The following is a 72,089-nucleotide window of genomic DNA, read 5'->3' as shown; positions in this document are numbered from 1 at the left end:
ACTGAGGGCTGCTGGAGGGGAAGGAAGTGGAGGGATAGGGTACTGGGTAATGGACATTGGGGAGGGTATGTGTTGTAATGAGCACTGGGTATTGTATAAGACTTATGAATTGCAGACCTATATCCCTGAAGCAAATAATACATTATATGTTAATTGAATTTAAATAAAAAAAGCATTTTTATTAACCTTATTTTAAGAAATTGCAAACTGGAGGGGGAATAAAGGAAGCTCCTGAGGTCTGCATGAAATATAATTTTCCAGGGGTACCTGGGTAGCTCAGGAGTGTCTTGTGTAGGAAAGAGGAGTCTAGCTGAGCTCTGAGCTTATCTTCAGTTCTTCAGCACCTGTGCTGGTCAAGAAGTTAGTGTCTTTTGTACTAGCCATCTCTGTGTATGCCTGCTAACCCTATTCCTTCCAGAAACTGCCCCATCATATTGCTAGGTTGTTGGCCCTGTTTGCCTTGACTCTAGAGTGGACTCATTACCTAAGATTGGCCAGTCAGAGTAGACCATTACTCTGGCCATGATGATAGGTTTAGCCATGAACACATGACTCAAGCAAGGGCCACTAGAACTCTTCTGCCAGATTTGATATGTGAAAGCTGGAGGAGAGTCTTTCCTTCTAGGATTAGAAGCTTTAAAGACAAAATGGGTTTAGGATGATGGGCAGACACCTTGTTTCCAGGTAGAGAAAGAGGCTGACATTAACACTGCAGATGTAAGTGGGGAGATGGAGAGAAGGAGGAAGAAAGTGTAGGCATCACAACTTGGGCCCCCTGATTTCCCCATACCTGAAGCAAGATGCATTTCTCAGACTTTCCAGACAATGCCTTACCTTTTGGGTTTAAGTGCTTGTTGAATTGGATTTGTATCTCTTATAATCAGTAGGTATATACTTTCAAAGTAATATATATCTACTTCAAAAGAGTATATATATATGTATGTGTATGTATGTATGTATATTTCATTTCCACTAAATCTTGCTGTACAAAGTAGATATAAATTCATGTAAAGTTTTCTCTCACCACCAAACATTGCCAATTTCTCATGTAGGATAGCTGAGTAGTTTTCTTGGACACACTCAAATTTGTAAGAGAAGACTTTCAATGCTTTAAGTACAGATTACCATCCAGAAGAAAACTCAAAGGGTATGTTTGCATCTGTGTTAAGAGCAAACAGTACCAAGAATGAGTTGCTTAATGGGAATTAATTTTCCTCTGAATGTACTTTATTACAACCCTATTACATAATTGTAGGTATTATTTTCAGACAAAGCTCTGTTTTGATCTGTAAACAGAAAACTATCTCTTTCTTAGGTTGAGAAACAAGCAGAAATATTTTTTTTCTATTTCCTGGATTTATAAAAAAGAGTCATAAATTGAAGAGGTTGGTGGTCTGTACTTGTGACTTGTGCAAACTGCTTCCACAACTTCCTGAACCATCAAAAGACAAATCACTGTTGAAAATAGCGGAGTTGTTGCCAGGCCACTTAAGCCAATCTTGAAGATGAGTCATTATATTTAAACCCCAGGAAGTAAAGACTCAGAAGGAGAGGAGATGTGTCCATGACCTCCATTTCCATCCTCATTCACCACAGTGAAGAAAGAAAACTCAACACATGGATAAACTGGAAAACCTGGGTGAGGGTGGGGGTGGGGGTGGGGGAGCCTAACTTCAGACCTACTTCTACCAAGGTTAGGAAATGAAAATGCATTATCATCTCTAAGTGTCCTTACTCAAGTAAGGCTATCTCAGGGTTCTGGTGAACCATAAAATATCTTGGATTAATGAAGCATCCAAGAGTAGAAATTTTTAGTGATTTTAATACTCAAGTCTTGAAATTCTACTTAAGGAAAATGCATTGAGTCTTTAGGAAAATAATAACCATTTGGCTTTGGAATCCTAATTGTATTTCTGCAAAGTCAAGTGGGTCTAGGAAGTCATGGAACTCTGTTTTATAGAGTAGTACTCATTGTTTGTTTGTTTGTTTGTTTTTCTTCTTCCTCTGTAGTCATTTAGTGAAAATGACCAAATACAATATTTTAAAGCTCTGGGGCAAATCAAAAAATATTCAAGCTGGAAGAGAACTTAAACTGTTCACTTTCTAAATGAGAAAAGGGTGACTCACGGTGGTTGTGACATTTGCCCAAGGTCTCATAAAGGTCTGATAGTTTTTAGGGGTGACTCTGTCGCCAGATGACTCCATCAGCCTTTCTTAAAATATGTGCATTGGAATACTGGTGAATAGTTGTTCTATGAAAAAAGAATTTGCTAAACAAATGAACTTGGGAAATAACATACTGCAGCTCTTCTTGAAACTTACTAACAACCCAAAATGTTTTACAGTAAAAAAAGAAAAGAAAGAAGTTCTCTATACTTATCAGAGAGTTTGCCCAATATATTTGACCAAGAAACACTTATTCTGTGTAATACCCACTAACTGGAGTAGATCAAATTTTCCATGCAGGAGAGACTGATGTATCTGTTTGGTGTTTGCCCTGCCACATGAACACAAGCTCCTGGATACATTTTTAACTTTTTTTTGGGGGGGGGATTCATTGGGCTAGTTTAGATTTTATTTAAAATGCTAAATTAAAAAATTAAATTTTCTACAGAGGAAAAGTTTTTAAGCATATTGTTTCTGGTCCTTTCACAGCATGGCTTAGGAAATACCAAAGTACCATAACTCAATGAAATTCAGCATGTGGTTCTTGGAATCAAACAATCTGACAATTAACTGTCTGAGTAAGCTTGAAATATGAATCCATGAGTCAGCATGACCAAGCCGACTCTGCATGGGTGTGCCTACAGACCAGGAGTTATTAGTAACCCTGAATGGACCTGTTAGCTAACATCTTACTGAACATCTTCCAATGAAATTGCTAAATCTTTCTAGGGCTCACTATTTCAAAGTCCTGAAGCAAGAGCATAAATAGGTAAAAATGTAATATAGAGGGGTAGACGTATTGAATTGGGAAGGACCCCTAAAAGTAAAAGAAAAAAAATTATACTATGTCTTCCAAATACAATTTATTTGGGGGCTGAATTAATTACAAGCCATGACAGTGTGTAATCCCTGTCTTGACCTTAAAAGGAAAAGCAAAAGTTCAGTAATAACAGCTAGAATGATCCTAGAAAATAGTGGCATATTCTAGCAAGAAGGTTAGAGAACTGAATAATTGGCTTATCAACATCATGTTTTATAATTCGTGGTTATAATCCAGCTTTATCTTACAAACAATATGCAGATTTTCCATTCCCATGAAATTGGCAAAGAGAGAAATATATTTAGCCTCCAAACTAGAGTGATCATTATCAATTATTCCAATTATTCAGAAGACACTGGAGGAGGCTGGCAATGTTTCTGGGGCATGATATTGGCCAAGAGTCATATTCATATGGTAGGGATTTTTTCACTTGATAGTGCAAGTGCTAATAGGAGGTTTGCTGTGGTGAGATTAGACCAATGGAATTTTCTGGGCAAATCAAAACCCCATAACTTAAAACAAGTGAAGATTGCTGAAAAGTGACCAAATGGGTGAAAATCAGTAATCACCTAGAAAATTAGGAAGAGATGGGTTTATTTCATTTGTAGGAATTGCCAGAAAGCTGCTACAGAAAGCAAGTTTTCAGGAGAAAGAGGGTTGTTATTGAAAGATAATTTCTTTTTGGGAGAGGTTTTAAATTAGGATAAATGCCCATGATCAGTAAATGTGAAAGTGCATGCCTTCTAGACACAGAAAGAGCCATAATCCATGCAAGTTGCATTCTTAATCAAGAATATTGCCAAACGCCTTCTAAGAACTTCAAAACATGGGAAAATCCATTTATGAGTTTTCAAAAGGCCCTTCTGTTTCTTCTTTGGCCTCAGGAAACTTCCCACAACGCCTGTTACAGTGTTCTACCCAGAGTAAGCACTCAACATACAACTGAAATGTGATCCCTAGCAGAACAGTAATACTGGCTAGCACGGACTGAGCCCTTGCTGTGTATGAGCAGGGCATTGAACTGGGTGCTTTTTATCTCTGGCAACTCCTATTTTATAGATAAGGAGACTGAACTTCAGAAAGGGTATGTACTTCATCCAAGCTGCCATAAGAAAGCTAAAGTGACAGATCTAATGTCCATATGCTTTTCAATATACTGTGCAACTAGATATATGTTTGAGAAACAAGTGGGTTTTGGGGTGGGGGAGAGGCTACAATCTAAGAAATTATTGGTATTTATCAGGAAGGTACACATTGAGACTTGAGGAAAGAATGAAAGAGCTTTAAAGTGGCAAGAAGTTGCTACTGATTAATATTACAAAGAGCTCAATGTCACCCATCCTATCTGTGCTTTGAAACCAGGTAATGCAACTATTGGTAGCTATGAGCTGGGAACCTTTTGAGAACTTGGGTTAAGAGTGCACAGTGGGTCAAGTAGTAACACTCCTCTCCTGAAAAAAAGGTATGCCCAAGTTCTAAACCATGGAACATTAGAATATGATTTTAATTGGAATTAGGGTTTGTGCGGACATAATTAAGGTAAGAATATCCAAACGAGATCATGAAGCACTAGGGTGAGTCCTTAAACCTAATGACTTTCCTATATGATGAGCATCTATTATAATAGATGGAAAATAAGACACAAACACAGAGGGAAAGCCATGTGAAGACAGAGGCAGATGTTGAAGTAATTTGTCCATAAGCCAGGGAATACCAAGGATTTCCAGAGCCACTAGAAGCTAGGAAAGAGGTGTAGAGGAGAGGTTCTCCCTCAACCTCCAGAAGGAGCCAACTAGTCTTTCTCATGCTTTGATTTCAGACTTCTGGCCTCTAGAACTATGAGAAGATAAATTTCTATGTTTGAGTCACCAAATTCATGGTAATCTGTTATGGCAGCCCTAGGAAACCAATACGGAGTGCCCATCACATGCATGTCTGTGGACCTGCATTTTTGTCGCTCTCAGGTTTTTCTCAGGGGTTTATGGAGCTTCTTTAGAGAAATGATTTGGTAAGAGGGAAACTGAGCTGGCTATTCCAGTTTAGAACTAGAGAAGATGCATTCCTTAAAGTGACCTCTTAGGTGGTAGCTTTTATATTCTCACTGTGGAATGGTCTAAACTGGCACTAAAAACCAGATCGTTAGTTTGAATTTTCCGACTCCTCATCTTGATTCTTCTTTAATTCCTTTTGTGGCTTAACCTTAAGCAATCTAATCAATATCACTTTCCTGGTTGGTAAACAGGACTGCACCATCAGCTGCTTTATTCATCCATTGGCCAGAAAGATCGAGTAGTCTGTATTTAGGAAATGTTACAGGCTTGAGATAAGCCCGAGGGACAAGTGTCACAGTTGCTTTCCAGTTTTTCTGTCCCAGAGATTGTTGCAGATTTGTCCTGTGGTGTTAAAGAGTTCGTGATGACACCCCACAAAGGGTTAATGTTCTGGCATCACAATATTCAGACTCATGATGCAAAGTCTCAGTGGGCACCAGCCACAAGCCTGCTATGGAAACGAACCCCCAGGGCTCTTAGAAGATGCACTGAGACACACCTTTAGTGTTGCCATAGATTCAAAACACACACCATGGGTCTGCAAAGAGCTGAAGTACTTTTTCCCAGTGGAGAGGTCTACCTAACTCATGCTACACTGACAGGATCCCGAGGGTGCAAGGCACTCAAGTACAACACAGAGACATGAACAAGTATGAAAATGAAGTATGTCCACCATATCAGAGTTTCTAGACTATGAACTGTCCAAAGTCATTTACCGTCTTCAGACTATTTTATTTCCTCTTCTACTCCATTCTCATAAGTTTTAACTAAGGTGTTATCTCTGCAGATTCATCCTTGCTATCTTTTGAAAACTTCGGCTGTCTTTGCTAGTAATGGGGAGAAATGTGCTGTTTCCACTCTTACCAATGTTAAAAAAATAAAAAATAAAAAAAAATCCAATTTACTCGTTCATTCTAGTTTCTAGCATATATTTTTCAGTAGTTCTCTTTTAGGTATTAGAGAGAGGGCAGGGATTTCAACAAACCAAGTTTTTTCTCATAGAGAAGGCAGTCTGGTTTGGAGAGACTGGCAGTGTACAAATAAATAAATGTACAGTGGTTCAGATGGTAATAAAGGGCTATGAAGAAAAACCAGGTAAGTTGAGTGGGGGAGAGAATGCTGGTAGTGGTCTTAATTCCCTCAGACTGCCATAAAAGATACCATAGACAGAGTGGCTTAAATAATAGAAATTTATGTCCCCAAAGTTCTGGAGGCTGAGGAGTCCAACATCAGGGTCCTGGCTGATTCAGCTCCTGATGAAGACTCTCTTCCTGGCTTATAGACAGATATTTCTTCACATGGTGGAGAGGGGGCACTTATAAGGACGCTAATCAGATTGAGTCCCCATCCTTATGATTTTATTCAACATTAGTTGATACCTAACTCCAAGAATAGTCCTATTGGAAGTTAGGGCTTCAACATATCAATACTGGATGGACACAGTCTATCACATTGAGATGATGAAAGTTGCTATTTTACGTAGGATAGTCAGGAAAAGCTCCCCTGACATTTGATCTGAGACCCAAAGAAGTATGGGAAGAAACCTTGTGGATAACCAGAGAATGCTTTCCAGATAGACAAAAGTGCAAAGTCCTCTAAATAAGAATGTGTGTGGAGAGAGACTGACAATAGAAACAGCTAAGAGACCAGCAGGTGTGGTGTTCAATGAGCCAGTGAGAGAGTGCAAGAGTTGGACTCAAGAAACTCAAGTGTTAGAGCGTATCGTACACCACTTTGTAGATCATGGTAATACCCTGAGTGGAGGAGCAACATGGTCTGACCTAAGCTTTAGAAGGATCCTTATGGTGAAGGTGTGTTTACTTCTTTCTTCCTTCTAGTAGTTGGTCTCAATAAAATGGCTCACAGTTCTTCCCCAATCTGCACATGTACATTCGTCCTCATGACAAGAAGTGGAGCCTATTTCCTCTCTTCTTGAATCTGAATTTTTCTTATGATTGGCTTTGACCACAGGGATGCAAGGGAAGTAACATCATTGGATTGTTGAGTCCAGACCTGAAGATGAGCTGTTTCTGTTTTCTGTCTCTTGAAACTCAGCTGCCATGCTATGAGGAACCCAAGGCATATAGAGATGCCACGTAGAGGAAAACAATGAAGCTGCAGTCAGCAACCCCAGGGGAGCTCCAAGATAGCAGTTAGTACTATTGGTCAGCTGCCCTCTTGAACTTGCCAGCCTAGCCAGTTCCCTTCATGCCTGTAGCCGCAGCCAATATCATATTGAGCTGAAGAGATGCTGACCTGAGCCAGCCAACCCCACAGAATCATGAGATAATAAAATAGCTGTTGTTTTAAGCCATAAGTTTTAGAGGGATTTATTATGCAGCGATAGGTAATTGAAACACTACTTCTCATTCCCCTTACCTTTCCCTCTCCCCCTGCCTCCCTCCCTACCCCCTTCCATTTATTTTCCCTTCCTTTCCTTTTTTTTTTCTCTTACCTTTTTTCCTCTTCTGTCTTATATACCATCATCTATCTGTTCATTCAGTGCTCCTATGCTGAGCCCTTGTAGAAAAAATAAAAACTAATTCTTATGTCTAAAAAAATATTTAAGAAAGGAGGGAAATAGCTAATAAGACTGAAAGGGAGAGAGAGAGAGAGATAGCGAGCATGCACAGTACCTCTATATCAGAGAATAGTAGAAGAAAGATTTGGGAAATATATAAAAATTGAAATAATGTATTTCTAACAGTTCTCTGAGATCAAGCTGGCTGTCCCAGAACCTACTTTTGCAACTCTCCCAAGGCTTGGGAGTGTACTTCAGTATCTCATCCTTCCTGGAGCAGGGAAAAGGACTCTGAACTGAGGATATTTTAGAATCTTTACTTTAGTTCCCTGAAGAGTGATTAGTTTTCTACTGATGCATAACAAATTTCCACAAATTGAATAGCTTAAGACAACACCCATTTATTAACTCTCAGTGTCATAAGTCAGAAGGCACATGCTGGGTTTTCTGCTGAGTCTCAAAGGGCTGAATTCAATACATCAATCAAGCCGAATTCTTGTTTGTAGGGTCTAGAGAAGAATTCACTTCAAGTTCATTCAGATTATTGGCAGTATTCAGTTTCTTGAAGTTGTAGGATTGAGGTCTCCATTTCCCACTGGCCTTCATCCAGGAGCTGTTCTCAGTTCTTTCAAGCCACCCATGTTCTCTGCTACCTGGTCTTCTCCATCTTTTTTTTTTTTTAATATATTTTTTAAAAAATTATTTTCAGCGTAACTGTATTCATTGTTTTTGTACCACATCCAGTGCTCTATGCAATCCGTGTCCTCTGCAATACCCATCACCTGGTTCCCCCAACCTACCACCCCCCCACCCCTTCAAAACCCTAAGATTGTTTTTCAGAGTCCATAGTCTCTCATGGTCTTCTCCATCTTTTAACTAGCAAGGGTGTATGACCTCCTTCTTCAGCTCCCAATCTCCGACTTTCTTTTCTATGATGTGCTGGAGAAACTTTCTGCTTTTAAGGGGCTTATTTGATTAGGTCAGCCCTACCCTGATTATCTCCCTATCTTAAGGTCAACTGTGTCATATAATATCACCTAATCATGGGAGTAAAATCCACCATAGTTCACAGTCATATGAACTATGCAGAGAGTACATATTGAGCTTGGAGGTGGGGACCATCTAATAATTGTGGTAGACAGTACCAAAACTTGACAATTATTGGTATTTTAAAAGACTTCCCTCTTTGTGTAGCAGGAGGGTCAGACAATGAAGCAAAGGTGTATATGGACTATGTTTGAGTTTTATTTGAGTACATGAGCTGATGTGCATAGAGACTTTTTTTTTTTTTTGACTAAAGAAAGAAAGAGGAGAATCTTTGTTTTGCCTTGTTTTTGTCAATGGTGTCCACAAGTGAGGGAAGAGAATAAGAAAACAGCCTGTACATTCCTCATAACCACCATGAGCTAACTGACTCTGAGCCCCTATAGAGAATGAGGAAAGAGCATAGGTAACCAGAAAATAACTGAGTTCAGGGAATCAGAAACACAAATTTTAGTAACAGAGTGTGGCGGACCTCAAACTTCCCTCATACTCAACAGCCCTCAACACCTATGTTAGCTTTAACCTTCAGTGTAAAAGTACCCAGAAGAAGCCATTTTGTCAAAGCTCCAGGACCTCACAACACCGGGGGAATGGTGAGGTCTAGGACAATCAATCTTGGTGATTATTCCACATTGAGAAGATAAGTTTGGGTGGCTTTTCTAAAATTAAAAAAATTAATAAAAATTTCATTTTTAAAGAAATATCAGTTGCATTTTTTAATCCTAGCTCAGAATGGGAATCATGAAATTAATTTCTATTTTATTATCCCTTGTTCCTAGAAACAGTTTTTCTAGAAATTGCGATGAAATGTTCACGAGCTTATTTTGCTTTGTTGCTCATAACATGCATAGCATGAAACATTTTCTTTGGATCACCCAGTTGTTTAAAGCCTTCCTGATTATATTACTTAAAGTTGTAGACTGCTGCCTCCCAGGTACCAGAGACCTTTATGAAGGCTTCAATTATTTCCCTCATTTTAGAGAATGTCCAGACAACAACAGAAGATAATTACCCCATGTTGTGTTTCCAGTAGTATATAGATCACATAAAAGTAGACAGGAATGATTTTTACATTACTGAGATCTAAGGGCCGAGGGTTTAATTATGTCAAACTTGCTTCTAGGTTGTTCTTTTAAAGAATGGCTTCACTGAGCATCACGTATCCCCTCTTTTGCGAAGAGACGCTCTTCATTGTAGACTCCTTGGTAAATGAATGGTGTCATTTGGCTGGGAGATTGAGGATGGGAGTGTAGTCTTGCCTGCTCAGGCAAAATGCATGTAAAAAGCATTGGCTTTCTCTGTGTTTCTCAAGTTTACTCCTACTTCAGAATATGCTGCTTCCTTTGCTCAAAATGCTCTTCTCCCAGATCTCCAAAGTTCTTGGCAATTTCAGTCACTCCAGTGTGTGCTTGAATATCACCTGTCCTTGACCTTCATAGCTAAAATGGTTCACTGTTGCTGTTGATCACAGAGCCCTGTTTCATTGTCTGCATAGCATTTATAATTATCTGAACTTATTATCTTGTGAGTTTCCTTCTGTAACCTGTTGTTGACTGAAACCTTTTGTATTAAATAGCTGACTTAGGTTCAAAGCTGAAGACAAGTAAGTTGTTATATACCCCCCGAATTCTAAAAATTGCCATGAAAGATCAGGCCCAGGTCCTTCCCTTGGATCTAACTAAATAACTGCAGATATGTCCCTGTTACCCCCAACAGATTGGGAAGAGTTTTCTGGAAATGGTTGGGGATGGGGAGAGAGATGGGGGTTCAGGGTCTACTGGCCTTGTGGAATGTTGGGAAGTTACTTCCTCTACTCCCACCACCATCCAGCCCAATCAAGTGACCCCAAAGTCTACAAGAGATTTGTTCCTAGAGCTGGGGGATTTCACTGAAGAAAGGTTATTATCTGCTTCCTGGATAGATGATAGATGATTGACTAGCTACAGAATGGACAGTGTGGTGAAGTAGTAACTATAAGAGTTTAATGGGTTCTGGGGGGGGGGGAGTCTGGAGTCATTGTTAAACACAAAGATTGTAAATTCCTTTTCACCTGGAATTACCTGAAGGTGGGATGTTTAATGGAACAGATGGAGCCAAAGGAGTGAATATGGACTATGGTCTGGGGCACTTCCCACAGCCCCTAGAAAGCCTGGAAGAGAACCTCCAGGGTTCCTGATGCTCTAGGTCAAGGAGCACAGAGGCAGGAGGAGGGCACAGAGTTGTAGTCCTGACCAGGTTAGTAGGGAGGTGATGTCCCCTGGGGAATGTTGGAAGGGGCTCAGTGTCCCAACATACAAACCACTGTCTATGTCAGAACCTCATTATTTGTAGACTATTCCATATTACAGATGATTTTCTAATGAAGATTTATCAAACTAGCTGAGCTCAGAAGTAAGAGGGAATAGTGACAGGAGGGGTCAACACTACACCATCAGCTGCAAGCTTTGTTTGCCTAAAGTAGGACTTCTGGTCACTTCATGGCATGCCTTAATGGCCATTTCATTGTTTGGGAGGAGTTTCAGACATAGGAAGATGTGTCTCCAAGATTTTACTGAGGCAGATATTTCTTAAATGTGAAGAAAGTGTTCTAAACAAGAGTATGACTCAAGAGGGAAGGGCATCAGTGAGAGTGCATAAGGCAGGAAAGGAAGTCTCTAAAACAGCCTCAACAGTCTCCCAAGGAGCTCTCCAGTGAACGTACATTTGAAAAGGTCATGTACACAAAAATTGAGTAAGAGATAACCAAGAAAAAAAAACAAAGGAGTATGTTGTAAAAGCTAATGACTAGGCTCAATTTAACACTGTGAAAAGTCAAGAAAACAAAAGGCATAATATCTATTCTCAGAACAGAATATGAGAAAAATGGCTCAGAACAATGTTTTGCAAAATGGTGCAACATTAGCAGATAAAAGAAAGGTTAAAATTTCCTCGCTTCTGTCTTCTTTCTGTCTCTTTGACCGGGAAGAGTGGGCATCAAACTGGGTGACAATGGGAGAGATATTATTGAAAAACACATGAATTTTTCATAAATGGAAGGTCATGTTCCTGGATCAAAGAGGGTATAGATATTCAATTATTGCCACAGTTACATATAGAGTTAACAAAAATTCCAATTAAAATCCCCATAGGCATATGTTCCCAAAACATGTGTTCAAGAATGATTGTAGCAGCACAATTCAAGTGTAGCTGAAAACTGGAAATAAGCCAGTAGAATATATAAAAAAAATTGTGTAATCCCAAAATGGAATTCTATACAGCAGTGGGAAAGAACAGCTACACTTTACTGCATGTATAAATTTTGCAAACATTGGGTTTAGAAAAGAAGCCAGACACAAAATAACGCATACTGTATGACTTCATTTGTATAAAATTCAAAAATAGGCAAAAGCTATCTGTACAGTTAGAAGTCAGAATGGTAGCTACTGTGGAGGAGTAAAGATTGGAAAGAGCATGAGGGGCTCTTGATTTGGAAACTAAGTAAGAAAGTACTCGTTTTGTAAAAATTAGGTGTACACTGATGACGGGTACTTTTCTGTAGGTATGTCTTATACTCATGAGATGTGTACATCACCTGCAAGTAAAGAAATGGTACCACGGGATTTTATTTTAGAACTTGACCAAACTCTTCTGGAGCTTATTTGGAAAATTATAACAGTAAGTGCATTTATTAATCAGCGTCCCTCAGAGAAACAAAAAGAAAATGTTTATATATTCATTCTAAGAAATTGACTTATGTGATTGTGGAGGCTGACAATTCCCAAGATCTGCAGTCAGCAAGCTGGAGACTCAGGAGAGCCAATGATGTAGTTGCAGTATGAAAGCTGGCAGGTTGGAAATCCAGCAAGAACTGGTGTTTCCATTTGAGTCCCAAGGCATGAGCAAAATGTCTAGCTCAAACTCAGCCAGGTAAGAACAGTTCCTTCTTAGCTTTTTTTGTTTTATTTAGGCCTTCACCTGATTGAATGAGGCCAACTCACTTATGGAGTGCCATATGCTTTACTCAGCCTACTTATTTACAGATACCCTCACAGACACACCCAGAGTAATGTTTGACTAAATACCTGGGTACTCTGTAACCCGGTCAAATTGACACACAAAAATCAACCACCACAGTCCAATGCTTGTCAACTTGGCACCCATATGCATCTCCTTGAACCATACGTGATCTCCAAATAAAAACAATAACAAAGTCATAATTCCACCTAACATGATCCAACTATCCTATGTACAATTAAAAACACACTAACTAGTAGGAGAGGTATAGTCCTTGCTCTCCTCCTTGATGTCATATAATTTAAATACTATTATAAAAATTAACAATATTTAAATATGATATAAATAATAAATATAAATATTATGCTACATGATAAGGGAATAATAGAGGAAAGAAAATAGAGATATCCGTTATATACACACATATATGTGTGTATAGGTATACAAATACACATGTAGAGATATCTGCTATATTTGCACATACATGCATATATACATGTATATGTGTTTATATGTATATATGTTAAGAGACATACATATTCGTCAAAAAATGAAAGAATACTCATGACATTTACAGTTCTCATCTCTGTAACTGATCATGTCATCAAGGCTGGTATTTATAGCTACCTTCTTCCACTACCCATTTTTTTAAAAAGATTTTTTAAAAAATTTCATTATTTGACAGAGAGATCACAAGTAGGCAGAGAGGCAGACAAAGGGGGGGGGGAGCAGCCTCCCTGCTGAGCAGAGAGTCTGATGTGGGGGCTCAATTCCAGGACCCTGAGATCACAACCCGAGCCGAAGGCAGAGGCTTAACCCACTGAGCCACCCAGGTGCCCCTCCACTACCCATTTTGTATTACTTTTGCCTTCAGCATATGCCTCTGTTAGTTGTGGTTGTTTACCTGGTGGGATGACCCACACTGTCATTCCTGAAGGGTCTGGGCCATTAATAGTCCTGCCTAGATTGGGTTGTTAAAGTTTTCCATTGACCTTAATGGCAGAGCATGGCAGTACTAAGAGACACTGTAAGGGATCTCCTGTATTCCAGATGTATTCTTTTTTCCTCCATTGTGGAGTTGTGGTCCAGTTTCCCATTGGCAGGCAGAGTTGGTCTCCCCAGACAACATTAACTCCCTTCTTTGCCTGATGATTCAGAAACCTGAGGAGGCCAGAGTGGCCGGGTGGCAGTCTTAATTTCCAGTTCAATGGAATCATTGTTGTATCTTCTTGTGGAAGCATTCCTCCCTCTGGAACTAAGACCTCTAGGCCAGCATAGCATATAGTCTGGAACAGGAAGCAAAGATTTTGCTAATGGGTCACTAGGGGTAATTGTGAATGGTGCCATTCTCATTTCCACCTCCAATTATGAGACTTTGGAATCCTGGCAATGGGGGTTGCCACACTGTATATTGGACACTGTTTCAGAGCATATACAGCCCTCAAAAGAACTTTGCCTTAGCTAGTGCCTCTTACTCAAAAGGCCATACTACTCTTCCACCAAGTCAGCTGCTTTAGGATGGTAGAGGAAACATAGTTAGACCACTGAATTCCATCAGCACGGGCCCACTACCACACTTCATTTGCTGTAAAGTGGGTTCTTTGAGCAGAAGCAGTGCTGGGTGTTAATACTCTGACAGCAGCAAAGGCATTCTGTGAGCCTACATATCATAGTTCTGAGAGAAGCATTACATGTAGGGAAGACCAATCTGTACCTGGACTAAAAGTCTACTCCATCAAAAAGAAAACAGTGTCCCCTCCATGATGGAAGTGGTCCGATGTAATCAATCTGTTACAAGTCAACTGGCTGATCATCGTGGGGAATGATGCCATATTGGGGACACAGTGTTGTTCTCTACTGCTAGCAGCTGTACAGTCAGTGGTGGCCATATCCAGCTTGACCTTAGTGAGTTGAAGGCCATGTTCCTAAGCCCATGCCTAACCTCCATCCTTGTCACCATCCTCACTTTGCTCACAAGCTCATTAGGTGATCACAGAAGTAGCTGGGGAAAGAAAAGGCTGATTCATATCCACAGAATGGGTCACTTGATGATTGTGATCCTCCTCTGCTGAATTCACCCTTTGGTGAGCATTCACATAGGACACAGTTTGCTTTTTGCCACAAACTTCTTCCCCAAATTCCCTTGTCACCAATTTTCCAATCACATTCCTCCCAAGTCCTTGATCATCTTGCCAAACCAATGCATGTAGCCCATGAATTAAAATATAATCACACATCTGGTCATTTCTTCTTCCAAGCAAAGTGAACAACCAGGTATATTGCTCAAAGTTCTGGAAGGATTTCCTTTCACTGCTGACCTTCATGGATGTTCCAGCCTGCTGAAGCTGTCTGACTTTTAGGTGGTACCCACATACTGTGCAGAATAATCTGTCAGACATCTGAATCTTCTCTCCTTCTGCCAGCTTATCATAAGGAACTTCCAATGAAGTACAGGATGGGACAGTGTAACAGGAGAGACCATAGGAATTTTGGCCACTTCTCCATGTAACTTATTTGTGCCTGCAGGGTCTACTCAGACCTTGTCATGAATATACCACATCCATTTGATGATGGAGTGTGGCTGGTCACACCCAACTTTATGACTTAGTGGGTCCCACAACACCCAGTTCCTGATGGGTAGGCCAGGTCACGTGGTAACTTGGTTATGTGTTCAGTCTGTGATGGCCCAGCAGCAGGGCACAAGCTCTTTCTCAAAAAGGGATCATTATCTGCAGAGGATGGCAGGGCTTTGTTCCAAAATTCAAAGGGCCTCCTGTGAGTCACATATAGGGACCTAAGATGACAGCATCCCTCCCTGCCATTGATGCTTTAAGAGCCATTGGACCTGCTGGATTCTATGGCCCTAGTAACAGTGCAGGCTGCACCTATTGAAGAGGCTTCTCTTATTCTGGACGTCACCCCAAACTAGCAGCTTTTCAGGGCCCTCAGTAAATGGACCTGAGTAACACACTCAAGCGAGGAATATGCTGCCTCTAAGGTCCAGAAAGGCCCACTAAGTGCTGTGCTTCTTTTTCTTTCTTTCTTTCTTTTTTTTTTTTTTTTATGCAATCTGATACACTGTGTCTTTTGATTGGGGCACTTAGCCCATTTACATCCAGGGTAGCTATTGAAAGATATGAATTTAATGCCATTGTATTCCCTGCAAGGTGAAAGTTATATTGTCTCTGTTCCTTTCTGGTCTATGTTACTTTTAGGCTCTCTCTTAGCTTAGAGGATCCCTTTCAATATTTCTTGTAGGGCTGGTTTGGTGATCACAAATTCCTCTAGTTTTTGTTTGTCCTTGAAGCTTTCCATCTCTACTTCTGTTTTCAGTGACAACCTAGCTGAATATAGAATTCTCAGCTGCATAGTTTTCTCATTTAGTGCTATGATTATATCATGCCAGTCACTTCTGGTCTGCCAGGTCTCTGTGTATAGGTGTGCTGCCAATCTAATATTTCTACCATTGTATATTACAGACCTCTTGTCCCAAGTTGCTTTCAGGATTTTCTCCCTGTCTCTGTTGTAAGAACAGCCAGAAGCAACAACTTATTCTCTACCTTGGAAGGGATATTTGGACATGTTCCTCACCACTGGACCCCTGGAAATTTCCCTAGAGTAGAAGTCTCCCAGTTTTTAGTTGGATTTGTGTCCCACCCTTTGACACACAAATGTCCTACCAGTAAGTCTAGAGTAGTTGCTACTCTTAGTTGGCTAGGTCCAATCAGCATAATGTCATCCATGTAAAGTCATCCAGATCCATACTTCCTATAAGTCATTGATTAGGAGTATCAAAAGGTGATGTTTTGAGTATCTTTATTGTTAGATCACTGGCTGTCTTCACTACTGGAAATGGAGTCACAGGGCCACACAGAACTGAATCTTGAACCACTGGCTCCTGTGAAGGAGCCAGTGAACTTAGAAGAGAATGCCAGACCTCAGATGAGAATCACAGCCTTACTGACACTTTAAAACCCTTTCAGTCTTGTGAAATTCTGACCTATAAAAACAGTGAGATGATAAATTGGTGTTGTTTTCAGCTATTAAATTTCTGGTGATTTAATCTATTGCAGAACACGAGAAAATACAGTAAGAATTGCTTAGAATGTTTTGAAAAAGAAGAATTTAAAAAGGCTTTGTGTGTAAGATATTAAAACTTACTTTAAGACTTTGATAATCAAAGCAGTGTCATTCTTTGTACCAAAAAGTGATGTAAAAAAAATCATCAGAAAAAGCAAGTAGTTCCATAATCAACTGAGTATGTGCATATATAGATATCGTGTCTAATATAAAAGAATGATTTTCAACAACATTGTTGGGAATACTGACAAAATATCTAGAGGTAATATTAAATTTAAAATCCTATAGCTATGACAAAAATATGAAAATTAAATCCAAGACATAAGATTATGAAAAAAGTAGAGTTGGAGAAAGATTTATAAATATAAAATACAGTGACATATCCCATAAGTCTTAATAAAATTCACATTCCCACTTCTAGGAAAACATCCTTAGAAAACTCATATATGAGATAAAGATTTTTGAAGAAAGATTTTTCTTTTAGCATCATTTATGATTCTCAAAAATATCCAACAGGGAAATGTTTATATAAATTATGCTGTAGTAATTTAATTTTATATACACAGTCTCCAAAAAACAAGAGTCTAAATGCATCAGACAAAATATTTTTACTAACAGCAGACTGTAATAAAACCCTTTAACTCATATTATGATGTTAAGTGGAAAAAAATCCTATAAGATCACTTAATAAAACATGTTTATATAGAAAATTCAGAAAAGACATTTTAAAAAGAAAGAAAATACAAGCTCTATATAATCTCAACATCCAGGACTAACTTTTTGTTGAATATCTTGTTAGACTTCTCGCAATGTGCATATACACATATAAGTATAACTTTTAAATAAAAACTATCATAACACCTTATACTGTATTTTATAACTTATGTTTTCATTCAATAACATGATAGATGTATCTTCATGAAAAGAAGTCATATTCTAAAAATGTGACTAACTTCATAGCCCATCCTTTTATGTAAGTGATTTACTTAATCATTCCCATATTTATCTTTTCCCCCACATTTTCCTTGTCATAATATTTGATGCTGTGAAAATCAATCTGGTAATCAACTCACATCCTTAAGAAGTTACTTTAAAGTATGTAGGGTTTTTTAAGGTTGAAGATATGGTAAATGTTATAATTAATAATTAATGTCAAATTATAAATGTTAATGGGAAATGAGCTCTAAGATGATGGAGAATTTACTAAGAAAGTTAGTTTAGTTTTTAATTTTCAAATATATGAAAACAGCTTTTAAAAATGAAAAAAAAAATAAATATAATTAAAAAGTCAAATATGCCAGAAAGGTTTCTAAAGAAAGCAGCTCTATAGAAAGGGGTGAAGCTTGTTCTTTGTCTAATTTAGGTGAAAGAGCAGTATTCCAGTGGTGTTGCTCTTAAAACCTAATCTTAAAATGTACAGATCATCTCTTGAAGGTAACATCTCCCACAAGGGCCTTAGTTCTCTAGAATTTTCCATGTTTTTATTATGTTATGTTAGTCACCATACTGTGCATCTTTTTTTTTTTTTAAGATTTTATTTATTTTACACAGAGAGATCACAAGTAGAGAGAGAGAGAGAGGAAGGAGCAGGCTCCCTGCCTAGCAGAAAACCCGATGCAGGACTTGATCCCAGGATCCTGAGATCATGACCTGAGCTGAAGGCAGAGGCTTAACCCACTGAGCCACCCAGGCAGCCCCATCATTTTTGATATAATGTTCCAAGATACATTGTTTGCTTAAAACACCCAGTGTTCCATGCAATATGTGCTCTCCTTAATACCCATCACAGGGCTGACTGATGTCTCTCTCCCCTCTTCCCTCTATAACCCTCAGTTTGTTTCTCAGAGTCCATAGTCTCTCATGGTTCATCTCCCCTTCCCATTCCCCCTTTCATTTTTCATTTCCTTCTCCTAATGTCCTCCATGATATTCCTTATGCTCCACAAGTAAGTGAAACCATATGATAATTGACTTTCTCTGCTTGACTTATTTCAGTTAGCACAGTCTCCTCCAGTCCCATCCATGTTGATGCAAAATCTGGGTATTCATCCTTTCTGATGGCTGTGTAATACTCCACTGTGTATATGGACCACATCTTCTTTATCTATTCATCTGTTGAAGGGCATTTCTGTTCTTTCCACACTTTGGCTATTGTGGACACTGCTGCTATGAACATTAAGGGTGCATACAGTCCTTCCTTTCACTATATCTTTATTTTTGGTGTAAATACCCAGTGGTGCAATTGCTAGGTTGTAGGGTAGCTCTATTTAGTTTTTTGAGGAACCTCCACACTGTTTTCCAAAGTGAGTGCACCGACTTGCATTCCCACCAACAGTGAAAGAGGGTCCCCTTTTCTCCATAGCTTCCCCAACATTCGTTGTTTCTTGACTTGTCAATTTTTGCCATTCTAACTGGTATAAGGTGGTATGTCAATGTGATTTTGATTTGAATTTCTCTGATGGCTAATGATGATGAACATTTTTTAATGTGTCTGCTAGCCATTTGTATGTCTTCTTTTGAGAAGTGTCTGTTCACGTCTTCTGCCCATTTTTGGACGTTAATTATCTGTTTCGTGTGTGATGAGTTTGAGGAGTTCTTTTTAGATCTTGGATATCAGCCCTTGTCTGTAGTGTTATTTGCAAATATCTTCTCCCATTCCGTGGGTTGCCTCTTTGTTTTGTTGACTGTTTCCTTTGCTGTCCAGGAGCTTTTTATCTTAATGAAGTCCTAAAAGTTCATTTTCACTTTTGTTTCCCTTGCCGTTGGAGATGTGTCTTGAAAGAAGTTGCCATGGCCGATGTCAAAGAGGTTATTGCCTATGTTCTCCTCTAGGATTTTGAAGAAGAGAACTCTCCTTCCTGGAAGGGTAAATTCCTGCTTACTGGGGCATCTGCTCCTGGGCTGAAGGTTGGACTGACCTATTAGTCTTTAGACTTCAGTTGTCCATCCTGACCCTCTGTTGCACTTAGAATCCCCAAATTCAAGCTTTTCTGTGGTTCCTGGAATCAAGGCAGGCTGTCTTCCTTCTCAGATGCTCATATATCTCTGCCTATTTCTGACCACAAAGTGTTCTACTTGGATTGTCCACAGTGCCTGCATCAGCTTTCTATTTTTAAGAAATGTATTGACACCTTAAATCTACTAAGAACACCTTTTCTCTTCTTTGTTGTAAGTTTATACCTTCAAAAATAATTATCATTATTATTATTATTATTATTATTCTCCTTGCAACAGATTAGTGGAGGCTCAGGTAGGAGGGAGAGAGATATATGTTTAATACATCACTTTGATCCAAAGTTGACTATTTGTTTTAAGTGTACTTGATTATTGATTCTAGGATATGCAACCTGGGTATTTGGCAAGTTGGTATCACTGAACTTCAATGTGTTCATCTGTATAATTAAATTAATTAAATAAATTTAAAAAACGAGGCCTGTCTACTTAGATGGGATCAAAGGAAATTATCATATGCATGCAAAGGGCTTTATGAAACCCAAAAACTGCACACAGCTAGGGTTTATTTTATTCCCTCAGTCTTCTCCCATGTGTGAGATTGTTATTTCGTCTTACATAACCAGGTTCATAAAGGAAGTTTCTCACGAACTATAGACTCTTCCTCTTCTAACCTATTTTATGCTAAACAAAACATCATAGAACTTTTAAATTATCAATCATAATCTTTCAAAAAGGGGTTACTTTTTGGATCAACTTTATGGCACTATTTTCTTTTTATTATTTCAAAATGTCACAGGTCTTAGCCAAATATCATAATAGGTAAGACCATGTTAGGCTGCCTTTTTTTTTTTTTTTTTTTTTTTTTTTTAATTTCAGTAAGAAAATCAATTAGCTGGTAAAAGGAGGATAAAAGTACTTGTGAAATCTTCAATCAATGTGCTAATTGAAAAAGTAGTTCGTTTTCCTTGCTGTTGTCAGATCATTAGGATCGTGTTGTAATTCATCAGCCTCTGAAGAAGGAGGAGGAATGTGAAATCGCTCAAGCACCTTGGTGCCTGGTATTTTTCCTAGACATAACTTTCCTATAATGTCTTGCCTTATCATTCCAGCTGACCTAAAGGCAAATTCAAAATGATCAATGCAACCAACTTTTATTCTCTCTCATTTGCTGCTGTGATTTCATACAGTTCACTTTTTGGTGATTAATAACTAGCTAAGGCAACTTGCCTGTGGACACAGCATTTCCTGTCCAGTCATCAACCATTAATCTGCATGTATCAGCAATAGGCATTCATCATTAATATTAAAATACAGCATTGTCATTAGGCAAGGGATTAGGAGTGTGGAATGTGTCCATTGCTGAAAAATAAAGAATTCAGTATCCATTTCCAGGCCTCCAAATTATGCACCTGAAAATCATTGCTATACATAACCTGTTACTCTAAGATTAACACAATTAAGCACCATTATTTGCTTTATATATCACTTCTGGGGATGGGGAGACTGAAATATGTGTTGGTTTGTAATGATCGTATACCTGAGTACTAGTGGTTATTTCCATAACCTAAACCCCAAACCCACTCCCAAAAGTCATAATTCTTGTTTTTTTGTTTTTTACAGCTGTCAGTGGCTTTTTAAAAAAGCTATTAGAAGTCAGTATACATTTTTTTCTAATTATATTTTAATTTGTTTTCAATTAATGGGGCAGAAGAACCATGTATTAAGAGATTTATAGAAGCTGGAATGCAGACATTTCTTTATTCCAAGAAAGTTGCAAGTATCTTCTAGACTAACATTTCCTAAGCTTGCATGATTACACAGATCATTAAAAGAGTGCATTGGTGATCTACCCCAGAACTCAGTGGCTTAAAACGACCATCTATTATTGCCATCAAGTCTGTGGACTGACTGTGTGTCTGCTAGTCAGTTCAGGTTGGCTCATCTTGGCCAGGCTCACCGTGTGTCTGCATTCAACTCCCACTCAGATTTGCAAGGTCTCAGATGTCTGATGGCTGATTGGCTGTCAATTGGGTGTTGGGGTGACAGAGGTCATGGGTTTCTAATAATGCAGCAGACTGGACAGGCCCTGCTCACCTGGGAGCAAGCAAGTAAGAGAACAAGTGAAAATAAGCAAAGCCATTTGAGGCTTAGGCTCAGAACTGGCCCAGTGTTACTTCTGCTCCACTCTATTGGTCAGAGCAAGTCCAAAGACCAGCCCAGATCCAATGTGGGGACATAGACGTTACATCTTCGCAAGAGAAGCTGCCATGCCACATTGCAAATGACATGGATATGGGGAAGGGCAGAGGGGTTTGAGAATCTCAAAGGAAAAAAAAATACACTGTAGGGATTGTTTAAAAATACAGACTCCCAGGCCTGCCCCAGATAGCAATGTCCATCTTAAGACTACACAAGGTTGTGATTTCTATTCAATTCCACACCCATCAGGTACTCTCAGAAAAATCTACAGAACTTTCTAGTCTACTGTATTTCACTCACAACATCCTCCCTCTCTGAGATTGATGAAGTAAGTGAAGACTTCTACCAATCCTATTTTTTCTGCAAAATATACCAGGTTGAACCATTTAGTTCTTCCTTCAAAATATAGGACAATAACATCTTCTGGGAATAGACTGTAGCTCCATAGTGCTTGTATGCCAAGGTTACTGGCCATTTGGTCAGACTTAGCTTTCACAATATGATACTAATAACCTGATGGAAAAGTATCACTGAATTCATTCCCTTGATAAATATTTATTGAGTCTCTAGTATGTACTAGGTTCTATAAATATAAAGATATTAAATGCAACCTTTTTGCTTAAACATTGGGTTTATTAGAAGAAAGGGGAGGGTTTTATTGTTAGAAAGCTTTCCAGGAATGTCTTACAATTAATGGTATTAAGCAAATGATATATTTTATTACATATATATTTGCTCTAAACATTGACAAAAACCATTATCTTGAAAATCCAGGTAAATTTTGGACTGCAGGAGTATTAAAAAAGATAATATGATGTTTAGTTTCAAAATTAACACCCTCAATTTCTGTATTCTTATGTCGTTGTCTTCTTCTTCTTCTTCTTCTTCTTCTTCTTCTTCTTCTTCTTCTTTGGGACATATTGGTTATTTGACATCCAGGAGCATAAGGAGTGGGATAAATCTTAACCTAAATTCACAGGGTGACTACAGGTTGAAAGGAACACTATGTCTCAGTAAGGACCTTGGTATAGATGAGACCACTTCAGTGCTCATACTTAACAAGTCATATCAGTGGGTGTCTCATATGTTTTCTAGTTTATAATAATGGTTTTTAGATAAAGAGCCTTTTCCTTTCCTCTGTAAACATTTTCCTGATTGCCTATTAAATACACTTGGCATGTATCAGTGTACAAAACAAAGGGCCCTGCTTTTGTAGTATGCTGAAATCCAAAGGGTTCCCCAATTTTCAGGGATTATCAGTGTTGATAGCAGTACCCCGTGCTTAAAGGAAAAATTAAAAATTATGGGTGGTAGGACAGGTACTTCATTATAGGAGTGTTCATTTTAAAGACTTCCCAAGAAAGTTCTTTTTTTTTTTTTTTTTGGAAGATATCAATTTCACCTCCCCTGAAACACGATCTATTTAAATTATGAAGTGCTGGACAATAAAGATAGGAAATGTTCTCCATGAAGATTAGGGATCTGAGAATGTCCAGGGAGGAGCATGGGAATTGGGGTATCCCAGGTTCCCAGAGAGGCCAGGCAGGACCTGAGCACAGAGGAGCAGGAGACAGCCCTGAGAGGCAGCCCTTAGCCAGGGCCCACAGGAAGCAGAGGGCGTGGCTGGCTTGGGGGAAGGAAAATTCCAGAGCCTAGAGGCAGGGCCTTGGGGATGTCACAGTGTCTTCAGTCTGGGCTTCAAAACAACCTAAACAACCCTTAGAACATAATAACAACAAAAATCACCCCAAAAGTGGGAGTCTTCAGAAATAAAACAAATAACATGGAAGAAGTTTATTTTGTTACAAAAGCACAAAAACCCCGATTTCAGCCTTCAAACCTTGTTAATAAAGGAGGCTTCAAAACAGAGTGAATATCCTGCAGGGGAAGTAGGCAGGATGTGAGGAACCCCAGGGAGTCGCTTCTGGGGAAGAGCCAAGTTTGGCTGATGTGGAGGCTGTGGAAGGTGGTCTGGGAGGGACTGGCCTGAAGTTGTTGCCAGGAACTTGAGCAAAGGAGGTTCTGGGATGAATCTGAGAAGCTCCACTCGGTGTGTGGTTTGGGCCCAGGCACACGTAGCATCCAAAGAGCCAGCAGGGTTGGAAGCTCTCAGGTCCCCTCACTGCCACATGGTCAACTCTTCACGCCCTTGCAACCACCTCCTCAGAGAGCAGGTTGTGGCTCCAATGACTATTACTCAGTTCTTCTGCTCCTTTAGGACCCTCAGAGTTTGAACAGATGGAAAAACATTGAATCTGATCATTGGTGTATACATACACACACACTGGCCCTGGCACATATATCATGAATATAAAATTTATTACATATCCTATCAGCCTATGCATGCAATGTGCACGCACCTATGGTGAGATAAACTTGTGAGGCTAGAATCGAACTGGGGAGAGGTCATGGAACTGGAAACGTTCTAACAAGAGAGTGCATTTGGCCAGTATGAATGTCAGCGTAGCTCAGAAGTTGGGCATTGGGATTCCAGAGTCAACCCTCTTTAGTTTTCCTTGGATTTCTGCCACTTACTAGCTCTGTGACCGCAGGCAAATACTGAATTTTTCTTGCCTCAGTTTCCCCTCTTATAATCTGTAGGGTGTGCCTCATGGAGTCCTTTGAGGGTTCAATAAGTTCATTCATGAAGAAACCTCGGTAGAGTGTCTGGCTCATCATGAACACTTGATAGGTGATGGCCATTACTCTCTGCTTTGGACAAGTTGTCAAAATGGTTGGAGCAGTTTGTCACTGATTTAAATTAAGGGCAAGACAGGTAAATCCCATGAGTGAAATCAGTTAAGAGAATCAGAAATTATGTGACCAGTCCCACATGTACGGCTTTTCTGTCACCTGCCAAATCTTCTGATTTGTCAAGAGAAGTTGGATATCAGGATTATTATAGGAAACCTCCGAGTTTTTAAATACTGGAAACAATTTTCAATTTTTTTCCCAAAGTCTGGGCAGACCCATCAAAACTACCTGTGACCTGTATCCTGCCCATAGGCAAAATTTTTCTCACTGCTGATGAGCATGGTCTGAAACAGTCCCAGACATTTTAGAAAAGATTCCCTTGGGGGAGAACCAAGCAAACCTCATCGTCAGGGAAGAGTGTTACTGTTGCGTGTCCGATCTAAGCCCACTGCAAATGTCTCCTTCTTGTTCTTTCTAACAAAGAAAAGGATCGTTATCAGATACATAATCCTATATGTCATCACACCTTAAAAATGAAACCCAAAGGGCTGCAGTTGTTTCTCTCCTCTTGAAACCAGATGGATTCACACCAGGCCACCCTCCTAATCACATCCCTTTGTAACTAGAGCAACCTCAGCACATTTCTATCCCGCTGCTGCTCTGCCCAAGGTCTTGTCCAGGGCCCTGAGATAGCTACAAAGAGGAAACAGATGCCTGCTTGGACCAGAAGGATCTTCCTGCAAAGGCAACAAAAGGTAGATATAGTTCAGAGGTTTGGGAACTGATTCAGGCCTGAACTTGTGGTTCAGTGAACCCTTCCATAAAATTCAGTTCCTGGGGTTTTGGTTTTGGTTTGGACACATTTTCTTAAGTATGGCCTTTCTCCCAGTGCTTATTTATGATACTGACTCTTAAGTTTTGGGATTTTGCAGATGGGTGGTATGGCATAGGATGTGCTAAGTCTAAGTATGAGAAACACCGCTCTATGTAAATATATACAATGAAACGCATTCTACATTTGAGAATTTACTATTTTAGTTGTTTTCTGGCTAAGGGCCCACTTTTGTACAGCTGCCTGAACCTATTCAAGTTATTACTACAGCTTCCCGTGAAATGAGTCAATATTAAAACCACAGAAATTCACACAAGTCAGGAGCTTCTCTAATAACCTAGGTCTCATGTTTCTTCTCTTCTAATTTATTGTTGAAACTACGTGTTCCTGTTCTTCCTGTAGCTTCCTTCTGAAGAATGTGTCTTGGGAGATTCAGTCTTTATTTTCACCTGCCTACTGCAGGGTCTCTGTCCTCCTGCTCACAATAGACTGGACCTCTGTTCTTTGCCATAACAGGAAAGAACTATAAGGAAATCCAGCCATGAGGTAGCTTGCTGGGATGTTGCCTTGAGTCAACTTCCATGGTGAAGGTGCCACACTGGTCCCAAGAGATTTACTCTCTGGGGGACAGTGAAGTGAATGAGATATTGACCAGGGAGAGAGAAAGGGAAGAGGAAGTATGCTTGGTCTGGGGGACAAGGTGGCTAAACCCCTTGGAAGATAATAGATGCTCAATTGGAACAAATAAGCCAGGATTTCTCAGAGGAGAGTGTCCCACTTATTGAGTACTCATTCATTCACACATCAGAATAGCTTGATTGTGTAACTGTCTGTTGATAACCATAGGCACTGTGGGAACATGTCCGAGCTCATACTTAAAGAATTTACGTCTACCTGGGCAGTGAGATAGACTTCAGTTTAGGAATTCAATAACAGAAAAAGAGTTGTGACTTCTTGACTTTTCCAGAACCAGCCTTTTTTCAGGTTTTTCAGATATCAAAAAGTACAGAACTGTTTTTGCGTCATCTCCAATTACTCTATTTTAAATGTAATCTGTCTCTCTCTTCCTGACTTTCATCACCCCTGCCCTATATTTCTTTCATCACATTTAGCCCATGTGTTTGTTTACTTCTTTGCTGTATTCATTGGTTATCTCTGCAAAAAATTTAAGCTTCCCAAGGGCAGAGATTTTTGTCTTATTTCCTGATACGTTTCAAGTATGGAACAGTGCCTGGAATGTGACAGGTGCTCAACTGGGTGAATGTAGAATGAAGGAAATTTAAAAAATCATAGATGAAAATGGTTCCAAAATCTTCCTAACTGCCTGCCTCCTTAACTATGATATTCTAGAAAAGAACGTAAACTGCTTTTTTTTTTTTTTTTTGGGTAGCAGGGAGTGTTATATTGAATCACTCTCATCTTGCTGAATTTTTAAGTTGTCCTCAGGGCCTACTGAGAAGGGTAGGAGCAGTGTCTCTGGCTCTGGGGTCAAACACTGCAGATGAATGCCTATTTGAGTTCTGGTGAGTCAGCTCTTCTTTGCTATCAGTTGACCACAGGTTCTTTCTCACCACCACATGGGGGAACCTCTTCCTGCTTCAAATTCCAGGCCTGCTCAGTGGTGGCCTTGAGAAATCCAGAGAAGGAAGTGTGCTATATTTGTGTTGGAAATAAGACTAAATAAGTAACCATTAACTTTGAGATCTTATTTTCCAACTCCTAATCACATCAGAATCTTTTAAGCTAAGTTTCCTATTGCCCATTGGTGGATGGAGGAAATGAGAACGCAGGAGAGGCCTATCCCCCAAAGTTGTTCCAGTTCACATGGTTTATCAGTGGCAGGGATGGAGATGGCCTGAGTTCTGTCTAGTTTTAGAGTTAGCACTCTTTTCTTACTGTCATTTTGCTTCAGTGAGGACCTGGAAATGTGTTCTTTCAAGTAATGTGTATAAAGTTCCATTAATGACACTTACACTGTGGCTCCTTACTGCTGATGGGACTTAATTTTCTGGTTCTCACTTTTCCTCTTCCTTCCTTCCTTCTTCCCCCTTCATCCCTCCCTCCCTCTGCCTTTCTTTCTTTCTTTTCCTTCCTTCCTTCCTTCCTTCCTTCCTTCCTTCTTTCCTTCCTTCCTTTCTTTCTTTCTTCCTCTCTTTCCCTCTACCTTCCTTATAAAGTTGAAATTTCAGGTGGCAGGTTTTTTGTCAAAGATACTTTATAGCATACTTTATAGCTCTTGTTTCTGGAAAGCAATGGGGTCCTTTTAGAAAACCAAAGAAGAAATTTCAGATTAGTGCTTGAGTCCGCAATAGCATGAAAGAGCAGATATTTGGACAAACAGCTCCCTTCAACATGGGACAGATGCTCATGATTATGCCAGTGACAATGGCTTTGACTAAAAATCAATAAAGGCCAGCTCTTTCATGCTTTTTCAGATTGGAAGGCAATGCTCCTTCCCAAAGGGAACACTTGTATATCTGCTCCTGGCATGACTTTAGAGGTTTAAGAGTAAATGAAATTAAATTCCTAGGCTCCCTGCATAGTGAATTAGAAAAATGAAAGAGAAAATGATTTAATGAGATCAGGATAACAATGACACTCTTTATAATATCAAAAATATAAACAAACAGTCCCTAAGTTTCCCCATTCTCCATGGAGACTCCTGTCTTCTCCCCTAGAGGTCTGACAGTGACAAATAGCCCTAAGGCTTGGAAGCAAGCACACACTTTGGGCTGGGAAAACAAACTTTTACTTACACAGAGCCCAAGGGTTCAGATTTCCTCTCACCACTTCTAGAACAGGATTATATTCTTAATAATTATGCCTGGCTTCTGCCCAAACTAAAGGGTTCAATGGCTGCCTTTTCTATGGCCAGAACCATCTTTGCATGGTTCCCACTCTTTTCTTTCATCTGTACTTCCTTCCTTTCCCCTTTCCTAATGTTGTCCTTATTTTGCAGATAATTTAGCCTCGGACTTTTGGTCTCAATTTCCAAAAGGCTGTTTTCTTACTGACTTCCTCTTGACCATCCTTTGGTGGCAGGTGGTCCTTTGGGATTGACAACTGAAACAGTTTTCCTTATCCTACAGCAGTGGGAAGAGGGGGTTTGACACCAGGCTAACAGGGAAGATCCAACAACTTTCAGATTAAATTCTTTGGCTGCTAACATAGAGGCCTGAGGCCATTCTCAGAACTCTAGCATCCCAGCTTATCATTTATTTATTAAATCCCTTATTCATTCATGCTTTCTATCTCCCAACAAATGGCTTCATGCCTCCATTCATCAGGGCTCATAGATAAATAAAAGCAGGGCTTTTTGTCCTCTTTGGAATGCTTCCTCCTCTCTTCATTTAATTAACTCTTATTCACATTTTAAGTTTTGACATAGTAATCACCTCCCCCCTCCAAATCCTCCTCCACCCCATAATTTTAGGCGTAAATGGAATCCTTTCCCTTAATTACACTCAACACAGTCAATGCTTTTATTTTTATATGGGATCTTTTGATTGCTGATTTTCTCCACTAGACTATAAGCTGGATGTTAGTTTTGCTCACCGTTGACTACTCAATATCTAGTGAGTACTCAAAAAACTATTGTGTGATATATGTAGACTGATGGGACAAGTCAGAAGATGATTACAATATTCAGTGTGATGGTAGTGTAAACACCCATGTTCATCTAATGTGGTTTGGGTTGTGGGGTAGGTAGGATAAGGAAAAACTTCCAGAAATGACCTTTAAATGGAACCCTTGATTATAAGGTGATAGGCCAACAAAGAACACAGGGGTGGAAGCTTATGAGGATAGCATTTCAAGTTGGGGTGACACCTTGAGCCAAACCTTGGAGAGGGGAGAGCACATGGTTGACCTGCTTGAGTAAAGGCAAAAATCCCAGTGAGTCTGAGATGTAGGGTGCAAGCTGGGGAGTGGACCTTTGGCAGTTAATACTAGACTTGTAGACTGAGGACATATCATGAAGGTGTTACATATCATGCTAACAAATTCTGACCTTATCCAGCAGGCGTTGGGGAGACCACTGAAGTATTTTATGTTGGGTGGAGGCTTGAGGCAGACATGCTGCATGTTTGGATGGGTATATGGATCCTGACCTGTGTCACAGGCTACTGGAGGAAATTCAGGAAGTTCCTGGTGCTTCTAGTTCTGGAAGCAAGTTGCCAGGAGAAGTAGGAGTCCCAGAAAAGATGGGGAGGCTGTTGCCTTAACATTCTGCAGATGTGAAGGAAGAAATCTGATTATGATTGATAAAGGAACAGTTTTATTTCTACCTCAAAATCTAGGGTTTTAGGAACTAATCTTTCATTTTCTGGGGGGGAAATGTAGTCTGGGAGCTTGGATCGCACATAGAAGACAGGAACCTGGAAAGACAGGCATCACTACTCTTTTCTCCCTTGAAGTAAAGTTTGGTGATTATGCTTTGTTTCATGTAATGGTCAATGGGCCCAGCCACTTTTTAATCTTGCCACGATGCTTGGTGTTTTGGGAAAATGGATACAAAAGAAATTCTAAGAAAATGATGCACGAGAGAAGGAAATACATTGTGTTTTCCCGTGGAAATAATTTATGACTCAATCATCACAATTTAATTAGGACTCCCTTGAAGTTTCTCCTTTTGGGATGTCTGAACACTTGGTTTTCATTCTTTTGAAGGATTCTTCCCCTTTTACGTGTGGACTTTTAATTTTACCACTTGCCAAGCTGCCTCTTTCCTCTTAGCTCAGAATTACTCAAATCCTCCCACTCTGGGCCCAAGAACCCTAACCCTGTTTTGGCTTACCAGCCTCTCCAATTTCTTCAATGCCCCTATGCCTGCTTTGGGGGAAGGGATCCCAACCTGTAAAAGTTCTTGCCCAAACTCATTTCATTCTTAACATTCCCAAATGTCCCACCAGCCTCTACTAAAGGAGGGGTAACTCCTCACTGGGGCAAGAGTGTGCTTCCTGTGTTGGAATAGGATATCATGTAAATATGAAAGATATTGTTAATGGTAATACCAAAGCCTGGAATCTGCTGGACCACTTCTACAGCATTCGCCTATTTCTCCTAAATCACTACAGAGACACTAAGTCTGGAGAAAATTTCTCTGTCTTGTGTGCTTGTCCTTAATCTTGCTTCTTCCCCAAAGGGTCCCGTATGTATTTCCCTTAGGCTCATATTTTCTACTTTCAATACTGTACCTAGATATTCAGGTAAAGTTTTGCATGTCAATGAACTAGTAAAAAGAAGAAGATGGTGTGGTGTGGTATAGTATGTACATTGTGATAAATTTATAAATATTAGATAAACTTATATACATTAACGAACTATTAAGGGGAGGTATACGATGTGGTATGCTGTGTAAAGACTGTAGATTCATGTTTCTCCCATCCTCTGCTCCCTTACTTGTTCTGTGATTTAAGACAGCATTTCCAAAGGTATTATAAAGGAACAGAGAGATCCAAATGTGGGATATTCTAGGTTAAACAAAGTTAAATAAATTTCCTGATACAGGATTAATGTGGGAATATACTGGAAGGGGATTTATGTATCTTTTTTCAAACTTCTTTGATCAATGCATGCTTTTTTTTTCCTTCCAAAATGAAGCATCTAGGTGAGTAGTATTTTATGGTGTGTACTTAGGGCAAGTCTGCCTTTTGCAAGTTCTGAAAAATGGAATAATGATCAATGCCCCCAAGGAAGCTATCAGGATTAATTGAAGTTGTATGTGAAAGTGTAAGCAAGGGCTTCAGGTATGGAAGACAATAATATTGTTTCAGCCTCTGAGAGCTGTTTCATGGTGATGCCTGAAAAATGTCTTGGTATCAACAAATGGGGAGCACAATCTCTGTTGGACTCTGAACACAAAGTGATTCCCTGAAAAGGGGCTAACAAAACTGTCCCATCATCCAGCACCCTGAGAAAGCCTCCCTCTGATCAGACCATGGAGGTCGTGAAATGCAGACAAGATATCAGGGCAAAGAGCACAGGTTAACATAGGCTGAAGATTCTCTGTGATGATACTAAGGACTCTCAAGCAAGCAGGGGAGCTTAGGAGACAAAATACAGAACACTCAAGAAAGGATAGAGATGGGATTCACGAAGAGCCTTAGTCACATTGGTTAAGCAGGAAACCAGCTCTTTTGTGAAAAGGAACAAAAACCCAATACAAAACCCATTGTCCCTCCTTTATAGTTTCTCATGTGTGACTGTGTTCAAGACCCTGGAACTTGTTTTCCTTTGGGGCATGGGGTCCGTCATCCTCAGTCTTCATCAATGGCTTTTATCTTTTCATAAATCTCAAATTGTGTCCTTCACCTGTGCTCAGAAGTGTGTATCTGGTATGAGTGGACCTGACTTGACCTTATAGAGTAAGATCCTGGAATCTTCAGAAGAAAAAAACAGGTTAGCAGTGCCCAGAGAATGTTGTCTTTAAATTAATAACACCAGGCACAGAAGGCATATACCAGATGGCATATCCTATATGCTAATGCATTATCTCATTCATTCATCTGTTTGCTTCACAATAGATTTGGGTACTGATTCCCTGATATTCTTTGAGCACCTCTTCTCTGAAAGGCACTGTGATAAATGCAGGAAACGTAAAGTGAACACAACAGTTAAGGTCTTGACTCTCATGAGCCTATGTTCCAGTAATAGAAAATATTTTTTTATTTAATTCAGGAAGAAGGACGGAAGAAAAAAACTTCTACCTTATCCAGGCAGCCTATGTCATTAACGTTATGATATTTTAAAGGCCTAACATTGATCCTCTGGTCAAAGTTCTGACTCCAGCTTAAAATTTCCAGACAGCTCCATGGGAGTGGACAAAAGCCCTGTGTCAGGCTTCTAAGGTGTTTGGAAAGGCAGGTCCTTCTGCACCACTCAGCTGTTTGTAGGTAAGTGTCTGTTTTTCCAGGAAATGACTTGTGTGCAGTGAAAGATCACATTCACTTTTATTCTCCTGGAAATAGCCTTTACTCTGGAAGACAAGGTTCCTCTGCCTTGATTTGAGTGGAAGCTTGGTCCAGATCTACCCAAGATGACTGGCTGATCCTAGGCAAGTGGGCAAGTTGGATTGTGAGTCAGAGTTTCACTGAGGAATGTTCCTGGCACAGAATCTTCTCCCTCAGTTTACTTCCCATCTCTTGGTGTTAAACACAAGAGAATATTTGAGCTGAGATGTCTCTGAAGATTCTACTGATTACTATTGTATGACTAAAAACTCAAATGTTCTATTCTGTACTATTGTCTTTCCTTGTATACAAGTTATCTAGATTGTAGTAGAGATGAATTCACGTTTTCTTTATCAATTGTCATTGTTATTAGGAAGAGGACTTTAATAAATGGATGAAGGGTGATGCCAATAGTCCTTTAGAACTTCAAATATCACAGGGAAAAAAAAACACATTGTTTTAATTTTCTGGATGAAAGGGCAAAGCAGATAAAAAAGAAAAGAAAATGAACGATTGCAATAGATGGCATCTTGACAAATGGTGGACATTTCCCATGAATTTGATCTTCACAGGGTTCAATAGCAGGCAATTGTGAAAAATTAAGGAGCTTGGGAAAATAATAAGAGATGCTCACAGACCTCAGGGATGTGCCTTAGTCTGAATGTGTTTTTCCTCATGCTATTCTAATACCAACTTCTATCAGCTTTCTTTTCATGAATATGTAAAATACTGCATCTGTACAATTGCTTCAAGATCCTTCTGTCTGGTCCTTATTACTCTTCTTATTTTTTCATTTGTTCATTCATTCATTCATTCACTAGGTAGGAGAGTACCTCCTAAGCGCTAGGCACTTACAGTCAAGATTTTCAGAGTCTGCTTTCAAAGAGTTTATAATCTAGAAGGGGAAATAAAACATCCTTCTGATATTCATGAATACTTGATATACAATGAAAAATATATAAGAAAAGAGTAACTTGAGTATTGAGGAAAGAGAAACACATGTTTCACGCTCTGGTTCCTGCTCAAGTCCTTCCTCTGAGGTCACAGCCAGCAGAAGGGTTAAGGGCATGGTTTTGTTTGGGTTTGTCTTAGACATGGAACCCAACACAGCTGGATCTCACAATTTTGAGATGAAGACCTGAACCGAGATCAGAGTCAGACACTTAGCCACTGAGCCATCCAGTCTCCCCAAAGGCATGGATTTGAGTCCGACAGGTGGGTTTATCTCTCAGCTCTGTCTTTGATCGGCTGTGTCACCTTCAGCAGATTTCTTACCCTCTTTAGTCTCAATTTTCCCATATGTAATACAGGGATGATAATACGAAGAATGGTATCTCCTTCTTGGTGAGGACTGAAAAAAGCAGTGGTTCTAAACAGCTAGTTGGGTGGCATATAGTAAATGTTGAATAAAATGAATTTCATATTTTTCATGACTTATCCTCCCTCCTGCTGTCCTGCCTACATCAGTGGCATTCCCATTTTCCTGGTCATAGAGACCTCAGGAATTTTCTCTCTTTTTTCTCTTTTGTCTTGTACATCTAACTGCCAAGCTGTGTGTGGATTGTCTCTGCATGAGGTGTCTTCATTCCCTTCCTTCATTTCCATGCTGCCACCTGATTTTGGGCATTGTTTAACACTACGAGCTAACATTTGGAGGGCACCTGTATTCTAAACATATTATTATTTTCTTCATCTATAATAACACCTGTATGAGGTGGCCCATTTACGCAAGGGAAACTAAAGCTTAAAGAGGTTGAATACACAGCCCCAGATCACACTAGAAGTACTGGCACCAGGGCTGGACCACACCTGTTTGTTCAGTGTGTTCTGTGCCATCCCTCATGCCCCTGGCCTTGGAAAGGAAATCCTAGTATCTTTACTTGCATAGCAAACTATCCTCCAGCCTCCAGATCCACTTGTCATTATCCTTTCCAAGAAGTAGATATATCTATGGCCGCCTCAATGAGATAGGCATGCAGTAGAACACACTGCTTGAAAATCCAGCCACCAAAACTTGACTTTCTGAGTTCAAGCCCTGATCTACCATCTACTAGCCATGTGACCCTGAATAAACAACTTGTCCCCAGTTTCTTCAATTTTGTTCAGCTTTTTGAAGTATAATTGACAAAAAATCTTAAGGTATTTAAAATATACATCGTGATGATTTTATATCATATATACATTGTTAAAATATTTCTACTTTGAGTTACTACATTCATCATTTGACATATTTACTTTTGTGTGATATGGGAGGAGTTAAGTTCTACTTTCTTAGCAATTTTCATTATACAACACATTATAATCAACTATAGTCGCCATATTATATTTTAGACCCCAGACCATATCCATCTTATAAATAAAAGTTTGTACACTTTTACCAGCTTCTTCCTATTCCCTCCACACCACAACCCCAAGCAACCATTCTTCTGCTCTCTTCTTCTCTGAGTTTAACTTTTGTTTTGTTTTTATCTACTTACTTAACTACTGACAGGCACTTAGGTTGGTTCCATGCCTTGGCTATTGTGAATTACCCTGCAGTGTAGTGGGAGTATAGATTTCTTTTTGAGATGGTGATTTCATTTCCTTTGGAATTATACCCAGAAGTGGGATTGTGGGATCATATGGTAGTTCTTTTTTTACTTTCTTGAGGAAGATCCATCTTGTTTCCTACAGTGACTATACCAGTTTACATTCCCACCAACAGTGCACAAGGGTTCGCTTTTCTCCATACCCTTTCCAGCGCTGGTTACCACTTATCCCTGTGATAAAAGACATCCTAACGGATGTGGGGTGATATCCCACATTGTGGTTTTGATTTGTCTTTTCCTGTTAATCAGTGATGTTGAGCACCTTTTCAAATACCTGTTGGCCATCTATATATCTTCTTCAAAAAATGTCTACTCAAGTCTTTGTTCATTTTTTAAGTTAGGATTTTTTAAATATTGAATGGCTTGAGTTCTTTGTGTAATCTGTATATTAACCCCAAATCAAATAGATGGTTTGCAGATATTTTCTCCCACTACATAGATGAACTTTTCCTTCTTTTGATGGTTTCCTTTGTTATGCAGAAGCTTTTGAATTTGTTGTAGTTCTTCAACTTTAGAATGGAGATTAGGATTGGGTGCCTGGGTGGCTCAGTGGGTTGGGCCTCTGCCTTCAGCTCAGGTCATGATCCCGGGGTCCTGGGATCAAGTCCCACATCGGGCTCTCTGCTCAGTGGGGAGCCTGCTTCTCCCTCTTTCTCTTCCTGCCTCTCTGCCAACTTGTTATCTCTCTCTCTGTCAAATAAATAAATAAAATATTTTTTAAAAAAGTTAAAAAAAAAAAGAAAAAGAATGGAGATTAGGATCATCAACACTCCAGAGGGCTCTTGTAAAAATTCAAAGAGGCAAAATAAATAGTCAAGAAAATTGCTGGTAGGCATTTAATGTTTCTATGTTTGAGGAAAAGAATAGATTATTTTTTTTCTGTTTTTGCTTCGTCATTGACCTTGCAGTGATTTAGGCAGAATGGGTCCTGAAAACAGGTTGATTATTATGAGAGCCAGGATGTTTTTCTGAATAAATCAAGGGGATTATGCAATTAATAGTAAGGAAATCTTTTTTTAAAAAAGATTTTATGTATTTATTTGACAGAGAGAGAGGGAGAGAGAGAGAGGAGCATGCACAAGCTCGGGAAGCTGGGGAGGGACAAGCAGGCTTCCCACTGAGCAGGGACTTCAAAGCCTGATCCCAGGACCCTGGGATCACCACCTGAGCCGAAGGCAGTTGCTGAACTGACTGAGCTACCCAGGTGTCCCAATAGTGAGGGAATCGTACAATATCAATAGGAAAACTGTAAAAGCCTGGTAAGGGAAGCCATTTCAATTAATAGTGTTGTCTTTTTACTGGTTATCTCTTTGATAATGATTTTTTTTTTAAGTAGTAAATAAATGTAGTGTTAACTGGTCAGAGATTATGAAATTTAATCTACCCCAGGACTGTTTTAGTTGAATTGGCCCTCAGGCATGTGTTAGGGCTGCTAAGCAGCTAGAAAGGGGGAATTTCACCTGGAATGGAGGGGAAAGATAACATTACGATGATTTTCATGGTACCTTTAAGTGATTTGATTGTATTTCTTGCCTGACTGGAACAACTAGGTATCTTGTCCATCCCTGAACAGGTGTGAAATTGCCCAGGGAATGGTTTTAGTTAGCTTGCCTATTCTTAGGCTAACTAATGGTGGTCACCATCGGTAGTGCCTCTTGGAAGCTTGTTAGAAATGCAGCACCAGGACACCACCCTGACCTAAACAATGACTTGCATTTTTTTAATTTTGAATTTATTTTATTTCTACTCTAATAGAATTTATTATTGTAACACTTTATTTTAATTTTTAATTTTTTATAAACATATATTTTTATCCCCAGGGGTACAGGTCTGTGAATCGCCAGGTTTACACACTTCACAGCACTCACCAAAGCACATACCCTCCCCAATGTCCATAACCCCACCCCCCTTCTCCCAACCCCCCTCCCCCCAGCAACCCTCAGTTTGTTTTGTGAGATTAAGAGTCACTTATGGTTTGTCTCCCTCCCAATCCCATCTTGTTTCATTTATTCTTCTCCTACCCAATGACTTGCATTTTAACAGGATTCCCTGGATGTGTAGTGTGCATGTAAGACAATGGTCTAGAGGCTAAGGGGATAATAAGATTAGAAGTAGAGTTTCTGTTATATCACACGTTGTTGGCTTCCTTGCTGCACACGGGGAAATAGTGATGAGACTATTAGAGATTACAAGGCTTTAGACAACTGTAATTTACCTATTGTGGATACATAATGTATGGCTAATAGAAATGATGTTGAAATTTTCTTCTAATGCTATGGGGCTAGCCTGCTTGATGACTGAAGAATTCGTTCAGGTTAACATTTGAGATAGGTGGCAAATGAAAACACAAAACACTCAGTTAAATTTGAGTTTCAGATAATCAGGGTTTAATTTTTTAATATAAGTCTATCCCATGCATTCCTTGGATCCTGTATTTTATATGGCTACCTTGGTTCCAGCTTATGGGGCTGCATGCTAGAGATTTACTTATCATCTTATATGAGAATTGTATTCAAGGAAAGTATGACACCCTCATGTTTTCCTTAAGGACCTGCATTTCTGGCAAGAAGATTACACAGCTTGTGTTTTGAACCAACCTTAGAGATCCTCAATCTTGTTTTTTGGAGTTTCAAAAACATTAAGAGACTTGCCCAGGGAAAGAGGGCTAGTTATTTTGGGATCTACTTTCTCTGACATGAGTCATTTTGAATAATGGAAACTTGAACCTCAGGGTACAAAATTTGATGTAGAATCTGTTCTTACAAATAATCTACAAGTAATGGGGGGTGGGGAATGACAAGCAAAACCAAGTAAGGGAAGTAATAAAAGTGAGCATTGACTATATAGAGACAAATGTATTAAAAATTTTGAAAAATGTGTTAAATTGAGGTTGTCATAAGAATTGAAGCATTTAAATTTTTTATGTTGAAATGAAACTATGAAACGTGATCAGAATTCTGTTGACTATTTAAAAAATGTTGTATTAATCAAATTGCTCTGAATGTATCATTGACTCACTGCATAAAAGATACAAGAGATTTGTAATTAAAAAAAATATTACAGAACCATAAAATCTGAGTTGCACAGAAGTGAATAATGTTAATCTCGGAGTGTATAAAAAAAGAGAAAAACTTTAGCTAAAAGCGTGACCTAAGATCCTAAGAAATAATTTACATGAACAATTTTAAATATATACAAATCAGTTCAACAGAAAGAAAATAACAGGAGTTGCCTATTAAAATTCCAACACTTTTGAGCGAGCCCTCTTCTGGCCAGTAAATGGTGACAAAAAATTTAAAACCAAATAACATCTGGAAAACAAAAAGGTGCAAAAATAATAATAAATGTATTTATTTGTAAAAATATTTTTACAAATAAATACATTTATTTATAATTTATTTATATATGTATATATTTAATAATAAATGTGTTTGTGTTTGAAAAGAAAAATTTAAGCAAAACAATAATAAATGTATTTATTTTGTGGCACCTGGGTGGCTCAGTGGGTTATGCCTCTGCCTTCGGCTCAGGTCATGATCTCAGGGTCTTGGGATCGAGCCCCACATCGGGCTCTCGGCTCAGCAAGGAGCCTGCTTCCCCCTCTCTCTCTGCCTGCCTCTCTGCCTACTTATGATCTCTGTCTGTCAAATAAATAAATAAAAATATTTTAAATGTATTTATTTTTATAAATAAATACATTTATTTATAATTTATTTGTATATATGATATATATTTATATACTTAATAATAAATGTGTTTGTGTTTGAAAAGAAAAATTAAAACAAAATTGTTTCACTGGATCAAATGAAAAATTTCTCTATCTAAAGGACTTCATTTTCTCCTATCTCCTGTCTGCTGTCTGCATAAATGAAGAGAAAGCATATAATAATCTTGAGAGATACTTCTAACCAATAAGTAACTTTTTTTTTCCTTCTGTGGCAGGAGGAGAGGAAGAAATGCATTTCTGTCTAAATACCAATAAAATCGGATGATATGAATTCCAGAAGCAATGTCTTATTGTTTGGCTTCATAAATATTTGTACTTTATTGGGTGTCATCTTGGCCCTCTCCCATCAAGGTCTTCTTTTGCATTCCTTTTAAACACTAATTTGGGGGATTATGGATGCCAATGGACTTAACCAGTAGCCAGAAGCTCACCAATTTTGATCCTTACGTCCTTCTAAGAATCACCAGCCACCTAGAAACCACACCCCAAGTAATATCCAAGTCCGCCGGGTAGACTCACACAGAAGTTTCTGGAACTATTCAGCATTTAAGGAGTCCTCCACCAGGCAATGGTTTGTCCTGGCACTAACTCCCAATCTTGTGATCAGAGCAGGATGATAGCACTTGTGTTAGAGAGGTATGTCAGTGAAGATGTATATTTCAGTAAAGAAATGTATTAAGAATATTCTATGAGTAACATTGCCACAATTGTCTTTTGAGATTTTATGTCTCTGAATTTGAAAATACTAAAATCTTCAAATATTCTACTAAAGGCAGTGATACTGTGACAAAACAACTCCATTGTAAGAGCCCCACCTATGAATTTTTACGGGTTAAATTCAAGAAATTATTGAATTCCTTACTGCCTTGAAAGACAGATACCATAGAACAAAATTCAAAATGAACAGGTGAAAAAGACACAGCATCAAATCAAGGCTTTTAATAGTTGGTTTGTAGCTGACACTTCTAATAAAACTAAGGAAGACATCAGAAATCATCAGAACCTGTACAATTTCACAGAGTGAAGAGAGAGAAAATAAGTCTGGTCTTTGACTCTGTTGATGTTAAACAATGCTTAAAATGCACAAACTTTACAGGAAAAAAACAAATTTGTGTCATTGTAACCAGAATAAGTTTAAATAGAACAGATTGTCCTTTGAAAGACCATTTGTTGAGATGAGTCACTTGAAAATGTGTGGTGAGAGCCCTTGAGATGTTATCTATGTAGATGATACTGTCTTTCACTGATAATTATCAATTTTAAAAAAAGAGAAAAAAATGTTCCAAAATCTAAGCATAAATTCAATTTAAAATATGATAGTGAAGAAACGTCACTTGAGAACGCTATGGTCTCCTCTGTCTTTACAGAGGTGGTGTTGACACTGGTTCTCACTCAGGATTACAATAGGAGAAAACAGTCCTTTATCATCTAAATTATGTAACAGAGTATAAACGAAAACGAGAATGGATTTGATCTTGGCCATATCTAGACTCTCAAACTGAATTATAAAGAGAAAGAAAATTCAGTTGAATCCAATCAAATATGCTTATAAAAATGCCCTGCTAGAAACATTGGTGCTTTGGGTGAGCGTGCCTAAGTGTGCGAATGTTTCAGTGTTAGAGGAATGTCAACAGAAAGTAGAATAACATAATTTCATACCAAGTAGAAAGACATGGACTTGCACATAGGCAAAGACTTTAAGTTCTTCCAAGACTTGACATGGTTTTTAAAGAGTAATTATGTAAATGACAAATTCCATAAAGCTCCAGGTGAGCACCTGGATTTCTCTCTTTATTTAATTCCTTCTCTAAAACATCATACAAAGATCGAGAAAGGCCCAAATTTTCCAATTAGTTTAATTAAAAGTTGAATTTTTTTCAAAAGTCATCAGGCCTGAGATGTCAGGTCCTTAACCATGAACTTTATGTGGCCCACCTGATTGCCTTTGGATTTATAAAATATATTCTCTCTCCATACTAAAGAAACATTTCAAGAGAGACCGCTGGGTTCCAGGCACCATGGTAATTGCTATGGGGCATTTTTTGTTTATTTTTGGCAGAGTTGGTAATTCCTAAAGAGCTCTCCCCACAAATTCTGGCAATTTTGTCTTTTTAATGATCAATTTTGTTCTTTAATCTATCAGCCTGATGGGAGTGACTAAGCACACCAGAAATTTAAGGTCTCAGACAACATTTCTATCTCTATTCAGAGCACCCCCAAGCACCCACAGCGTTGCAATCTCATGGGAATTAAAAAAATAGAAACTAATTTACCACAGACTTAATTAAGTAAAATGCAGGTAGAAAGATCCCTGCCTAAGATCCTTGGGGACATTCCATGAAAAATACAGCCTTTGTGTGGATGTTTACAACTTTGTTGTATTTGGTCCAAGCTTTCTTTTATTGGCATGTACATCTGAGATGGCTCCTCTTTGAGAGTTAATCACATCTTGTTTTAGTAAGAGAGTAGAATGTTTTGGAGAATATGAATAAATATATATAGTATACAGGAATATTATTCAGCATTAAGAAAGAAGGAAATCCTGCCATTTGTGACAAGATGGATGGATCTCGAAGACATTATTTTAATGAAATAAGTCAGACACAGAAAGACAAATACCATATGGTCTGACTTGTATGTGGAAACAAAAAAAAAAAAAAAAAAAAAAAAGAAAGGAAGAAAAGAAAAGAAAAAAAGAGAAAACGAGAATCACCTCATAGATAAAGAGAACAGATTGGTGGTTGCCAGAGGCAGGGAGTTGGTGTTGGGTAAAATGGGTGAAAGCAGTCAAAAGGTACAAACTTCTAGTTCTAAAGTCAGTCAGTCCTGGGGATGGAATATACAGTAAGGTGACTAGAGTTAGTAATACTTATCTTAAAAGTTTTCAACACAAGGAAAAAAATTGTAAGTATGTGTGGCAATTGACGCTAACTAAGCTTACTGTAGTAATCATTTTGTAATATATACAACCTTGAATTGTTATCTTGTATGGCTGAAATGAATATAAAAATTATTACTGTGGTCCAGCTCAAGACTGTTCTGAGCTAATGCACTTATTTCCCAATCACTATTGAGCAACTGCATCAGGACAAGGGAAGGAAGCATCTGCATTCCCAAAAGGCCAAGGAACTTTATGCAGATATGGTAAAGCATGGACTCCACGGTACAAGCATCGACAAATTCGAGTTTCACTGACAAGTCAGTGGAAGGGATGCTCAGGAGAATGCCCCTAATGCTTCCAAATTAAATGTCTAATGGAGATAGTACAGGAGGAGAAGGTTCCAGTTCCAGCACAGAGACCAGTAGCTATGTGCTCCTACCAACTGCTTCCTTACTGCATAGGGCAAGCTAAGGAACCGTAAGGACAGGCTCTGACTCACAGGGACTCACCCAAACGCAATGTGAGATTTATTATTATGACATAGTTAAGGAAGATACAAACAGAATAGAAATGAATTCAAGGATATGGAAAAAAATTAGAGAAGCAGGATAGGATAGTAACTACTTGAAGAGTCTGGGGTCTAGTCCTAGCCTGATTAGGTTTGAGTCCCGGCTTGCTGCGTGGCCTTGGTTAAGTCAGGAAACACTTCTGTGTCTTTCTCCATGAAATTAAGGTAGTAATAGCTCTCCTGGGGATACGTGGGGAGGAAAGGGTTAATATGTGAAAAACACTTAGCATAGTTCCTGGAACACAGTTATCCTTCCCTCAGGGTAAGCTACCATTATTAGGTGGAAAAAGTAGCACTTTCAGCTGGAGAATATAATGATTTGTTTGGTGAAAGGTGTTGTGACCACTAGCCAAATATATGGGAATGAACATTAGATCCTGTCTTTATATTCTACACCAAAATAAAGTCCAGCTGCATTAGGAACCATAACAATTGGAGAAGAATATATAGGTCAATTTTAAATGATCTCTGGTAGAGTGGGCCTTTCTAAAAAAATAAAAATGAAAAATAAAATTTAAAAAAAGATAGGAAGAAAACTAGAAGGGAAAGGAATATGGATAGAGTTGATTATATTTAAAAAATTGAACTTCAAAACACAATAAACAAAGCAAAATGAGAACCAACCTGCCCTAAACTATAATAGAAGATAAATAATGAACTAAGAAAAATATTTGCAATTTCTAAAGCAGACCAAAGTGTATTATAGTCTTATCTATTATATTATTATCTCTTATACTATTATATGCTATCTGTGTAGTAGAGCAAGAATATACTATAATCTCAATGCTGTTATTATACAATAAACAAATCTTATATATGTGAATAAATGTAAATCAATAAATAAATCTTTAACACCTCTGCCAGAAAAAAAAGGCATAGGACGTTATGGATACGTCATTTATAAAATATAAAGGACCATGGGGCGCCGGGGTTAAGCCTCTGCCTTCAGCTCGGGTCATGATCCCAGGGTCCTGGGATTGAGCCCCATCCCATATCTGGGCTCTCTGCTCAGCAGGGAGCCTGCTTCCCTCTCTCTCTCTGCCTCCTTTCTACCTACTTGTGATCTCTCTGTCAAATAAATAAATAAAATCTTTAAAATATATATATAAATGACCAAAAACTAGGAAGAAGGTGATGAATCTAATGAGTGATTAAAGGGATATGATTTAAAATGAGATAGCATTTTTCACTTCTTAAATTGGCAGTGATTTTTTATTTGTTTTGTTTATGTTACATTTCAAGTTTTTATTTAAATTTTAGTTAGTTAACATAGAGTGTAATATTGGCTTCAGGACCAGAATTCAGTGATTCCTCACTTACATACAATACCCAGTGCTCATCACAGCCAGTGCCAGGGTTAGTCCCCATCACCCATCTAACCCCTCTCCATTTTCTACTTACAATGTGCCTCCTTCTCTCTCTCTCTCTTTTTTGTTTCCCTCCCCATGTTCATGATTTTTAAATGACCATACCACTATGGGAAATGGGCCCTCTCCCAAACTCTTGGCAAAAGTATAAATTGGCTCCACCTCTCTGTAAGGCAAATTTTTAATGCCTATCGGATGTATATAACCTTTGACCTTGCTTTTATCCTTCCTGGAAGTTAATTTAAAAAGATATTCTTTGATGTGAAAAGAAAATAAATTTAACTAAAGAGATACTTTTGCAGCATTTTTAATAATAACAAACAATTCAACCACCTTATGTATCACGTTACTGCTTAAATAAATGTTTACACGTCTTTGGTGGCCTTGAGAATAAACTTCACAATTCTCTGACTCTAAGGAGTGTAGTTGACCAAGGCTCCCAGCTGTGACACTTTGAAATGCCTCTTCTGCTTATGGAAAACTGGAGAAATCCAATATCCATACAATATTTTATGGAACAGGCATTCAGGTGATGTGGCAGAAGAACATGTCATGACTTAGATGTTCCAACTCTATAGAGAGGTGTGTGTGTACACACACACACACACAGTTTAACAAATGATATGTATGGTATGATCTCATTAGGAAAGATGGCAAGTGTAAATATATGCAAAGACACAAAATATTAATGTTTTTCTGTCAAAGTGAAATCAGAACTTCTTTTTGTTTTCTTTTTCTCACCTATCCAAATTTAATTTTTGCCGTGTAAGAGTTATGTATCACTTTACAAAGAAAAAAATATTTAAGATTCAAAAATGTTAACTGTTGGGACGCCTGGGTGGCTCAGTTGGTTAAGCAGCTGCCTTCAGCTCAGGTCATGATCCCAGCGTCCTGGGATCGAGTCCCACATCGGGCTCCTTGCTCCGCAGGGAGCCTGCTTCTCCCTCTGACTCTGCCTTCCACTCTGTCTGCCTATGCTCGCTCTCGCTCACTCTCTCTCTGACAAATAAATAAATAAAATCTTTAAAAAAAAAAAAAAAAAAAAAAAAAAAAAAAAAAAAAAAAAAAAAATGTTAACTGTTTCTTTTTGTTCTTTAACTTGGTTTTTATTTTGCATTTTTATTCATGATCTAATATTCATTTTTTCTTTTGTAATTTAACCTTAGATGTGGAAGGTGACATATTAAAAAAATAACAAATTCCTGACTCAGGATAAGGGTTTGATGTCTATTAAGCATGAATGTTGGTCCTCAAAAGAGTCATTCCCAAAGACTTCATGCATTAAGTTGTTAGATTAGGTGGGTGGTGTTATGGGTGCATATTTTCTTTAAAAATTCTTTTAATGTTGTTGTAAAGTTGTCTTGACTATAAACAACATGGCATTGATGATGTAGCCAATGAGATGACATTCACCTGACTCCGAGGTTTTCCTGTCTGGCCTGGGGGATTTGAGCTAAAGCATATTCTCTTCTCCTGTCCAGGACTGAGCTCTGGTCCTTGGCTTCCTCTTGTTACCTGGAATCAAGTCACTTCCCAGTCAGGGCATTGAGAAGCTTTTGCTTTTGCTCAGAGCCCTGAGGCCTCAGTGTAGGTGTCCTCCCAGCTCAACCATTAGAATGCATCTGCCTGGTCTCCTCCCACCAGGACTCTCACCCTAAGGCTCTTCTCGGAGGGGATTTTACTCTTTATGGTGGGAACTAGATCTTCCATCCTTCTATGCTATTTTCTGTCAAAATAATTTTCTAAAAATTCTATCTTAGCTTTTAACAGCCGTGACAAGGTGTGAACAATCCATCTGGAAAACCTCAGTTGACATGTCTGTCTTTAACCTTCTGAGGACAGATTCCATGGTGACCTTGAGATACCTCACAAATGGCCCCCTAAGCTATTAAGAACACTTAAGAGCCCATGTTCACCAGTGGATGCATATGCTTCTAGCTTTGTGTCTCTACATCCTAGTGGAAAAAAGGGCATTTTTCCCCCCTCCCTCTTCTGGCTTCTCACAACCTCCTGCTACCCCCACCCCTTACCACTCTCTGACCTTTCAACTTTGCACGTCCTATCCCCTGCAGGCACTAGTCAGTGAACCATTGTGTCTCAAGTAGGCAAACCCAAGGTTTCGGTGTCCATCAGAATTACACAATGAAGAGAAGACAGTGCTTCTACCCACCCATAAAATTCTAATTCAGTAGATCTGGATAGTTCTAGCAATGAGGGCTTCGGTGAGTCTTACAGTATAGTGCACATCAAAATAATGTTAGTTTTAGTAAACACACATGCCCAGATGTCAATCCTAGACCACCTGTGTGTAGTAAGTAAAGAAGGGCAAAGATTTGTCTCCTTAGTCACCATTATATCTCAATGTCTAACATACATCAGCAGAATACTCTTGTTTTCCTATATAGACTGAACAGTGTCAGTGGGGATATCATTGACACAGATTAGTGATTTGGGCAACGTGGAAATCCTGCAAAATAGGCATCTGAAAAAATATTAAGCAATTGACTGGGTGATTGGACAAGTCTAAAGTATCCTACTTCTCAAGTAACAAAAAATGTTAAATATTAAAATAGAACAAAGTGGGGGAAGCCTCTTGTGGTAGGCTCCAAAGATGTCCTTATCCTAATTCCTGGAAACTGTGAACACATTACATGGCAAAAGGAAACTTGCACGTGTAATTGGGATTTTTTTTTGAAGTATAGTCTGCAAACAATATTAGTCTGAGGTGTACAACATTACGCTTTAACAACTGTATACATTACAAAACGCTCACTGTGATAAGTGTGTTACACTATTATTGACTAAATTCTCTATGCTGTACTTTCCACTCCTGTCACTTATTTATTTGTTACCTGCAAGTTTGTACCTCTTAGTCCCCTTCACCCATTTTGCCTATCTTTCCAGCCCTTCCTTCCCCTTTGGCAACCACCACTTTTCTCTCTATATTCATGAGTTTGTTTCTTTTGCTGTTGTTATTTGTTTGTTTATTCACTTGATTTGTCTTTTAGATTCCACATATAAGTGAGGTCTTTAATTAAAAAAAATTTTTTTTTAATTTTAATATTTGCCCATTGCCTGAACACGAGACTTGTGGCTTTTTTCACCTAGCATCATGCCCTTCTGTTCTATCCATGGTTTTAAAATTTTAGCTTTGTTAAGGTATAATTGGCATTTAAAATAGGAAGATATTTAAGAATACATCATGGTGTGTAGATAGAGGCATTCATGGGAAAGATTCCTCTTGTCATGTTAACTAACACATCCATCACCTCACATAACTTCTTTTTCTTTAAGAAGCTAGAGAAAGTTCTACTTCCAAAGGGCTCATGTGATTGGGTCTGGCCCACTGGACAGCCTTCCTTTGCCATAAATGGAACAGTCATGGGGTGACACCTCTCACACTCACAGATTCCCCCACACTCAAAGGGAAAAAGATAATACAAGGGCAATGGTTTGGGGGAGTCACTTTTAGAATTCCGCCTGCCACAGGGAGCTTTGAGGATAGCCCTGGTCAGCATTAAAAGTGATTGTCTACCCAATCCAGGCTTGTCTTGAGGACTATAGGCAAGCAACCGTGGGAGTTCCGTGTCAGAATGGGCCATATCCTGTATTATCTGTGCATGAACCAAAAAAGGGATCTTGGGTTATTGTGTTGGGATGTGGGAGGTTGAAATTAAAAGGAAAACTAACGTCATTCACTTCTTTTAATCATTAGGACTTTCTGTTTTATATTTCCTTGATTTTTAGATGACCAAATTCCATTAGTATTTACTCAGTCTTGCAGAAATGCCTTATTTTCCTCCCTCCTTGCTCTTCGGCCCTCTCCAGAGTCTGACCACTCCCTTATCAGCAGACTAAAGGGATATACTATTAGCCCCAAATATAATCAAAGTCCCATTGTGAGATCAGATTCCCAAGCAAAACAAAGCACTATAAAGAAAACAGGAAGAAGACCAAAGAACAGAACATACGAAATCTTTCCTAAGCAAGTCCTTTATTTTCTCTAAGCAGTGGATTTTTTGCTCATTTGATGAGGCTGATTCATTTTTGGTTTAGAAAAAAAATTGAACTTTAAACAGCCTATCCATTTTCATGTGGCTTAGAAATCTTCTGAGAACCAGCTACTTCTTCAATCTTCTCCCTGAAGCAATTCTTATTCTATTTCTAATCTACAGGGTTTTCTGACTTTCTGTCTTCAAAGTGATTTGTTAGACAGGGGTCACAGAAGCCTCTTCTCACCTCATTTTATTCCCAAGTTCTGCCACACACCCAGAGCCTTTGCTGGAAGTTAGCGCTATTTTTGTCCCATCTGGTTAATGCCAAAGAACAATGCTGTGGTCCCACCACTGAAGCTCGCAGGAGCATCTGCTAAGTCACTTTTCTAGTCTTCATTTCCTGTTATTTCCTGTCCTGTCTTGCATCTTCCTGAGGTCATCCAATTTGGAATTCCTGACATGTTTTCTGATATTTGTCCATTGCCTGAACAGGAGACTTGTGACTCCTTGCTCTCAAAAGCAAATTGATTGCTGATTGTTGATCTAACATGCCTCTCAACCCGTCACCTTCCCCAGGGAAACCTGGACTTATGAATGGGGATATTACATCACAGTCTCATCCATAGCCTGCCTCTTTACCTTTTAAAAAGAAGCGTTCTGATAAATAAATAAAATCTTAAAAAAATAAATAAATAAAAAAAATAAAAAGAAGCGTTCTGAAAATGTTCACATTGTAAACCGTGAAACAGGCTGTTGAGAATTTAATTCCCATGTATGAGCATGTGAAGCAAGTTCAGAAAATTTGTTCATGATGCACCTAAGGTAGAAATTAGATGATGATACTCTTTTCCCGTTACCCTTTTGTGCCCCTTGCTCTAAGCTTGTGGTGTTCATTTTGATATAAACATTTTATCAATCATTTGCCAACTTCACATGGCAACTGCTGGTGTTGCTTATTTGATAGTATTTGAAGAATCTGGGAATAGTTGAATTCTCTTTGCTTCTTAAGCATGCCTTTCCCCCACAGGGTTCTCCAGGTAATAAGACAGATGAGAAGCTATTTATCATTTTGTAAATTATCCCAGGGCTCAATTTCTGTATCACAATGGAGCACTCTGGAAAAGCTCAGAAGCCACCCCTCTGCTTCCCAGACTGGAGAGCACCTGAATGGGGAGGCAGGGAGGGCCAGAGGACAAGATGGCTAGGTCTGTTCAAGCACTTGAGCTCTGCCTCTCCTGACCCAGCTAGCTGTAGTAAGAAAGGAAACAGGGAGTATAAGATTTTGTGAACCACCTTCCTCCAGCCTGCTGCTTTTTCACTGCCAGCCTTCTCTCCCTCTATAAAATAGGTCAAGTTATTTCCTCTCTTTGGACCCTATATTTGTTAATAATGATCTTCCCCGACAAAGCCACTTCCTCCTCAACTTCAGGTCATAACTCAAATGTCACCTCCTCTGAAAACTCTTCCTCTACCATCCTCGCCAAAGCCTCATTCCTGGCCCTCTCCACATAGGAACCTGTTTCATATCCTTGGTAGCACTCACTCACAAAGTGTGTGTTCATTGCCTGCCTCCTATCATTAGAACATCAGGGGTTCTGTCTTATTCATTGCTGTATCGCCAGAACCTAAAACAGTGCTTGACTCCTGACAGAAGCTCAGCAAGTACTAGCTGAGCAGTTGCCAGTGACCCCCTGCCCCAGTGAACATAATCTAATCAATGTCTTGAAATCTCGCCAATCCTGTTAGCATTACCTCTTCTAAGAGAAGAATAAGGACGATGGTGGAAAGTCTTCATATTAGTTTTCTCTTGCTGCATCTATAGCAAATTGTGCCCCAAAGTCATGGCTTAAGACAATGAACATTGATTATCTCAGTTTTGGGGGTCAGGAACTCAGAACTGGCTCAGCTGGATGGTTCTTGTTCTGGGTCTCTCATGAGGTTGCAGTCAAGAGGTCAGCTGAAGTTACAGCCATTTAAAGGTTCAAGGGCGCTGGATGATCTGCTTCCAGGAAGGCTCATTCACATGGCTGTTGGCCAGAGCCTCACTCCTTCCCCACATAGGCCTTGCTATAAGGCTCTGTAAGTGTCTTAAAAACCAGAAAGTCAGCTCCCCTAGAACCTATGATACAGAGAGAAAAGCTGAAGACACAAAGTCTTTTATAACCTACCTTTGAAAGTGACATACCATCATCCTCCACAGTCTATGGTCACACATTCTAAACCTGGTATAATATGGGAGGGGACTACACAAGGGTGTGAATACTGAGAGGTGAGGAGCATTAGGGACTTTCTTGGAAATTATGTACCACACTTTTCTTTACCCATTGCTTCAATTTTTCTGTCTGCAGAACCAACTTGCTGTGGTAGACTGGATTAGCACAGACCAGGGGAAGGGAAGTCTGGAACTTAATCACTGTAAGGTTGTGGATGGAGTGAGCCTGTGAGCAAGGTGAAGAAAAACTTTTAAGTTTGGCAGGAAGCGCAAAGTATCTGCAGGAAATGACAACAGAGAACAGTGTCAACTGTAGAATATTTTCAAAAAGATATGAAGGAAGTAACACAATGGACAAAAGGGCAGCAGTAAGTGGATAGAGTCCAGCAATGGAGATCCATAAGCAAACTATATTTGAAGATTGAGGCAGAAAGACATTGAAATCCAGAAAGTGGAGTATCAAGTTGGAACTCCATTCCTTTTTTTCTTTTTTAAAGATTTTATTTACTTTAGGAAGAGACAGAAGGGAAAGAAGGATGAGGGGCAGAGGCAGAAGGAGAGAGAGAAACCCAAGCAGACTCTGCATGCAGCGTGCCCCCAGACCCAGGGCTGGATCCCAAGACTCTGACTTGAACCAAAGTTAGGAGTTTAATGATTAACCAACTGAGACACCCAGGTGCCCCTTGAACTCCATTCTTTTTTTTTTTTTTTTTAATAAACATATAATATATTTTTATCCCCAGGGGTACAGGTCTGTGAATCACCAGGTTTACACACTTCACAGCACTCACCATAGCACATACCCTCCCCAATGTCCATAACCCCATCCCCCTTCACCCAACCCCCCCTCCCCCCAGCAACCCTCAGTTTGTTTTGTGAGATTAAGAGTCACTTATGGTTTGTCTCCCTCCCAATCCCATCTTGTTTCATTTATTCTTCTCCTACCCCCTTAACCCCCCATGTTGCACTCTACTTCCTCATATCAGGGAGATCATATGATAGTTGTCTTTCTCCAATTGACTTATTTCACTAAGCATGATACCCACTAGTTCCATCCACGTCGTCACAAATGGCAAGATTTCATTTCTTTTGATGGCTGCATGGTATTCCATTGTGTATATATACCACTTCTTCTTTATCCATTCATCTGTTGACGGGCATCTAGGTTCTTTCCATAGTATGATTATTGTAGACATTGCTGCTATAAACATTCGGGTGCACGTGCCCCTTTGGATCACTACGTTTGTATCTTTAGGGTAAATACCCAGTAGTGCAATTGCTGGTTCGTAGGGTAGTTCTATTTTCAACACTTTGAGGAATCTCCATGCTGTTTTCCAGAGTGGTTGCACCAGCTTGCATTCCCACCAACAGTGTAGGAGGGTTCCCCTTTCTCCACATTCTCGCCAGCATCTGTCATTTCCTGACTTGTTAATTTTAGCCATTATGAATGGTGTGAGGGGATATCTCATTGTGGTTTTGATTTGTATTTCTCTGAGGCTAAGTGATGTGGAGCACTTTTTCATGTGTGTTGTGTGTGTGTTTCATGTGTGTTGGCCATCTGGATGTCTTCTTTGCAGAAATGTCTGTTCATGTCTTCTGCCCATTTCTTGATTGGATTATTTGTTCTTTGGGTGTTGAGTTTGCTAAGTTCTTTATAGATTTTGGACACTAGCCTTTTATCTGATATGTCATTTGCAAATATCTTCTCCCATTCTGTCAGTTGTCTTTTTGTTTTGTTAACTGTTTCCTTTGCTGTGCAAAAGCTTTTGATCTTGATGAAATCCCAATAGTTCATTTTTGCCCTTGCTTCCCTTGCCTTTGGCGATGTTCCTAGGAAGATGTTGCTGCGGCTGAGGTTGAAGAGGTTGCTGCCTGTATTCTCCTCAAGGATTTTGATGGATTCCTTTCTCACATTGAGGTCCTTCATCCATTTTGAGTCTATTTTCATGTGTGGTGTAAGGAAATAGCCCAATTTCATTTTTCTGCATATGGCTGTCCAATTTTCCCCACACCATTTATTGAAGAGGCTGTCTTTTTTTGAACTCCATTCTTAAGGTATCAGAATAGGACTGTGATCCCAGAGAGAGTGCCATCAAGGTCTTTACTGGTTCTTGGTCATCCTCCATTCTGTTGCCCTCAAAAATGATTCCAAAGGTCACTGCTCACTGCTGTTTCCTGAATCACAGGTTTCCTGTCTCTTAGTTTACTGAGAAATTTGAAATCAAGGTTCTTTCTTTATTGACTCCCTTCCTGAAGCCAAGAGATTTGTGCAAATCTCTGTCATACTAAACAAAAACAACAAAACTTTCCTTTATATTGATAAAACACTAGGAACTGTCCAATATCTTTACTCCACACAGAGGTCAGAGCCCAGCATTTCTTTTCTTCATGCCCCATTTCCTCTGAGATGTGGCTCATTTCCCACTATTTTGATATAACTCTCAGTTAGGTCACCAACAGCTCTCCTTACTTTACCACAAAAGTGGTCTGAGCCCTTTTCATGTGGGGACTCTGTGTTACATCCAACAGGACACCACAGACCACATCCTCTTTACGGAGCTCTTTTAACATTTGACGTTCATGTCATCTCTCTACACTGACCCTCCTCCTTTTGGAAAAGCTCCCTAATGCTTTGCTTTTGGATCACTGCTCTTTTCACTCTACAAGCCCTGTCACTTTCACACTTGAAACTGAGACTTAGGTGCTTATAATGGTCACCTAGATCTCCCAGGCCAGAAGCTTCAGATTCTTAGAACAGTCTATCTGACTTCTCCACCTGGATATCTCCAGACATAGCACCATTAATTGCCTAAAACATAACATGTGTCCTCCCTAAATCTGTTTCTCATACACATTTGTTCTCATTGGCTGGCAGAACCAGCTTGCTAAGTCCATACTAGAAAGAAAAGTGTATTCTGTGTTAGCTTGCTTTCCATCCTTCTCCCATTCAATCAGACATCACACCTGTCAGGTTGACATCTTGAATGTTTCTCTCCATCTCCATCTCCATCTCTATCTCCATCTCCATCACCATCTCCATCTCCATCACCATCTCCATCTCCATCTCCATCTCCTTTCCCGTACCCTAGTTCAGGCTATCATAATCTGTCTCTTGATTGAGGTATTCGGCTCCTATTTGGTCTCCCCACATCTCTTTAATTCTCCTTGAAACTTTCTTTCACAGAGCTGCCAGAGTACTCTATCTACAAACACAAAGTTGACTGTGTCATGGGCTGAAACCCTTTGATTGTTTCCCCATTGTCGTGAGTCTGAAGTAAAACTTTTTTCACATTACATACAAGATGGTCTGGGAGTTGGTACTGCCTTCCTGACTTTCTAATTCCCTCTTCTTGCATTTCCATTAATCCAAGTAGCATGTACTTGCATGTACATGCCCTCTTTTCTTTTTCCTTCCTTTTCGTAATACTAAGACTTTTGTGGAATACTTGTTTCCGTTTTTCCTGACTAATCCCTATGAGTGCAGGTAACCTCACCCAGAGCTCCATGAATACTCTCCCTTCTGCTGTTACATTCATCCCTGTCTCCCCAGAGACTCACAGCTCCTTGAGGTCAGTGTTTGGGCCTTTTGTCACTGCATCCTCAATACCTTGCCCAGTACTTGACACATCAGAGGCCTCATTAACATCTTTGTTGATTAATGGAATGAAATGTCTGAGGGTCCTTTCCCCAACTTTAACTATAATATCAGAACAGAAAATGTCTTCTGCCATGCCTTAGAGCAATTAATAAAAGATGAATGTTTTCAAGGACTCAATCCCAAATGTCACCTAGATATTCCATAACCTCACAGGTGCCAGAAGAGCTGAGGCAAGAAAGCAGCATTATGTCTTAGGAAGCGACATCTCTGGGCAGTGACATGCATATGGATGCTCCAGAGCTAATGTATGCAGAGGTCAGAAGGGCTGAAGAAAACCCACAATAACCTAGAAGCGAAAGCACGTCTGAATAAAATGAGACACTTGTTAGCCTTTGTTGCAAGAAGGTCTGGTTATGTGATTGAATTCTTGTCACCAAGATTTCAGGGGGAACTGTGTGTTAAATTTGTATACATTGTCCTTAAATGGAGTGTATGCTGTTCCCATTTCCTCCCTTCTTCTGGCTGGAACATGAACATGTTTACTGGAACTGAGGCCACCATCTTGGACCATGAACTAACAATGAACGCAGGCCGCTGAGGGAAATGCAAGAAGACAGGAAGTCAGGGTCAGTGACACTTACAACTCTATATTGACCTAAGGACACTTATTTCAAACTTTTATATAAAAGAGAAATATAGTTCTTGTTGAAACTATTTTTTTGGTTACATGTAACCAAACCTAATAATAAGAAATATAGGCAGTTTATACAACGTTCCTCCAGGAATTGTGAATTCTTAACATCTTAACTATATTCCTGGACTTGAAGGTATAATATTTTTACTTATTCAAGATTTTACTCATTTAAGATTCGTGGAATAAGAGGCATCCAAACAGCAAAGTGAGATTAGGAATAGAAAACATTTTCAGGGTGCCTGGGTGGCACAGTTGGTTTTGGCTCAGGTCATGATGTCAGGGAGATAGAACTCCATGTGGGGCTCCATGCTCAGAGGACAGTCTGCTTAAGACGCTCTCTCTCCACCCTTCCCTCCACTCACTCTTCCTCTTTAAAATAAATAAATAATATATTATCAAAAAACCACAACGTTTTCAACAAGTATCATAGGAAGACTCTGATATTTGAAGAAAAATAATGCTGGTGAATGCTCTCATGGTTTCTGATGGGGTCATAATTTCTTCATGCTAGCCAATACTCTCTCCTCCCAGGAGTGTCTATGTATTTAACTCAGTTGAGTGTGGTGTAGAGGCAAAACTGTCCAATGAAGGAACTGGGATGGTAAATCTGAGGATGCCAGATCAGTTTTGGGGTGAAGAGTTTCCTGGAATAGTCAAGGAGCCCAGAAAGCTCCAGAACATAACAATCCATCTCCTGAAAACATTTTGCTACTCAGAGATGTATCTGAATTAACAGTCCCCGAAAAGCTGCAAATGCAACCATCATCCATATGATATAGTTGGTGTTAACTGCTTAAATCAGACCAATAATTAGCAGTGGCCAGTTGCAAAGGAATGGCGTTTGCAAGAAGGCAGTGGTAGGAAGGAAAAAGATAGTGGTTCATGTGGGAGAAGGCAGGCTTGAATGGGACTTGGTAGCTCAGAGTCTGAAAAACTGGGAGGAGAAGAACATAAGAGGACTGGGAAAGACTGATCCCATTCCCAGTTTGGTACCATCAGGGCCAGTGTGCACTTAAAATCATCTTGATGCTGCCCTGGCATGTCTTTGGAGCCTGGGAATGCCAGACCTGGTGTCAGGATTTGTTTAGAGGCTGTAAATCATGGCCTACACTGGGTTGGCCCTGGGCCCATTGGCTGATGATGGTGACCATTTACTGAATCCTATCAGTGAGGAAACTGAGGCTTAGTTAATTTAGGTAATTCACGAGGGTCCCAAATAACCAACCTGACCCTAGTTGGTATGACCCTCCAAATGCAGATATCCTTAGTACAGAGCAGCCAAAGCCCTTCCCATCCAGCTTCCCCTCATTCCTTCCCGCAGCTGGTGGAACACCCAAGAAACAGCAAGGGAAAAGAGGTACTAGCTTTCTGTTGCAAAAGAATGCATAGAGATAGCCAGATTCCTCCTCCCACATGACCTCTCCCCCTTGGTTCCCTCACTACTTCTCCTTCTATCTTGTCTATTGTTCTTGGAAATTTTCACTGCTTCCCAAAGCTGGCTGCTCAGGGCACTTTTGGAAATAAGTTTTCTAGGCCCCAACTCAGGAGATTCTAAATCTGACAGCTTTGGTGATTGTGATCTGCAGCCCAGGCTGAGGATGGAAGGGGTTGGGGGAAGGAGAAGCCCCAGACAGTTCCTTCTCAGATGCAAAGGTCTCCAGTGTGTGCAAATTCTTTATGATCCAAAAAACAAACAAACAAACACCACCCCTGTGTAAAACCAATAAGATGAGTTGAGAGAAACCTCATTTTCTGTTCCATGGCTGATGATAAAAATTTAATTATTTCAATAGACCAGGAAACTAGATGAAAACCAAGCCTTCCTTAAAATGCTTCCTAGGTTTCTTGAAAAAGTTTATTCCCCTTGGATAATAGGGAAGCAATCACGCTTAATTAGGAAAACATAGAAAAGCTGGTAAAATCTGTCTTGGGCTTCCTTCACTTTTGCTTTCCTGAACAGGTGCCCAGGATTCTTATTTGGCTCCAAGATGCTCCAAACCCTGCTTCTGTACCCCTTCCTAACCTGGTGCTTTACAGAGAATGCATCCTACTCCTCTCTCCACCTTCTTCACCCCAGACCCAACTCAAATCTAAATATCCTCATGTTCACTTAGGCCTAGAGAGCAGTCACTTGCAAAGCAAGTTAATGAGTGGATGCCCTTTATGGCATAAGTATATGGCATATAGTGTCATACTTCCTGAGCTCTTTGTCACCCACTCTGTTGGTTGATGATCTTAGTAAGAGACCAGATGCTGAGGAACTCAATAATTTCTCTTAAGAAGAATCAAGAATTGATGAAAGACTCTAACCCAAGAAGCTTGGTATGCTTAAAATCTAGTTTCTGGTGAATAAAGATGAACGTGTAGACGAGGACAAGAAGTCAGTTTTTCAGTGTTACCTTGAATCTATCATCTCAAAGTATTTTTTTTAAAAAGTAATTTTTAAAAAATATTTTATTTATTTATTTGAGAGAGAGACAGTGAGAGAGAGCATGAGCGAGGAGAAGGTCAGAGGGAGAAGCAGACTCCCCGTAGAGCTGGGAGCCCAATGCGGGACTGTTCAAGCAAAGTAGCAGTCATCTGTTCTCGTGTGAGTATTCACGAATGGTAGAAAGAAGAGCAGAATGGCCTCCTGATCATTCCTACTCAGAGAGAAAAAGAGATCCGACATGGGTCATTCAAAGTCAAATCTTATCTAATTTAAGGATACACATGATGAGTGGAGGGACCAGAAGGTTTGTTTAATGACCACAGAATGTTAGAGTCAGAAGGGATTTTCCAGATTATTTTTCTTGGACTGATAGGAAAATTGGTTTGCCACCCCTGACAATTCAGAGGAGGAGGTAGGCCTGATGATTGCTGTGTGTTAAGGATCGAGGAGAGAATTAAACACCATGAAGCAAATGGAGAAGAGCTGGTCCTGGTGTCCCCCAGATCCCACTTGCCCTTCAGTAATCAGCAAAATAGAACCAATTTTTGATGACTGAAGACACTACTGGCATTTCCATAATTATTCATTGTTCAAGATACACCACCCTAGATGAAGACCAGACTTACAGGATGGCACATTATACCCATGACATGGTGAACAGCATCAACTGAAAGGCCCCAGAATACCCATCCTGACAGCAGGTATGCATGAATCACAAGTTAACACACATGGTTTCATAAGGCCTTTTTGTGAATATTAGGCAACTGTAAGACACACTTTCAATTCTTGCCCCACTGGGCTCCCCCATCCCTGTACATCCATAACCTTTTCTCTATTTGGCTATTGTGACTTCAACATTATACAATAACTCAAAGACCTCTGACAACTCACTTCTCTGCCTCAGCTTCAGTTGCTAACACATACTTGCTGTGACACTCACTCTTTGAAAGATTGATTTTGCCATGTAGGCTTTTATTCTTAATTCAAACATTCCCATAAATCACAGTACTAGATTTTTTCCCATGACCTACACTTTGTGTTTATAATAAAGCTGTTATTTTAGGAGCATATTGAAAATGGGCCCAAAGCACCAAAGCTGCAAAGTTCAACCCCCTGAACATAAGACAGGAGTTCGGTCTGTTCTTGGACCTTCTTGGTGTTGGCCGGAGATGTGGGTTTTGAAAGATGGTGCTCTAACTTCTCACCAGGCAGACTCCAGCCTTCAGTGGGAGTTGTTGGAGGCCTGACAGCCATTGCAGACTTCTGGGGTGGATGCCTAGCTGTGCTGTTGTGAAATATTGCCATGGCTGGATGGTTCTCTTGTGTATCAATTTTTTATCAGATGAAAATATAATCTTTTCCCTTTTGTATCATGTATCTCAAAGCAGATTCATACTCAATGGCCCTTTTTATTCTGCTGCCATGAGTAGACATGAAGAAGATGAAGGCATGAAGCTTTCTTGGGTGTTTATAACATGATGACTCCCACTCACCTCCTAAACGTCACAATTTCTTTACCACCATCTGCCAGGAGGCCATCAGGACAAATCCCATCAGCCACCATTCAAAAGCTAGGACCCCCCCACATATAACACTATTCATCCTCTATGCGGTTTCATCTCCCACTCCTTCCTAGAGAGCAAAGCCTACCCATGGAATACCCTGGAACTCACTTCTTTCATCCTCTTACCCTTTCTGAATCCTGGATGCACCCCAAAGGCTCTGCTTGCCGCATAGCTCTCTTGTTGTGGTGGCAGTTCTAGCTCATTCAGCCCTTCATTCTGGTGTTGTCCTTGTTCCTATTATTCTGCTCCCAAGCCACCATCTACTTGAGGATTTTGTTACTCAGATAACTCTTCTAAGTCCTAGCCTTGGAGGTCCTTGGTCTTTTTTCAAATGACTATGTACCTCATCCACAAATCTCATGGTCTTAGCCTTGTCACATGGTTACAGTCATTCACTGTACAATCCCATATGCTCAACTCAGGTACCTCCTCTGCTGACCACATTCTTCTAGCTTTGAGCTCACTCCCTCAAGTATCTTACCTTCAACCAGTCTTCAATTCTGTTGGGACTGCAATAGGTTCCAATTGCTGCTGTAACAAATTACCACACATTTAGTGGCTTAAAACAACACAAATGTATTACTTTACAATTCCAGAGCACAGATGTCAGAAATCAGTTTCACTGGGTTTAAGTCATGGTGTCATCAGAACTAGTTCCTTCCAGAGGCTCTGAGAGGAGCATCCATTTCCTTGACATCTTCAACATGTAGTGACCACTCGTGCTCCTTGGCTTGTGGCCTCTTCCTCTATCTTCAAAGTACATCCTTCCAATCTCTGCCCCTGACATTACATTGCCTTCCTCTCTGGCACTGACTCTCCTGTTTCCTTCTTATAAGGACTCTGATTACATTGTGTCTACCTGGATACTCCAGAATAATCTTCCCATCTCAAGATCCTTAACTCAGTCACATCTACCAAGTCCCTTTTGCCATAGAAGGTAACATTCACAGGTTCCTGAGATCAGGATGTGGACATCACTGAGGGGGGTATTATTCAGCCTACCATGGGAACCTATAATTCAATGGTCCTACCACATTTGCTCATTCTCCTGCTTCCTCAAAAGTTTCTTACCCTGCTTAGATCCATGGCAAGCATCATGACCAATCTCCTACATATATCCTAGACTCTTTTGTGTCTCTCTTCTTTCATTGTACTTGCCTGAAAACTCTCAATTTGCCCAATGCAGCTCTCCGAATTTTGAAAGCCTAAAACTGATGATTTAAAATTCCTAACCACTAAATTTATATGACTCAACCCAGCCCACCATATTTCTCTGGTCCCTTCATTTACCCTTACTCTAGATGATTATTATACTCTCTCCCTTTTTGGCTGATATACTTGCTTTTTATTTCACTCAAAGATGGAGCGATGGGGAGTCTCCCACCAGTCAGCAACCAACTGGCCTCTCTCTGTGCACATAGTGTCTAACCTCTAGTACCTCCTCCCTCCTTCTAGTGGAAGGATGAGGTTATTCTTGTGAAAGACTAAATTCACTCCTCCTCCTAGCTCCTGGGTCCCATCCCTCTTCCCAGGACATTATACTAGGATTATTCTCCCTCTAGCATACACTTTTATCTCTCCTGTGCTACTGTATCCTTCCTGTCAGTATTTAATACTATAACATTTCCAAACTTAAAACAAAACAGCACTGCTTTGACGCCCTCCTCTATATATCACCATTTGTCTGTTCTCTCTCTACCAAAATTCAGTGAAAGATTTGTCTACACCAGCTTTCTCTACTTCTTCTCCTTTAGTGATGCTACTGGCACTTATGGTGTGAATTTTAAAGAGCTTTGTAAAAACAATACAAACGAATTATTTCACAGTTTCTGTAGGTCAGAAATTCATGCATAGTATGTCTAGATTTGCTCAGAGGGTCACAGGGATGAAATCAAGATGTTGGCCAGGACTGTGGTCTCGTCTGGGTTTAGAGTCCTGTTCCAAGCTCACTGATTGTTGGTAGAATTCAGATTTTTGTGGTCAACAGGCATGAGATCCTATTTTTTTTTTTTTTCTAGCCATTGTCAGAGGACCTCTCTCATTTCCTAGAGGTACCCACAGTTCCTTTCCTGTGACCTCCATAAGTATTGTACTTTTTGTGGGCCAGTTGGATGTGTCTCTCTGATTTCTTCTTTTCCAATTAATGGGAGAAAATTCTACTTTTTTTTTTTTTTAAAGATTTTATCCATTTACTTGACAGAGATTGCAAGTAGGCACAGAGGCAGGCAGAGAGAGAGAGAGGAGGAAGCAGGCTCCCTGCCGAGCAGAGAGCCCGACTCGGGACTCGATCCCAGGACCCCGAGATCATGACCCGAGCCAAAGGCAGGGGCTTAACCCACTGAGCCACCCAGGCGCCCCAAAAATTCTACTTTTAAGGAGCTTAAGTGATTAAGTAGGGTCTACCCAAATAATCTCCTTAAAAGCCAACTTATATGAGAACTTACTTACTTTAGCAAGTTTCACAATAGTACTTTAGTATTTTGTATTTATATTAGTGATTGAGTGAATAACTGGGAGAATGTATGTGTATCTGGGGCCAGAATTTGGGTGGTGATCTTAGAATTCTGTTAATTTCAGGCGGACAGATTACAAAAAAAAAAAAAAAAAAAAAAAAAAAAACGAAAAAGAAAAATCCTTTCTTTCAGGCTGATGAAGCCCAACCAGGGTGGAGGACTTGGCCAGTGAAGCTCCAGATTTGATACCCACTTGCCCCAAAGTGAGCTGCTTTTGTGCATTCTCTTCATGGCAGCCCTGCTTTCTCCCATGTGCTCTAATGTCTTACCATACTACAAAAATCACCCTTTTCAACATCAACTGTGATTTCCATGTTCCCAAATCCAATGCTCTGTTCTCATTATTCCTGTTATGTATTGAATGTGTGTCCCTAAAATTTATAAGTTGAAGCCCTAATCCCTCAATGCAATGGTATTATGAAGTACTTTTGAGCGGAAATTAGGTTTTTATGAGACCATACAGGTGGAGATCTCATGATGGAATTAGTGGCTCTACAAGAGGAAGAAGAGACACCATCATTTCTTCTCTGCCATCTGAAGACAAAGTAAGAAGGTGGCCATCTACAAACCAGGAAATGAGCTCTCAACAGGAACTAAATATGCTTGCACCTTGATCTTAGAATTCCCAGCCTCCAGAACTGTGAGAAATGAATGTCTGTTGCTGAAGCCACTAGCCTGTGGTATTTGGTTATAGCAGCCTGAGCTGACTGAGATAATATTTGACCTACAGCATCAGTATACCTCTCTCTTCCTCAGGACACACTTTCTTCTCTTAACTTTTGGACACTATTCTTTGATTCTTCTTCCACATGTTTAGCTATTCTTTGTTAGTCTTATTTACTTATTTCTATTCACTCTCTCTGCAAATCTTTGGGACTCCTTAGGGCTCAGTCCTTAGATTTCTTCTCCATCTAGACTTACCTTGACTCTAGACTTAGTCTATGCCAAATGTGTATCTTCTGCTCACATTTATATATCCATCTGGCTCCCAGACATGTTGGACTTTTCTAACTAGACTATCTTGAGTATAGCATGTCCCAAATCAAGCTCATGCATCATCCCATGACAAAAACCAATTATAAAAACAACTTAAAAATCTATTTTTGAAATGTTCCTTTTAAATAAATGACATTTTTGTAGGCTAAACCTCAAAATCATTCCTCAGTGTGTTCTTCCATCATTTCCACATCCAATATGAGCAAATCCCACTGATTCAATCTTCAGAAATATGTCCAGAATCTAACCATTGGACCCAAGGCATTACCATCTGAGCCTGGATTACAGCACTAGACTTCTAAAAGGTCTTCTTGTTTCTCCTTATGCTTCTCTATGGTCATTTTTCCTCATAGCAAACAGAGTTAACCTTTTAATAAATACATTACATCTGCTCAAGGACTGCAGTGGTTTCCCACTCAGAGGAAAAGCCAAAATCCTTTCAAAGGCCTCCATGGCCCTAGATTTCTGTAACATCATTGCCAACCATTCCTTCCCCAACTCCCTCTGCTCTCGTCCTGCTGGCCCTTGTGCTGTTCCTGAATGCTCTAGTTGAAATCTTTCTTCAGGATCTTCACTCCTACTGAAACCCCTACTTGAACTATCTTTCCTGCCAGATTATTGCATAGCATATTTTCTCTCTTTAGGACTTTGTTCAAAAGTTACCCTCTCTGGCACATTCTATCCTGCATCTTGCTTTTTCTTGATTTATCACCATTGGATGCACAGCATTTTATTTATCAGGTTTGTATCATCCAACCGTCTCTACTGTAACATGTTCATGAAGGTAAAGAGTTGTTTTTTTTGTTCATTGACAGATTCTTCGTGACTTAACAGAGAGGTTCCAGTAAACATCTGTTGCCCAAGTAAATACATTTTACATATCACAACTTTTTGAAATTAATGCAAGTAATAAAATTAATAACTGGAATAAGGTTGTCGTATCATTCTAACAAACCACTAGATGGAAAAGATTTCTCAGGTAAAAATTATTTGTGTCATGGAATATTTAATGATGACAATCTGCATTACATTCTTTCTTACCAAATAAGTAAAAGTATTTTAAAAGCTTCCAATGAACCAACTTTTGGTTTCTACTGACTCAGAGCTGGTTCTGTTATAGCCATTAAACCAAGATTACTCATAGCCCCCAAAATTATTTTCAATCTGGTATTTAGTACTGAAGTTAGAGCAATTATCAAAACTAGTTTTTACACAGAGCAGTGGGTTCCCTTTGGAAAACACATTCCCACCTATCAAAAAATGACGTTTTCTCAAGGGATTTGAACATCATGTCCCTAATCCCAGCCCTCCTCTTAAAGGGAATTTGGAAAGAGCCCCCTTTTTCATGTTGACAGGCTCCAGATTTGAATTAGTCATCAAAAGATTGATCACGATTAGCCAAATGCAAAAGACTCAGAGTATGAAATCATGAATTCTAACTACTAGAATTTGAGACTTCTTAAATTCACATTGGTGTCTTGGCAGTCAATTTATGATATGCATAAACAAGAACTCATTTTCCTGTAATTTGAATATGGCATTCATGCCAAAAAATCGTAGCATCAATTTTTGAAAGGCACTCTGGAACTAAATGAAATCTTTAAAATTCTTGGTTCAAGCTTAATAAAGTTACCAAAAGTGTCTCGCCTTTAAAAAGTTTGGCAATAAGTAATTTAAAATTTTGCATGTCCTGTGGTTTATAAATTTTGCTTCAAGAACTTTCTTCTAAGGAATAGTTTTGTAAATAGAATTGAAATGGAAAATGTACAGACTTTGTGAGCAGACAGACCTGGGTTTGGACACTGGCACCAATATTAATATGCACTTGTGTAACATCCTTTGTTTCCACGTTCGCCTCTGTAAGATAAAAATAACATCATACATCTTCCAGGATTGTTATGAGAATTAGGATGGTTAGAAATATAGTCCCTTAGGCAGGTGTATATGTGGTATATACACAAATGGAGTATTATTCAATCAGATAAAAGAATGAAGTATTGATACATGCTACAACACAGATGAACGTTGAAAACATTTTGCTAAGTGAGAGATGTCAGACACAACATCACATATTTATGACTCCATTTATATGAAACATCTAGAATAAGTAAAACTACAGAGACAGAAAGTAGATGAGTTGTTTCCATGACTGGGAGGAGAGAGGAATGGGAAGTGATTGCTTAATGGGTATGGGATTTCCTTCTGGGTTTTTTTTTTTTTTTCAGCATAAAAGTATTTATTGTTTTTTTGCACCGCACCCAGTGCTCCATGCAATCCGTGCCCTCTACAATACCCACCACCTGATTCCCCCAACCTCCCACTTCAAACCCCTCAGATTGTTTTTCAGAGTTCATAATATCTCATGGTTCACCTCCCCTTCCAATTTCCCTCAACTCCCTTCTCCTCTCTAACTCCCCTTGTCCTCCATGCTATTTGTTATGCTCCACAAATAAGTGAAAGCATATGATAATTGACTCTGCTTGACTTATTTCACTCAGCATAATCTCTTCCAGTCCCGTCTCTGTTGCTACAAAAGTTGGGTATTCATTTTTTCTGATGGAGGCATCATACTCCATAGTGTATATGGACCACATCTTCCTTATCCATTTGTCTGTTGAAGGGCATCTTGGTTCTTTCCACAGTTTGGCGACCTTGGCCATTGCTGCTATGAACATTGGGGTACAGATGGCCCTTCTTTTCACTACATCTGTATCTTTGGGGTAAATACCCAGTAGTGCAATTGTAGGGTCATAGGGAAGCTCTATTTTTAATTTCTTGAGGAATCTCCACACTGTTCTCCAAAGTGGCTGCACCAACTTGCATTCCCACCAACAGTGTAAGAGGGTTCCCCTTCTGGGGCTTTAAGAGGGTTCTAGAATCGGACAATGGTAACGGTTGCACAGTATTGCAGATGTGCCTCAGGACACTGAGTTTACACTTTGAAATGCTAAAATGGTAAATTTTATGTTATGTGTATTTTGTTGCAGTAAAAAAAAAAAAAATTGGTACCAGAAAAAAAAATATTGCAACATTCTGTTCACAGTAAAATTGTACTTACAGACATCTGTATCTACACACACACACACACACACACACACACACACACACAGGGATCTATACAACAAAATACTGGTGGTGGTTATCTCTGACATCAGGTAATCTGTATTTTTTTAATTTTAAAAGGTAATCTGTATTTTTTTAATTTTTAAAAATACATATGTATTATTCTTATAATAAATGAAGTTTAAGGGGGAGGACAAGGGGGCAAGGGGGGAATAAATGATTGGGATTAAGGAGTATTTGTCATGATGAGCACTGGGTGATGTATGGAAGTGTTGAATCACTCTATTGTACACCTGACACTAATATTACACTGTTCACTGTATGTTAACTAATTGGAATTGAAGTAAGAACTTAAAAAAAGAAATGAAGTTTAAGAACAATGACAATGAACAATGAGAAAATAAAAGTGCTGAATAAATAAGATGAAAGTAAACCCAAGACTGACTTGCACTGTATGTTTATAAAATAAAAATGTTCAGCATTATTTCACAATTGCTACCTGCCTGAACACAGCTCTGGACTGTGCTTGGCTGCATAGAGCCATTCTGCCTTGTGTACCAGAACTTATAAAGAACCAAATCCCTTCCTTCACATCTAATTTGCAAATCAGCAGAGTGGGCATAAGCCTGGAGAGGAAGCAGGAATAATGGCACATAAATCACAGCATGACAAGATAGCTATAACACTTACCATTATAGTATATATAACTATAAAAACCTCATTAAAAAAAATGTCCCTGTCGTCCTCCCTTCAAAGGAGAGCTCACATACCAGACAGTGAGGTTCCAAGCAAGATATTAGGCAACTCTACTTATAACTGCCTTTATTTCTCTCAATAGCCCCATGAGAAAGAGATCCTTATTTGAATTTTACACACAATAAAATTTGGACTCAGGGTGAGTCCCTTCTTTGGGTTCAGAATGCTTAGCAAATCGTGGACCCAGAATTCAGGCCCTGGCGCGTGGGAGCCCACAGCTCATGCTCTGCCCACAGTGACATACAGCCTCTTACTATCAGATGGATGGGGAAGCAGATGCTGTAAGAGGTAACACCACTGGGCTGAGGTCACAGCAAATGTGTGTTGGACTTGAGATTTGATCCCAAGCTTCCCACTGAGTGAATTTCCATAAAACTCATCTGCCTCCCAGGCATTTCTCAAGGGTGCTGACTACATAGATGCCATTGCTTCAAGGGAGCCATCAGGAAGACCACAATGCAACACAACCTCAAAGAATTAGTGAAAAGATAACTGGCACTTTAGAATAAGTGTGTCTCATGTGCCAAGAGAATAATGGTTCAGCTAAGAATGAAGTTCTGACATGAAGTTATAAAATGTTCCAAGTTGAAGCAGATGCAAAAACTTGATTTCAAATGGTATGATGATGGAGGACAATGCTGATAGGAGATCTACATTAAAATTTGAGCTGTCATACAAAATGAATGAGCCCTCTTAAAGACAGAACAAGACAAAACTTGGTGTGAGCCTTGCAGGCAGATCCCACTGCCAGCCTGGTGAGCCATCCAGAGCCTCTGTTCTGAGGATGTAATCCATCTGTGAGCAGATTTTGATATACGAACCACATTCCCCCTTGGCCTCCACGGTAGGCAAAAGGTGACACTTATCTAGATAATGTTCTCTAAACACATTCATCGGAACGTTTTCAGGGTGGGACTTTTGAGCCTAAAGAGAAAACATTAATCATTTTTCTTCATTTGCAACCGTTCTAACATAGCCGACTATTCTCCCCAAGGAGCCTATCCTGGTTTCTATTTTGCACGCGCCCACATGCTTCTGAATACCTTCCGAACCCTGCTCAGAGCCCATCTGGGGGGGGCTCTGCAGAGCCACATGTCAACCAGGTGGCCTTCTTCACCCTCGCTGCCCCGTTGCAGGCCTTGGCACTAAAATTACATTCCGTTCCCACGTCTCTGACCATATCGCCCCTTCTTTAAATAACCGACCTGCTCTTTTTCTTCAATCCATTCGAAATAAATTCAAATTCAGTGACTTGACCTCCCGATTCTTCCATGTGTCACTTCCCTGCTTCTGCCAGCCTGTGCCTCCTGTTCTTGTTTCATCTCACACCTCCCTTCCCTTTTGATCAGTGCCTCCCTGGGCTCCTTCTCGGCGGCTCTTGTAGTTTTGTGCTTGGGCTTTCTCATGTGCTTCCACTCCTGACAGCCCTTATGGAAAGAAACACTTTCCATCTCAGACGCCAGCCTCTCTCTCTACCTTACACTTGCAATTTCTCTAATGCTCACTTCCTTGGTGAAACCCTTCTACACGCTTTGCAGGTGGGGCCACCGTCCTCTTGGAACCTCCTTGGGTTCCATTCCCTTACCCCTAACCTGTTCAATGGAACCCTGGAATTCAGTTAACCAAAGGGGGTTCCATACTGATTTGAGTAACTTCAACACACTTCCAAGCAAGGGAATGTAGGCCAGAGAAGCATGGCTTCCTCATTCATTCATTCATTCATTCTTCAACACATTTTCTGAGAAGTTATTATACATCAGACACTATGTTGGGTACTTTCTATGGGTGTGTGTATGTGATTATGATTATGTCATAAAGAGTCACAGCAGAGATTCTGAAACTTCCTTGTCTATGGCACTCTTATTGTCTCAGTATTATTTTCATGACATCCTTAGACTTGTAAAAATAATAACTAATAGTTCTTTGTTTAATTGAAAAATTAGATAAAAACAGCTTCATAAATGTTTATGGGTTAATGATTGAGTAGCCATTCAAGCAACATGTAAATGAAAAGAAAAATATTTTGTTTCATTTCTAAATAACCACGATTACTTATTAATGAGATGTATGTGCCTGTTGGGCACTGAACAAATTCTTATTCCTGGAATCAGATTGGACACTGCCTCATTCCCCATCCCTTACTGATCTCATGTTTACTTGCCTTTTGTGACAGTGAACAGTAATTTGAAGCTGAACTACTTGAGGCTGTAAGTTCATGTCGTGTCTGATGCAATGTTGCTGTGTTTCTTTCAAAATTTAAAATATACCACAGGACGAGGTGCTTTGGTGTACAGTTTGGGAACCATGGGCACATGGCTTCTTTTCTCCTGGTCTTTATAGTCTGATAGAAAACAGAAGTCATATAAATAAGAGAGAATGGATTAGGTGCTATAAGAAAAGTCACCAGGTTAGACCAGATTTTCTCTTTGTGATTTTGTGGACAAACAGAGTGTCAAAATAAATTCTGGCGTATATGTGAGGTTGCTTATTTTTTATGTTACCAAAAAAGACTTTAAAATCAAAACATATATCACCACCTACTGTTATAATTACTTTAATTATTTTTTAAATAGAAGCTTAACTTATACATGGTAAAATGCATATATCTTAAGTGTTCAGTTTGGTGAAATTTTACCTATATAAACACCTATGCTACGATCACCCAGATCAAGAAATAGCAGCACTTAAGAGGTTCCCTCAGGCTCTTTCCTAGTGCATTTTTCAGTTAATACCTCAAAACCCTACTCCCCACCCCAACCCTCCACAGTGAGGTAACCACTATATTGATCTCTGTCCCTATCGACTAGTGTTCTCTGTTCTTAAATATCCTGTAAGCGGAATCATTCAGTGCACAAGCATTTTTCTCAGGAAAATTTCTGTGAGATTCATTCACATTGCTGCATGCATCAGTTATTGCTTCCTTTCTTTTGATAAATTATATTCCATTGTATGAATATACAGCACTATTTCTTATTTATTTTATTTTTCTTTTTTAGAGAGAGGGAAGGAGGGGTAGGGAGAGACAGAGGGAGAGAAAGAGAATCTTAAGCAGGCTCCACACCCAGAGTGGAGCGGGATGTGGGATTGATCTCATGACTTTGAGATCATAACCTGAGCTCAAATCAAGAGTTGGACGCTTAACCAACCGAGCCATCCAGGCACCCCACCTTTTCATTTTTTTAAATAAAAGATTTCTCAAAATGGAAAAAAATCACCCTTTTTACTTTCTTTATAGATGTGTTGCATACGAATGCTTCCTTAAGCAATATATTATTTAGTTTTGCTTGCTTGTGAACTTTAGAAAATTGTATCATACAATTTTATAAGAATTGCATTTTTTTGCATTTCCTTTTTCACTTCACATTACCTTCCTAAGGGTCATCCATATTCAAAACAAGCCTATTGTTCATTCATTTTTAGTGTTGCATATTATTTCATTTAAGAAAATGTCACAATCTAGATTTATTCTCGTATTGGTGGTCATGGAGGGGTCATTTGCATCCTAAATAGTCAGAGACTATTTTTTTTTCATTGGGCAGTTTTAACTTTACAAATTAATATGAAACATTTGCCATAATTTTCAAGTCACCTTTCTCCTTTAAATATTTTTTTTAACCCCATCTCACTGGGGATTATTTCACGTTCCATCTACAAACCTAAAGCAGTCCTGGTGTACCTGTTAATGCAGTGTGTTCAAAATGGTTGGTCTTGGCTCATGGAGGACTCTCTCTCTGGTTACATGGCTAATGGTCACATGGTTCCAAATAGACACTGAACTTTCTATTAATAGAACCCAAACTCAAGAAATCTCACACAAGAGCTTGTCACGAAAAGAGAAATGCAGGTAGCAGGTGCCAAGTAAGAAACCTGCCATCTTTGTTGATGTCAAACACAGATCCCCTTAAGACCATAGTCATGGAGCACGGTAATGACCACCGGGAAAAGGTGGGATGATTTTTCATGTATAGGAGAAAAGTGTTAACAAATGGAACGAGCTCTGAAATTAAAGAAGTGTATATGCCTTCAAACCCTCTGGTTTCTTTAGTTAATGGGAGCGGTTTTGACTTTAGGCTTTACAAATTCTCCAACTAATCCCCAAAGGCTTACTGACAGAAAATAATAAGAGCTAAGCTAACCCAACTACTATTGAATGTTTCCCAAGTAACAGGCATTCACAGAGCTAAGAGCTTTACACGGTTTATCTCAGAGACAGCCACTGTCATTATCGGTCTCATTTTATGGATGAAGTGGAAATAATTTGCCCAAAGTCCCATAGCTAGTGTATAGCAATGTTGGGTTTAAATCCAGCTCATCCTGACTCCAGAGTTTGTATTCTTAGCCAGACACTACTGTGCCCCTGGGCACCAGCCTGCCCAGTTGCCAAGAAGTCTCTGTGTGCCGTCGATATTGTAGATAGGGGGGGTTGGAAACTGGGCAAGGCCATGTTCAGGGGACAGTTTGCCTCTCTTTGGTGTGATAGACCTCTGTTTCAGTGCTATGATGATCTCTTGACTTGTATTCAAACACTTTAGCTCAGGGACAAATTGCCAAAGCAGAGTATTCGAATATAGGTCACAGTTACAGAAAAATAAATTCTGGACATTCTATTAGGAGCTTTCACAAGTATTATTTTATTTAGTCACGACACCAATCCTGTGAGCGCAAGCATAAAATCCTTATTTTATGGCTGAGAAAACTGATGCTCAGATATATTACTTGAGGCACATGTTTCGAAGACAGGATTAAACCATGGTTCAGCATCTGTATCCAGGGCTTTTTCTATGAACCCACAAGGCCAGAGGAAATCCTTAGAACAGGATTCATTGCTTAACTAGCTCATCCTGAAATTCTGAACTCTTTCCAAAAGTTCAATATTTGGAACTCTTCACTCTGTTGGAGAGCAGGTTTTATTTACCCTTGTTTCCAAATCTGTATTTAGATTAACCTTAGGATCTGGCTAGATCTGGAAGAGGAAGAGGAGGACTCCCAGGTAAATCACGTGTGTCATATTTCTTAGGGTATCAGTGAGTTTGTATTGTCTTTCCTAAAAGATATCACCTCCCTGTTTTCTGCTAAGATTGAATGGGAAAATGCAAAAGGCCAAGGTTAACACTGGTTTACTGAGAACAATTTTGAGGGTACCTTTTGACTTTAAAACTACGACCAACAGTAATTAAATTAAGAAGACAAAATTTTAGAGTTTCATAGATCTGGGAAGTAACTTCCTATAAAACCTTTGAACTGAATTGCGAAGAGGGGCTGCTATTTTATACAACATGGCCCTGCCTTCTTCCACAGCTGACTGGACAAGGAGGGCACATGACTGGACCAATTAGACTTCCTTCTTTGGGAATTTATAATTGGGATTAAGAGAGATTCTCTCTCTCCTCACATGGTTGAACCTGCAATATCTACACTGTAGAGTCATGGGTAGGGTCCCTTCTTTTCTGTAGAAAAAGAGGATGAAGTAAATGTGTGTGTCTATCAGTCAGCCAAGTTCAGTCAGGAAAACAGAAGCCACACCAGATATTTTAACAAAAGATTAATATAGGCAGATCTTGTTTCATTGCACTTTGCAGATACTGCTGCCTTTTTTCATGAATTGAAGGTGTGTAGCAACCCTGCATGAAGCAAGTCTATTAGTGACATTTTTCTCCTTCTTTTTTTAAACTTAATTTTATTTATTTTTTTAGTTAATTTTTTCTATTTTCGTTCCAGTCTAGTTAATATGCCGTGCTATAGTCGTTGAAGGTGTACAGTAGAGTGATTCAACTCTTCCGTTTGTCACCTGGTGCTCATCACAAGTGCCCTTCCTTATCCCTATTCCCTATTGCACCATTCCCCCACCCTTATCCCCTCCGGGAACCAACAGTTTGTTCTCTATAGTTAAGACTCTGTTTCTTGATTGGTCTCTCTCTTTTTCTCCTTTGCTCATTTGTTATGCTTCTTAAATTCCACATGTGACTGAAATTATATGGTACTTGTCTTTCTCTAACTTATTTTCCTTAGCATTCTACTCTCTAGCTCCAACCGTGTCACCGCAAATGGCAAGATGTCATTCATTTTATGGATGAATAATATTCCATTGTACATATACACCACATCTTTATCCGTTCATCTATTGATGGACACTTGGGTTCTTTCCATAATTGTATTATCACCATTTTCCCAACAGTGTTTGCTCACTTTGTCTCTGTGTCACGTCTGAATAATTCTCCCAATATTTCAAAATTTTCTTTATTCTATTGGCTATGGTAATCTGTGATCAATAATTACAACTCACTGAAAGCAAATCATAGCATTTTTAGTAATAAAGTATTTTTTAAATTAAGGTAGGTACATTATTTTTTAGCATAATTCTATTGCATACTTAATAAACTATGTTATACTACAAATATAACTTTTATGTGCACTGGGAAACCAAAGAACTCATTTGATCTACTTTATTGTGGTATTTGCTTTATTATGGTAGGCTGCAACTGAAACTGCCAGATCTCCAAGGTGTGCCTGTAATGAGCATTGCCTAAAAGGTATCTGGAGGCTCTAGAGACAAAAAGGGAACTCTGAAATCAGACAAAGAGAATAATGTCAGGAAGTAGCTGACATCCTTAGGGCTGAGGGAACAAAGGAAAGAAGTTGGAATTATCAGAACCTGCAGGTTGGGAAGAGCAGTGTACACAGCTGTGATTCGGACTTCTAAAGGGGGACTGTCCTGCTAGTGCTGGTACCTCTAGAACTCACAGGAAGTATCCATGGGCTGGGAGAGGGTGCTGAATGTTTGGCACTGATATCTCTGAGGGGTCCCCATGAGGCAGGTTACAGGTGTGCAAA

This window comes from Mustela lutreola, chromosome 3, assembly GCF_030435805.1.
Source record: "Mustela lutreola isolate mMusLut2 chromosome 3, mMusLut2.pri, whole genome shotgun sequence".
Taxonomy (NCBI): domain Eukaryota; kingdom Metazoa; phylum Chordata; class Mammalia; order Carnivora; family Mustelidae; genus Mustela; species Mustela lutreola.
The sequence above is the reverse complement of the archived record's forward strand: the minus strand, read 5'-3'. Positions refer to the sequence as shown.